Raw genomic sequence first — 72,089 nt, forward strand, 5'->3', positions numbered from 1 at the left:
CAAACAGCCGGAAGAAATTCCGCTTTGCTTTTTATGGTCTTCTGTTAAGCGGCGAGCAACCCAGCCGGCACACAGCTTTGATTACCCCATGTGGTAAACGAGTGTGTCTGCACTACCAATAGTCGTGAAGTTAACCGACGTCCATCACCTCGACTGGGGAGACTGTCTCCACTGCCTCCAGCACACGACTGTCTCGGCGAGCACGACCGCGCCGCTACAGTCCGCATATGCCGGTTGCCCCCTCTGGGCAGGCAACGTGAACGCGTACTCGCGACAGTAGCTGAAACAGACAGGCGCGCGTGCACGCACACGCACGCGCACACACACATACAGGGTGGTCCATTGATCGTGACCGGGCCAAACATCTCACGAAATAAGCGTCAAACGAAAAAACTACAAAGAACGAAACTAGTCTAGCTTGAAGGGGAAAACCAGATGGAGCTATGGTTGGCCCGCTAGATGGCGCTGCCATAGGTCAAACGGATATCAGCTGCGTTTTCTAAATAGGAACCCCCATTTTTTATTACATATTCTTGTAGTAAGCAAAGAAATACGAACGTTTTAGTTGGACCACTTTTTTCGCTTTGTGATAGATGGCGCTGTAATAGTCACAAACATATCGCTCACAATTTTAGACGAACAGTTGGTAACAGGTAGGTTTTTTTAAATTAAAATACAGAACGTAGGTACGTTTGAACATTTTATTTCGGTTGTTCCAATATGATACGTGTACCTCTGTGAACTTATCATTTCTGAGAACGCATGCTGTTACAGCGTGATTACCCGTAAATACCACATTAATGCAATAAATGCTCAAAATGATGTCCGTCAACCTCAATGCATTTGGCAATACGTGTAACGACATTCCTCTCAACAACGAGTAGTTCGCCTTACGTAATGTTCGCACATGCACTGACAGTGCGCTGACGCATCTTGTCAGGCGTTGTCGGTGGATCACGACAGCAAACATCCTTCAACTTGCCCCACGGAAAGAAATCCGGGGACGTCAGATCCGGTGAACGTGCGGGCCATGGTATGGTGTTTCGACGACCAATCCACCTGTCATGAAATATGCGATTCAATAGCGCTACAACCGCACGCGAGCTATGTGCTGCACAGCCATCATGTTGCAAGTACATCGCCATTCTGTCATGCAGCGAAACATCTTATAGTAAGATCGGTAGAACATTACGTAGGAATCAGCATACATTGCACCATTTAGATTGCCACTGATAAAATGGGGGCCAATTATCCTGCTATAATGCCGCACCGTACATAAACCCGCCAAGGTCGCTGATGTTCCACTTGTCGCGGCCATCGTGGATTTTCTGTTGTCCAATAATGCATATTATGCCGGTTTAAGTTACCGCTTCGTCGCATAATAGAACTCGTGCAAAAAATCTGTCATCGTCCCGTAATTTCTCTTGTGCCCAGTGGCAGAACTGTACACGACGTTCAAAGTCGTCGGCATGCAATTCCTGGTGCATAGAAATATGGTACGGGTGCAATCGATGTTGATGTAGCATTCTCAACACCGCCTTTTTTGAGATTCCCGATTCTCGCGCAATTTGTCTGCTACTGGTGTGCGGATTAGCTGCGACAGCAGTTAAAAAACCTACTTTGGCATCATCATTTGTTGCAGATCGTGGCTGACGTTTCACATGTGGCTGAACACGTCCGCACTGGCGGAATATTACGTGATACCACGTACTTATACGTTTGTGACTATTACAGCGCCATCTATCACAAAGCGAAAAGCGTGGTCCAACTAAAACATTTGTATTTCTTTACGTACTATACGAATATTTAATAAAAATGGTGGTTCCTATTTTTAAAAAAACGCAGTTGATATCCGTTTGATCTATGGCAGCGCCATACCATGAACTTTCCTTGTTCCCTGCCTCCGCTAGACCGCTGACACGCCGCTCAAATGAACGAGTAGTGACAGATCCGGGAATTCCTGTAGAGGAAACAGAACCTACAGGGGATAGTGCTTGAGGTACCTTTGGTTCATCAGTCTCGGCATTCGCCCAACACATCAACTCGAAAAGGCTTCCAAATGCTTGAAAGCAGTCACGGCGATTTCCAACTGCATGAGAGCAGCACCTAACTCGTCACGTGCCAGTATTAAAAATAGAGGGGGGGGGGGGGGGGGGGGAAGGAGGGGAGGATTTCGGACAGATTGGTGCAATGTTTATCTGAACACTTAACAAATAATCACCATCACTGGTATTGTTTTAATTTCAGGATCTGTTACGCTACAAGAATTGCGAGTTCCCTTCAAGATCTGAAGCTACAACTCCCAAGAAAGTGGTTTGTGCAAACAACGAGTAAAAACCCTGGGATAAAACTTACAAATTCCGGTTGTAGATAACGTAGTGTCTCCAACTTTTATCGAAGTTACGATCATTAACAGATAAAGAATGACAAGAATAGTGCTTATGTACGGCAAATGTCGACAGTATGTACGATTGGAGGAGGAGGAAACTAAACGGAACACGATATGATAGTTACAATACGCATAAAACACAATTGTACACCTCAGCAGTTGAATTCATAAGAGTTTACGTCGCCATTATACAATTCCTTATGGAGCGAAGTATTCAGTCATAAAAATCTATGACCACTTGCCCAGAGAGTAAGAAATTTAATGGGTAATAAAATTAACTTGAAACACAAACCGAAATAACAAATGTTAGACACCTCTTTTTACTGCAAAGAAGAATATTTGAATGTGTAGTAGGATGACTAGGCGTGTGTACACTATCTGATCAAAAGCGTACGTAATGAGGAACTGACCACTAGACGTCACCAAAGTAAAAAAATAGGGTAGGGGGTATAGTGTCATAGGCAGAGAAGTAGTAATAGCAGATTATATGGCTCAGTAGAGCTATGTGAATTCCAACGTGGACTTCGCACTGGATGTCACCTACGGAACAAATCCATCAGAGACTTTTCAACCCTTCTAAAATCACGCGAGTGTTCGTGATGGAATTGTGAGCCGGCCGGTGTGGCCGAGCGGTTCTAGGCGCTTCAGTTAGGAACCGCGCGACCGCTACGGTCGCAGGTTCGAATCCTGCCTCGGAAATGGATGTGTGTGTTGTCCTTAGGATAGTTAGGTTTAAGTAGTTCTAAGTCTAGGGGACTGATGACCTCAGATGTTAAGTCCCTTAGTGCTCAGAGCCATTTGAACCTTTTTTTTTTTAATTGTGAAATCTAAACGCGAAAGAACAACCCTAGCTCAACGACGCCCCGCAGATCTCATTCTCTGACAGAGACTGCCGCTGGTGGTTGTAAAAAGCCACATTAAATCCGTGAAAGAAATCGTGGGGGAGTCCAATGGGCGACCAACAGTCTCGCTAGCACAATGTCTTTAGGCAGGGAGTTGCAAAGAATGGGGTAGTTGCAAAAGGTGGTGCTTCTCGTGGTGAGGATGTAGTTCTCTTATTATGCCTGAGAAAACGCTGAACACTGAATGATATGAACGTATTTTACAGTATTATGTACTTCGTACAGTAGACGAACAGTTCGGTGCAGATGTTTTTATATCAGCATGACAAAGAACCGCGTCATAAAGCAGCGTGAGGCAATAGTTTGCAGACTGGCCTGCCAACAGTCCCGACCTGAACCCAATGGAACACATGTGGGATTAGTTAAACAACACTTTCGTTCCAGGTACCAGTGTTTCGCGTTTTGAGTAGGAATGGACTGCCATTCGTCCACAGACATTCAGAAACCTCATTGAAAGTGTCTCCAGCAGAGTTCAAGGCGTCATAAAGGTGAAGGGTGGTCACATCCCATATTAATGTCTAGTAATAGACGCCTGTATACGTTCGCTCAGATAATTTATGTGCATTTGCGACAAAGATAATAAGACACTCTGTTCATAGTTAAATATAACCCGCCGTTTCCATGGAAAAAATCTTAATACAGAATGTCAATGATCAGTCTGTTACGGTAGTTTTGTCGGTAGAGTGCAACTGTAAAACTAACTAGTTCCATGTCAGAGCGAGAGGGCGCAATTCTGATGCATGAAACATTTTATAATTAACTAACTCAAACACGGACATAGAAGAGACAGGTTCATGAGAGGGAAAAGCGGAAATACTGATCACTTAGGTTGTTGTTGTTGTTGTTGTGGTCTTCAGTCCTGAGACTGGTTTGATGCAGCTCTTCATGCTACTCTATCCTGTGCAAGCTTCTTCATCTCCCAGTACCTACTGCAACCTACATCCTTCTGAATCTGCTTAATGTATTCATCTCTTGGTCTCCCTCTAAGATTTTTACCCTCCATGCTGCCCTCCAATACTAAATTGGTGATCCCTTGATGCCTCAGAACATGTCCTACCAACCCATCCCTTCTTCTAGTCAAGTTGTGCCACAAACTTCTCTTCTCCCCAGTCCTATTCAATACCTCCTCATTAGTTATGTGATCTACCCATCTAATCTTGAGCATTCTTCTGTAGCACCACATTTCGAAAGCTTCTATTCTCTTCTTGTCCAAACTAGTTATCGTCCATGTTTCATTTCCATACATGGCTACACTCCATAAAAATACTTTCAGAAATGACTTCCTGACAAATCTATATTCGATGTTAGCAAATTTCTCTTCTTCAGAAACGCTTTCCTTGCCATTGCCAGTCTCCATTTTATATCCTATCTACTTCGAACATCATCAGTTATTTTGCTCCCCAAACAGCAAAACTCCTTTCCTACTTTAAGTGTCTCATTTCTTAATCTAATTCCCTCAGCATCACCCGACTTAATTCGACTGCATTTCATTATCCTCGTTTTGCTTTTGTTGATGCTCATCTTGTATCCTCCTTTCAAGACACTATCCATTCCGTTCAACTGCTCTTCCAAGTCCTTTGCTGTCTCTGACAGGATTACAATGTCATTGGCAAACCTCAAAGTTTTTATTACTTCTCCATGGATTTTAATACCTACTCCGCTCAATATAAAGATTGAATAATATCGGGGAAAGGCTAGAACCCTGTCTCACTCCCTTCCCAACCACTGCTTCCCTTTCATGTCCCTCGACTCTTATGTACACTATATATCCGACGTGCACTCACAGTGCTGCAGAATGAGGTCTACGGGACCACTGCGGCTAGTTCTGGTCGTTACTGGTTGCGTGTGCTAGCGAACAATGTTGTGCATACAATAGTTTCACACGCTGTGGCATCTCCCGCACTAAGTCACACGGTAATGAGCGTTCGTGAATATTTTAGATTATTATTAGTTAAATAATAAATACACTGCCTCACACAGAAGTAAAGCACGCGGAAGACATGGTCGGATGTCAATGTAAATTCTTACACGTAAACATCATTGGCTGGTTAGAATAGTTAAGATGTAATTCTCTGACAGGTAGAACGGCTACCAGGCTGTACTAGTGTTGTTCACTGCTGTTACCAAGACTGGTAGAATATTTAAGGAGCATGAACCGCGTAAGATGTTCAGCGGCCACTGAAGGACACGGAGATACCTCACAGCGTTACCACCTCGTGACAGAGTTTGAAAGGGGCCTCTTTACATCCGCGGTTACCACCCGAGATTTATTAATCGATTCCATGCGACATTACGAGTCATCCCGAACCATTGGCCGAGATTAGTAGCAGCCGGACTAGCAAATTACTGTCCCACGCGTAGGCTGCAGTTAACTCTCCAACTTAAACGGCTGCATTCGGAACGATGCCGTTACTGAAATATCACAGACTGCTGATGAATGGTGACGCATTTTGCTCCGTGATGAATCGCAGTTTGCACTGTCCTGGGTGGCCACTGTTGGTGAGTACGACAGGAACCTGGGGAGAAGTCTCACTCTTCCAATGGTGTTAGTCCTGGCGTAAGACGTATCTTTAGGACACGTCTTGTTGGAAAGTCTGACCACAAAACGATACATCACGGACAACCTGCGTCCTCATGCGACGCCGGCCGGTGTGGCCATGCGGTTCTAGGCGCTTCAGTCTGGAACCGCGTGACCGCTACGGTCGCAGGTTTGAATCCTGCCTCGGGCATGGATGTGTGTGATGTCCTTAGGTTAGTTAGGTTTAAGTAGTTCTAAGTTCTAGGGGACTGATGACCACAGATGTTAAGTCCCATAGCGCTCAGAGCCATTTGAACCTTTTTTTTTTTTTTAACCTCATGCGACACGATTTGATGCCATTCTCATCAGGACAACACTCGCCCACACCTTGCACTTGTCTCTAAGAACTGTCCGCATGACGTTGAGACATTCACGTGGCCAGCAGGACCCCCAGGACTTGTCCCCGACAGAAATTGTGTGGGTCCAGTTCGGACGTCAATTCCGTCCCAGTGTCGGTATCCGGGATATCGAGGACCAGTTACGACAATGTCGGTCGGCTTGCCTCAGAAGAGGATTCAACGGCTTTATGAAACACTTCCCAAGCGATTCAGTGCATGCATCCAGGCTGGATGGTGTTCAACGTCACACGGGTAAGTGGACTCATACTGCCAATGCCTCTGTACACTTGATTCTATATTTAATCATTACAATGAGTTCACATATCCTCTACACTGTGAAGTTTTTTTTCATTTCCTCACTTTCTGGGTGCCACAGCCAATGAATTATTCTAAAAAAAAATAGTGGTGATAATTTCTGGAAACAGTTAAATCGTTCGCTAAATCACAGTCGGACCATTTTAGATTTAACCAAAAGAAACTTATTTTTTACCCTCGAGGGACTAATTCGTCCTTGTCTGCAACCACTGCTGTCGAGGATTTCTAGGATGAACAGGAGACAAGAATCGAAGCTCGTCGTAACCAAGATCTCCCCAACTCCTCTGTATAGGTCTTCCGAGCGAGTGTGCTCGACTGTCAGCCATATTCGTGAACGACTTCTGAGACTTCCGTGGTTCATGTAGCCTGCATGTGTGACAGTTAGGGGAACCAAGTCATCGTCTTCATCATCTCCACTTTCGGGGAAGTAGGAAGACAGACGTTGGGACACCTGAGCGCTGGGGCACAATAGAGTCGCGACCGGCCGATTTTTAGCCGCAGGGGAAGGATTACACTTCGGAAATTACAAAAATCTTGGACGCAGCTGAGAGGAACGAGGAAGCATCACCTCGGAAACAACGCAGGCTGCGTTATTTCCAAGGATTTTTAGTCAGAAGCATACCATTGTACGAGTATAGGTTTTTCCTCGCAAACTTTCCGCGCTGGACGACAAAAGACTAAAACATGGTTGGTTGGCGTTCGGAAGAATCTGTAGAGAGGAAGAATATTCCGTGGTTTCGGGAATATGATTCGTTTTCGGAATTACGACGGTGGGGAGCGGAGCCTTGCTGGGATGCCAGTGGTGGAGAGACGAGGTCTTCCTTTGAGAGCGCCCGTGGGTTGGAAGTCGTCGTTGAGTACGCAGCGTTCAGTAATTGAGAGCACCTCCTTTGCCTATACTTACGCTGAGACGTTATCTGAACTCCGTCCTTGTGGCTGCGAGTTCATGTTTCTCGTCTGTAGAACACAGAGAGGAGAAGACAGTATTAGAGTATATTAGTTAGATGCCGTCCTAGTGTTTGGAAGAGTTTATTTTGTGGCTGGAGTTCTTCCATCTTCAGAGACGAGTACGAGAAGCAGCACTTCGACACACCGGACGCACTACATACAGTGATATCGCAAATTGCTTCGGCTTATTAGGGCTATAGAGCTAAACACCTGTGATCACGTTAGTTATTTCCACTGTGGTTCGCCGGCCGGTGTGGCCGTGCGGTTCTAAGCGCGTCAGTTTGGAACCGCGTGACTGCTACGGTCGCAGGTTCGAATCCTGCCTCGGGCATGAATGTGTGTGATGTCCTTAGGTTAGTTAGGTTTAAGTAGTTCTAAGTTCTAGGGGACTGATGACCTCAGCAGTTAAGTCCCATAGTGCTCAGAGCCATTTGAACCATTTTTCCACTGTGGTTCCACACCACCATAGATCATCTTTGAAGGTATTTTCTTCTAGTGTTTGGTGCGTAGATAATGTCAGTCATTTCGCGTTATTTATGTTAGATCGCGTGGCCATAAAAGGGGGCGGGGTTGGGCAATTAATTAATAATTTTACTTAGGAAATATAGACTTTTGTAATAAAGGGTGTTTTTTAATCTACAATAAATGTTAAATGTATAATAAGAACCAACGTTTATCATTTAGTAGTATTAGTTGCCTTCATCATTCATTTACGTTGAGATTGTCATTTATAGAATTAAGAGATCCTAAGATCTGCTTGAGGAGGTAGTAAGACAGGGTGAAATCGTCATTTTAGCGTTTATTATTTTCCGTTGCGCACTTTCATTTTACACCCGCCTGGAGTAGCTCCTTGGACTGTTATTCCGCGATTCTTTCCACCTATGCCCCTTATAAAGTGGGCTGTCGCGCTGGAACTGATGGTCCAAATTCGTGACGCTCAGAAGGAGGCGGAGGTCCGACAGCGGCGCGCCGGTTGCCGGGACACGAGTCCTGACGCCACGGCGACGCAGCCGGCAGGCGGCGCGCTATTGATCTGCCGGCCGGGGCGGCGCCGGCGCTCGGCGTCGGCTATGTGGGTCGCGAGGAAATGGGCCAGGCGGCGGCCGGCGCGCAATCGATGGTCAGCCGCTGCCGGCCACGCCCCCCCGGGACCCACGTGTCCTGGGGACGCCCCGCCGCTCCGCTGTCAGCCGCGCTCGGCCGGGACCCGCGAGATGCGCGGGCCCTCTAACGAACTCGGCTTGTCCGCCACACTTCGTGAACGCTCGGCTCCCTGCAGGGCCCACGGGAAATCAATATTTAATTGAAAAGGTACCCACTGAAGGTCTGGCGGTACCGACGACTTGCGTGTGCTTAAACACACGGTCAAGAATTGTTAAACTCGTCCGAAATTCTTACTCCTCTTCGCCGGAGACGGCTGTGGCGCTCGTACCGGTCGCGCGGGTCCAGCGCATATTGCGACGCGTACACCATACTTCGCACGCGCCGACTGGCGACGCTCTGCGCTGACTGAACCGAAGCGCGAGCAACCTCTTGTCTTTCTCAAACGATTTTACAGAAACTATTCTCTGAAAATATATGATTTTTGCCTTACTTGTAGCGTTATCTGTCAGTTTCGTGACGAAGTGCCCATCACCTCGCTAATGACCATTCTTATTGTGATGTATACATTTTAGTAAGACACTACGCCGAACTCAAAAAGTTTGCAACGAAAATTATGGGTCGGTATGATTTTGCGTTTGGTACGTATTACACCATATGTTGCTGCGTATGAAATTTAGCTAACATGCTGAATTTTTGTTCAGACTTGGGAGGAGGTCTCTATCTGCCTCCGACCTCGAGAAAATGGATCCCATGTAGCGCACTCACTTCCGATCTCACGCCCGCGAGAAACAAATACTCGCAACATCTCTCGTATCTCCGAAACCGCTCGAGACATCGAAACGAAAGTTTGGCGAATGATAGCACACAAGGAGAAGAGTGTTTTGCCAATTATTAAACACACGAAACTTTCTTGTCTATGGCGATATATCACTACTTATACTTCTTTTTTTATTTATTTCACTCCAGTGACTGTAATTTTTTAAGAGTTATCGACAGCTAGCGAAACAAGAGCTTCCTAGTATGAAAATAAACATGAAATTTCTTCTTTTATGTTACTGCAAACCGATACTATGAGGTTTTTCGTAAGCTATTGAACTCTGTGATTGCCAATTGCTTGTTTAATTAGGCCCTCCGTTTCGGAATTCTGTCTCAATAGCTGCTGTGAGATGAGTTTGGCAAATTACATTGTGACAAAGGAAGTACAATTAAACCAGTCACCAAGAGAACTGTGGCCTTTACTCATAAATGGTGATGCTTCTTCGAATGAGAAAAGGTTAACAACTCACACAAAAACAGATTGGCAATTCTGTTGGAATTTTGGTAGAATATCAGTAACCCATCGTATTTTTAACACTGAGCGACTGGAATGGAAATTTACCAAAGGATTTTATTCCTTCTCTTGATCTGAGCAATATTAAAATAATGACGAGCGTTCCTTCAGGCTGAATGATAGGCACATGCCAGATACTGGTTACTCACCTACGGCTTGCCAAACTGACGCGTGATCGCGAATAAAATAGTTGTTATTGAGAAAAATAAACAATTGGTCTGTCGCACAACACAATGGTCAGTGTATTGTCAGCAACGAAGGATAATGCGCGCGACAGGAATGCACAAGCTAGCCATGTGTGCCTTGTGAGATGGAGTTCGAAAAACATTGTCATGAAAGTAGATCTGCCTTTGTCAGCAGCACATTTCAACAAATTAAATATATCTAATCATAAAACTCTTTTAGGATATTCCTATTTTCGTAATAATACCGACCATTTTCTTCATTTGTGTAGCCTGTTGTTGTATAATTAGTTTATTAATGCTGATAATGTCCATGCAACAATTGAAATGGTTTTTCTCATCAAGACGAACCAATTAAAACATCGTTATTTGTGACTGCTTTTCGACTGTTTCTAGCTTGCAGTGGAAATATGTTGTTCACATGCATGTAGTACCGTGTGTCGTATTACATTATTACATCCATATCAGATTAATCACAGTGAAACTTCTATACTTCAGATCTTGGACGGTTTTTACCACAAGCACAAAGGGATCACACCTGTGGAGATGATCCCTTTCTAAGTTTTTGTAACTGATCGTACAGATACGTTAGCTTACTAGGCAGCGAGAATATAACCTTGCCTTACTTCCCTGCCTTGATTCTTAATCACATGATTTTATAATATTCCTTGCTTCCTTACTCACTACCCTCTGTCCGTTCTTGCGATCTGAAAACATCGCGGAGGCATATGGTGCAATTCCAGTGGCCAATGGGTCATCTGTTACTGAAGTATACATTTTTCTTGACAGAAGAAAAACAAAACAAAACTATGCAGATATAAATAACAGAAAAGTATAACGTGCTAACAAAGAAAGCTGGAGCGTTTAAATGGCGAAAAACGAAACACTACCCAAAGGCAATAAAATTCAGTACACAGTACGGCAAAATTTATCGTATTGGCAATACTACCACTGCTGATATGCGCCGTTCCGATGTGAGCATATGGCCGGGCTACTTTTCCGTTCCCCGCCTCAAATTTCCCACGGTGCTAGCGAGGCAAGCGCGGCGCGCGACGCGCGGCGCGAGAAACTGTGCCTCAACCACAACGCCGCGCGACCTGGCGCAGGCGCGTGTCGCGTCCCAGTCGCGTCGCGTCGCAATTTGCGCGGTCCCATTTGAACCTGCGATGTTACAAAAACGCGCGCTGCGCTTCGACGCGCCACAGGCTAGGCCCAAATTGAGACGCGTATAGCACTTGTGACGTGACACGACAATGCAGCGCGACACGCACGTGCCGCACGGGTCGCGCGGGTGCAGCGCATATTGCGACGCGTACACCATACTCCGCACGCGTCGACTAGCGACGCTCTGTGCTGACAGAACCGAAACGCCTACAACATGTTATCTTTCTAAAACGATTTTACAGAAACTATTCTCTGAAAATATTTGATTTTTGCCTTACTTGTAGCGTTGTATGTCAGCTTCGTGGCGAAGTTACCATCACCTCGCTAATGACCATTCTTATTGTGATGTACACATTTTAGTAAGACACTACGCAAAACTCAAAAAGTTTGCAACGAAAATTAGGGGCCGGTATGATTTTGCGTTTGGTGCGTATTACACCTTGTGTTGCTGGATATGAAATTTGGCTAACATGCTGAATTTTGGTTTAGACTTGGGAGGAGGTCTCTATCTTCCTCCGACCTCGAGAAAATGGATCCCATGTAGCGCACTCACTTCTGATCTCACGCCCGCGAGAATGAGATACTCGCAACATCGCTCATATCTCCGAAACCGCTCGACGGCGGACACTTCAAGAAAGGCGTTACGCAATACGGAGAGGTTTATTATCGAAATTACGAGAGAGCACATTCCGGGAAGAGATGGGCAACATATTACTACCGCCCACATATATCTCGCGTAATGATCACAACGAAAAGATCCGAGAAATTAGAGCAAATACGGAGACTTACAAGCAGTCGTTCTTCCCACGCACAATTCGTGAATGGAACAGGGAAGGGGGGATCAGATAGTGGTATAATAAGTACCCTCCGCCACACACCGTAAGGTGGCTCGCGGAGTATAGATGTAGATGTAGATGTAGGAACATCGAAACGAAAGTTTGGCGAATGATAGCACACAAAGAGGAGAGTGTTTTGCCAATTATTAAACACAGGAAACTTTCTTGTCTATGGCGATATATCACTACTTATACTTCTTTTTTTATTTATTTCACTCCAGTGACTGTAATTTTTTAAGAGTTATCGACAGCTAGCGAAACAAGAGCTTCCTAGTATGAAAATAAACATGAAATTTCTTCTTTTATGTAACGGCAAACCGTTACTATGAGGTTTTTCGTAAGCTATTGAGCTCTCTGATTGCCAATTACTTGTTTAATGAGACCCTCTGTTTCGGAATTCTGTCTCATTATGTGCTGTGAGATGTGTTTGGCAAATTACATTGTGACAAAGGAAGTATAATTAAACCAGTCACCAAGAGAACTGTGGCCTTTACTCATAAATGGTGATGCTTCTTCGAATGAGAAAAGGTTAACAACTCACACAAAAACAGATTGGCAATTCTGTTGGAATTTTGGTGGAATATCCGTAACCCATCGTATTTTTAACACTGAGCGACTGGAATGGAAACTTACTAAAGGATTTTACTCCTTCTCTTGATCTGAGCAGTATTAAAATAATGACGAGCGTTCCTTCAGGCTGAATCATAGGCACATGCCAGATACTGGTTACTCACCTAGGACCTGCCAAACTGACAATGTGTGATCGCGAATAAAATAGGTGTTATTGAGAAAAATAAACAATTGATAAGAGCTGCGGTGCCACGTGCTATGATGCACGCGCCACGGACCGTCTTTCTCGTGGGCCTAGGGTCGGCGTGAGGCTACGTAAACACGACTGCCTACAGCCAAGTCACAGCCCCAGTGCTAACGCACAGCTCGGGCGTGACGCCGTTTCCTATGTGATTATCATACGAAATTTAGGTGTAAACGTACAAACTCCCATAAACACTGTGTTCCAAGAGGAATGGTCAATATTCAGGCAATGGCAACAACGATAATTTGAAGCAACAAAAGTCCAGTGAACACAAGCTTTAAGATGCGTATCTTGAGAGTTATGAACACATCGATACTGTCAAAGAAATCTGTTCTACTGCAAGCTCTTTGCTTCCCTTGTTCTGACTGGTGGTAGGTAGTGTGGTATCGATAGCTACGATGCCACGGCTTAGGTACCAGTTAAGTTGGCACTACGACACCGACACCGATGACAGCGCCCTTTAGCCAGCGCTGGAGAGCTCTACGAGCATCACTACAGATTCCCCCATTTCATCAGGTGCAGGCAGCCAGGACACTTCGCTTCAACTTCACATCACCTTGCAAGTTATCTAATATGTTTGCATATGTTTATCCACTAGTAAAGGTGCTTTAACTGTATTTGCAGTACCCGGGAGATTAGTACCTTTTCCTGTTCCTACCCACGCGCCGCCTCCCAGGCGGGATACAAAAGGTAGTATGGACCAAAACAAGGAAAATATGTACAGTAATCATCGGCTCTAAAGTGCATACCTTAAGAGCTATGGGCACGTGTGACGTGCTCGAGCGCTAATGTGAAACATGCGCTCAGGAGACAAAAGCCATCGGACAGCGATATGCTCACGTAATGGTGGCTGTAGTATCGCATACACAAGGTACAAAAGGGCAGTGCAGTGGCAGAGCTGTCATTTGTATTCAGCTGATTCATGTGAAAAGATTTCTGACGTGATGCGGGACGCACCACGGGATTTATCAAACTTTGAACATGGACTGGTATTTGGAGTTAGACATATGGGACATTCCATTTCGGAAATCGTTGAGGAATTCAATATTCCGACATCCAGTGTCAAGAGTGTGCCGAGAATACGAAGTCGGCCGCTGTGGCCGAGCGGTTCTAGGAGCTTCAGAGTGGAACCGCGTTACTGTTACGGTCGCAGATTCGAATCCTGCCTCGGGCATGGACGTGTGTGATGTCCTTAGGTTAGTTAGATTTAAGTACTTCTAAGTCTAGGGGACTGTTGACTTCATATGTTTAGTCCCATAGTGCTTAGGGCCATTTGAATTTTAAGAATACGAATTTCAGGCATTTCCTCTCACAACGGACAACGCAGTGGCCGATGGCCTTCACTTAACGACCGAGAGCAGCAGCGATTGCGTCGAGTTGTCGGTGCTACAGACAAGCAACACTGCGTGAAATAACCACACAAATGAATGTAGGATGTAGGGCGAACGTATCGCTTAGGACAGCGCGAAATTCGTTAGGACAGTGCGAAAAAATTTGGTGTTAATAGGCTATGGCAGCAGACGATCGACGCGTGAACCTTTGATAATAGCACATCATCACCTGCAGCGCCTCTCCTGGGCTCGTGACCAATATCGGTTGGTTACTACACGACTGAAATATCGTGGTGTCATCGGAGGAGTCCCCTTTTCATTCGCTAAGAACTGACTGTAGGGCTCGAGTGCGTTGCAGATCCCACGTAGCCATGGACCCAAGTCGTCAGCAACGCACTGTGCAAGCTAGTGGTGGCTCCATAATGGTGTGAGCTGTATTCATATGGAATGGGCTGGGTCTCTGGTCCAACTGAACTGACGTTGCCTGAAAATGGTTGTGTTCGGCTACTAGGAGACCATTTGCAGCCAAACAACGATGGAATTTTTATGGATGACAATGTATCACGTCCAGTTGTTTGCGATTGGTTGGAAGAAGATTATGGACAGTTCGAGCAAATTTTGGGCACCCAATTCACCCGACGTGACTTCCGTCGACCATTTACAGGAAGACATCGAGAGGTCAGTTCGTGCACTAAATCCTGCGCCGGCAACACTTTCGCAGTTACGGACGGCTACGGAGGCCACGTGGCTCAATATATCTGCAAGTGTCTTCCAACGCTTTTGCTGAGTCCGTGCCACGTCAAGTTGCAGCGCTGCGCCTGGAGGACAAAAGGTGGGCCGACACGATATTAGGACGTATCCGATGATCTTCTTCACTTCAGTGTATCTCTTCTACTGAACACTCTTCAGCAATATTACTTACTTAAACTTGCTTTAACTTCGAACCTTTGTGAAATGTGCTGCTTTGGAGCTTCATCTAACGTAAAAAAAATACAGCTTTCATATCACGTGTTACGGAAAATGTCACTGTTTATCCCACTTGCAATGTATTTATCACCACTGATAAAAAGTGATTCACATTTATCGCACAATGTATGAATTTTAACGCAACCTCCCACGGGGACGACAAGAAGGGAGTCGACCTTGTTGTAAGAGCCAAATGTGGCATCTCGATTTCGTTCGGAGAAGTGTTTTCCGTCTCTTACGAAGTTAATCTTAACGTAACGACAGACGCTTCCCTTTGTGTACGTGCTCTTAATATTTTAACTTGACGAGGTATTGCAGTCGAAAGGTACGGAAGCAATGCCGAAAACGGCATGTACACTAAAGCAAACTTCATACACATGATCAACAGTGCCCGGACATCCCTTTGTAACGCAGACCTAACTACTAGATATTACGAGAGATGGACCTGCCAGCATAATAGGAGACGGGGACTATTGTCTTCTCAGAAGCAGTAACAGCAGAATGGGTCGATTAGGAGATCTCGGTGACATCCAACATGGACTACTCATTGGACGTCACGCGAGCAACAAATCCATCAGGGACGTTCCAACCGTTCTAAAGCTGCCGCAGTCAACTGTGGGTCACGTGACTGAGAAATGGAAACGAGGAATAAGGACAGCTAAACTAAGACTCATGTGCCAGCGGAGAGGAACCGTCCATCTTTTCGGAGGGTGGTTGTAAAAAGCGCATGAAATCAGCACAAGGAATCATTCGTGAGTCTCAAAGTGCTACCAACAGTCGAGGTGACACAATGACTTTGCGCAGCGATCTAAAAGAGGATCGACCAGCTCCTCAAATACCGCACATTTCTGTGGTGTAAAGGTCGACGCCACTGGACAGTTAATGACTGGAAACGAGTGACGTGGAGTGATGAATGGCGCTGTACCCTGTGCCAATCCGATGGAATGGTTTCAGTTTGGCGAATGCCTGGAGAACGTCGCTTGCTATCAATTTTTGTGTCAACAGTGAAGTACAGAGAAGGTTGTGTTACGGTACGACGGTGTTTTTCACGGTTATGGTGTGGTCCCTTTACTGCGCTTAAGAAAACAATAAATGCTTTAGGTTATGAACAAATCTGCTGCATGAACCAGGGAAACAGTTCGGAGACGACGGTAGTTTGTATCAGCACGACAGTGTACCCTGTCATAATGCAGCATCTGTAGGCAATGGCTTGTGGACAATGACATTCCTGAAATGGTCTGGCCTGAATCCTCTGGAACACCTTTGGTATGACTTAGAACATCCACTTCTCTCCACATCCCAGCGCCCAACATCGCCCACTTCTCTGGTTTGTGCTTTGACGAAGAACGGACACACAAATTCAGACACGTCACTGAAAGTGTCCCCAGCTGTCACAAAGGCGAATGCTTGACTCATCCTGTATTAATGTCCATTAACATGTATCCGGTTACTTTGATCATATAGTCTATGCCACCTCTATACAGGGTGTATAATAATTAATGGCGTAAACTCATACAGTTGAAAATACATGATACTAAAAGCAAAAAAAGTCTCGGGACCGATGGCCTTTGTAGTCTGGTCTCTTCAACCCCCACAAACCAACCAAACAAAAAGGGCTCAGTAAACACATGGTAGAAAATGCATACCTTAAGAGCTACGAGCTATTTTTCATCTTCGATACTGTGAAACAGATCTCTTCTACTGCAAGTTTTTGCTTTCCATATTTTTGGAAGTGGTAGTATGGACCAAAATAAGAAAAAAAGTCCAGCAAACATGTGCTCTAAAACGCATACATTAAAAGTTACGAGCACTTGATCATTAGAAGAGTTGTGTTTCAAAGTAGCAAAGATAAAATGTCTTTCATGAGGACAGGCCGGCCGAAGTGGCCGCGCGGTTCTGGCGCTGCAGTCTGGAACCGCGAGACCGCTACGGTCGCAGGTTCGAATCCTGCCTCGGGCATGGATGTGTGTGATGTCCTTAGGTTAGTTAGGTTTAACTAGTTCTAAGTTCTAGGGGACTAATGACCTCAGCAGTTGAGTCCCATAGTGCTCAGAGCCATTTGAACCATTTTCATGAGGACAATGGCCGAATCTTTCCATCACTCGTGTCTGAGATATAGCACAAATATTCAACGTAATCGCCTCTGCGTGCTGTGAAATGACAGAAAACAAAATAGGTACATTCGATTAATGTGTGAATGGTAGCAGCGAACAACTGAAATTCGCACATATGAATAAGCAAAGCAAAGCAGACGACTTTTGTACTTTCTTCAAAACCAAAGAATTCCAACACCCGTTTGCAACACATTGCCTGAAAAAAACTTACGGATAGCTGTCAAAGTAACATATATGACCTTAATCTAATGAAGGTTGCGTTGAAATGTTGTGTGAATAAAACTTCTTTGAGACACAGAATCTATCTGACGCCGTTGTTTAAGCAATTCTATTAGCAATATGCCTCTCAAATGCCATTTGTTGAGCTCCTTCTTCCGTACCACAGTTAATGCCAACATCGTTACGCCTTTTAGCAGCAAATAAATATTCGCAAGTGACAGGAAGCAGGCTGGAGCAGTGCCAGCGACGCACGGGAACATTCGCACCAGCGAAACCTGGTGTTCGGCCAAGAACATGATGGTGCGTATGCTATGTACCACTTGCAAACACGATCTGACAAGGCTTCATCCGCCGGAGGGATAAAAGAGCCAGTAACACGCACCGTGTCAGTTCAAAATACTTCGTGACTCGATTAATAAGAAACAGAGAAAGGTTAAGGTGGTGGTTTTATTGATTTAAGTGTTCCACATAGTAAAAGGTTGTGTGGAAGTGTAACGTATTAGCCGTGACGATGTCCTACCTTTCTCTGCGAAGGACAGCACTGTAAGGTCCACAAACGCGTCTGGCACAGGAGGTGATATTTGTGTCATTCTAAAAGCTACGTGGGATATCTGCATTGTCACATCTGTTTTGGTCATTAAACGTCAAGTGCAGCGGAGTTAATGCTAAGTATATGGACACACCGGACACTTTCGTTGAGATGACTGATCGCGACAGATGTCGTTATTATCGCACTGAATTCAACAGTAATGTAGGAGTATAGAGACAGTATGGAGGCACTAGATTAGATTAGATTAGATTAGTACTTGTTCCGTAGATCATGAATACGACACTTCGTAATGATGTGGAACGTGTCAGGTTAATAAAAGGTGTCTACACAAGATATTACATTAGACAAAATATTACATGACACTCAATATTTTTAGCTTTTTTTTGTGGGGTTGGGAAATTCATCTAATGAGTAGAAGGAGTTGCCATTAAGAAATTCTTTTAATTTCCTTTTAAATGCTATATGGCCATCTGTCAGACTTTTGATGCCATTAGGTAAGTGACCAAAGACTTTTGTGTCAGCATAATTTACCCCCTTCTGAGCCAAACTCAGATTTAACCTTGAGTAGTGAAGACACAATTGTATGTGGCCGCTGATGATATCGCTGAGCCAAAATTTAAATCTGTTCGTATAGCCAACTGTACTGGCCGCTTACTAAGTGTATTAGTAACCATGTCTATCCAAAAAGTTTGGAAACTGCACTCATAAAAAACAGACAAAGTTTAAAATGGTGGTTTCAGTGCTTCAGGTGTTCTACAATGATTCCCCCCCACTCGAGAACGAGGCACAGAATTTTCATTCAGCCATGTCAGGGAAGTCCTTTGGAATGTTGTCCAACGCCCACGTCACATTGACTTGAATGTCGTATGTGTCGTCAAGGCATTAACCCGTCATGTAGTTTTTCGCACTCGTCACAAGTCGCGCGTTTCTGTTCGGGAGTCAAGGTGTGCGGCATGAGCTCTGCACACATTTTTCTCCTCTTCAAAACATTCTGGACAATGTCTTCAACACTTGATTTAGAGGCGCTGCACCACTGCGATTCGTAACACAACATCACCTGACACAGTACGGCCGCAAGTCAAATACTTAACACAGCCCACTCCAAACTGATTTGTCGATTGCACGTGATTATCAGACAAGGTCTGGAAGATTGGATTCCTGTGTCTCTGGGCTAATGTTCAAAACATCATGAAGTGCGCCAAGAAAAAGTGACGCTCTTAGTGTGTTCCAAACGGTTACTGCAAAATTTAAAAGCAATCTGTACAGTTTACGTTTTCTTAAATGTCTTTTAAGTTGTTATGTAGTGATACAAAAAAATGGAGATAGTCAGCTAAAATGAAGACAATACTCGGTTAACACTTCGACTGTAGTGGGATGTTTAATTTCGATAATAATCGGCCAAAGTCGCATAGAAAATATAGAAAATGCCCTCAATGGCATGCATTTCATTTCGTCATAGCACATAAAATTTTCTAGGAAGCAGTAAATAACTGATACAATCTACGGCATCATTTCCTCTTCCACGAGTAAGGGCAAACGAGTACGAAATTGTCACGCACTGTTGCATCGCTCAACACAATACGAATGTTCCACGAATAGCGGCCAACGTTTCTTAGGTTCCAGATTCATCAACCGTTTAGGTCCCTGAACTTGTCTGGAGCTTTCTAGTTCAAAGAGCAATGGATAATGGTATTTTTATGATCAACACAAACAACCTATATTTCCGCAAAAGAATAATATGACGTATTCTTGATAGTGAATGTCGAAGCATTCGTTTATGCGCAGAGAGGTTTTTAATCCAATACTTGTTTTCTCTCCGTGTTAAAGATAATTTAAGCAAACATAGTTATAGTTAACATTCCCCTCGTTCAATTACTTCTGTGTGTTACAGTTCACAAGAACCAAAATGTTCCACGAAAATTATCTAGACTTTCTCTAGAACATATGTGTAAGGTTGCAATACTGTATCACAGGCATGCGTGCATATGGTTGGTAGTACTGTGGTCAAGTGATCTCAGATTGACCCTTGCTTGCTGCTGCGACAAAGTAAACATGAGTGCTCCGCTATCTTGTGTGCACGGCGGAGGGACAAAGAGCAGTCATCCGATTTCTCCGACTGGACGTAGTTTAAGGGGCTGAAAATTCATCGAAGGCTTTCGACGCAATACGTAAACAATGCGTCTATGAACGGATCCAAAAGTAAGAGAGTTGGATATTGTGAACCAGAGGGGAACAGTCTACAAGTCGGAGAGTTCTTTGCAGAACTGCTTCTCAAATCAAATCAACCACGAGCAGCCTGGATTTCCTTTGTGCGACATGTGTTCCAAGGCAGCAAATGAAGCAAACATACTCAGTTGTTACAAAAAATGGAGGTGACGCGCTTGGAAGCAGAACAACAACAAGAGTACGTCTCGGTAGCTGCCGAGTCAGCGCGGTAGAACGTAACCGAAGGGTTCCGGGCCGATTCCCGGCCGCGTCGGCGATTTTCTCCACTCGGAGATTGTTTGTTGTGTGGTCCTTATCTTCGTATCGTCCTAACTGACGCGAAAATCGCCTCACATGGCGAGTCCACTCCTATGTGTCTTCGTACCAGGGTACTGCTTCACCCTAATTTACATTCTGAAATGTCGAAACAAACTGTCCTATCATCTTCCCACTGTTGAGATGGCTATGTGGCCACTTACAGAAAGCTAATACATTTAAAAAAATAATAGAAATAACAAAAGAAGACGAAACGTGGATCCAGCATTATTGAGGCGTAACCCTGGTATAGTTTGGTGGGATGCTATATTCCCCAAACATTTTTCTTTTAAATATTTGTGAGAGATAGCAGCACTTCATTATTTGAGATACCGCTAATCTTTAGGCAGGTACACAGCTATCCAGAAGCAGGTCCCAACTTTTTTTAAAGTTATTGTGTTTATCCATTAGCAGCGTAGTTTGAACACCACGTACACCAGTATCGTACTACTGTATTTCTTCCACATAATAATACAATAAATGACAGACGTGGGGATTCACAGGATACTCCCATGAAAGTGATGCTGAAGGGGAAGACGATATGGAGGTAACAGAAGTGACGAAGAAAAGTGCAGTGGTGGTGATCATGTTGAAGAGGATGTAATAGTCGATAAGTAATATTTTGGGCTAAGAACGTCAAGCTAAAAGCTATCCCAAACGAGACTACTGTCGTAGCAACACGCTATTATGTTTGTCCCAAGACTAACGGTTACATGTCAAAAAATGTAAGAGATTATTGCAAGACATATAAAGCGCTTTTATGCCCTAACTGTATGTAAATTAATACATGAAACCTGACTTTACTATTCACTGAACTGTTAACAATAGCTTCATATTTCATACGTAGAAGACATAAATTTCTACATTTGAATAATGATTTTAATTATTTTGATAATTGGGATACACGTTTCTCCAGCATAGCCTCAGCGAAAAGGGTGGCGCAGCCTTCTTTTGGGATTCGACAGCGCCTGTCGTTACCAGGGGAGTGTGCTCAGCACTGGAAGGTAGTGGCATACTAACAATCTGATTCCAGCAAAATCGCACCAAATGTCAAGCCATAATGCCAATAAAATTGTTGAATGACAATACACGCCCGCTCAACACCGCTAACATCTTTGAAATCCTATCCCATTTGGGTTCTGAGTCGCTTGTCTGCAATTCTGATCTCACATCTTTCTATAATTATACAGGGTGATTTAAAAAGAATACGACAACTTTAAAAATGTGTATTTAATGAAAGAAACATAATATAACCTTCTGTTATACATCATTACAAAGAGTATTTAAAAAGTTTTTTTTTTTCATTCAAAAACAAGTTCAGAGATGTTCAATATGGTCCCCTCCAGACACACGAGCAATATCAACCCGATACTCCAACTCGTTCCACACTCTCTGTAGCATATCAGGCGTAACAGTCTGGATAGCTGCTGTTATTTCTCGTTTCAAATCATCAATGGTGGCTGGGAGAGGTGGCCGAAACACCATATCCTTAACATACCCCCATAAGAAAAAATCGCAGGGGGTAAGATCAGGGCTTCTTGGAGGCCAGTGATGAAGTGCTCTGTCTCGGCCGTCCAGAACTTTTCCCTTTGCACAAACACCCATTCTCTGTAAACTGTTTATATCAACGTTTAATACACCACCTAACCGGAGGTTTAACACCATACTTCGTTCGAAATGCACGCTGAACAACTGTCGTCGATTCACTTCTGCCGTACTAAATAACACAAAAAGCTTTCTGTTGAGCGGTCGCCATCTTAGCATCAACTGACGCTGACGCCTAGTCAACAGCGCCTCAAGCGAACAAATGTACAACTAAATGAAACTTTATAGCTCCCTTAATTCGCCGACAGGTAGTGCTTAGCTCTGCCTTTTGTCTTTGCAGAGTTTTAAATTCCTAAAGTTGTGGTATTCTTTTTGAATCACCCTGTATTGGGTATACTTAAACATGCTCTATGAGGCAGTGTCTGACACAGAGTTTTGATCTTCTAACTCTACATGAATGGGTCACCAGGTTCACTTATAAAATCTATACAGTCGACCTCAGGCGACGCCACGAGTCATCAATTACGTATATGCAGACGGCATAGCATTCATCACGAGGAGCATATGGCCTGGGGCAATGCAACGAAGACTGCAGAACGCATGCCACGATCTAGAAGAATGGGCAGCGAGGTGACGGACTGACTCAGTGTTACTGATCATCACGAGTAGGCACTCGCCAGCCATAGCTAACATCATATTGTTCGGTGCATCTATATCGTGGATTACTACATGTCGCCACCAGGGAGTACAACTGGACGAAAAACTAACGTGGAGGCAGCATGTCGAAAAAATACGTAAGAAGATATCGTAAAATCTCGACGCTCTCTACCCTCTGTTCAATGAGAATCCCACTTCTGATAAGTGAACGTGGGCTCAGAATATACAGAAGACCAGTAACGGGCTACGCACGCCCAGTATGGAACATTACTGCGAAGACTTACTTCGATAAGCTCCAGAAGCAACAAAATATTACTGTATGAAGAGTATTCCACGTCCCAAGGAACTTCCCGACACACCACTTTCACGAGAGTGCAGAAGAAAAAACAGTCGCCGAATGCTTCACGTACCACGCTACGAATTTCTGTCGACGATTCAAAAGTACGGACAACTCAGTGACACGACGTCTTGGGCGCCATAACAAAGAAACAGATCGCTACTTCGAGCAGTAACACTACCAGAGGCGGAAGCGTCACACTAAAATGAACAACTGAGTCCAAACCAAATCTAGTTCCCTACATGACATTCTTTCAGTAAAGAAGCACAGGAACTCCCTTACCTAAAGAACGGCTAGCAATACCAAAGGTAAATCCTGCACCATACAATAACAGAGACTATCACCCCCCTTTGAGTTTGTCTGTCTGTAAACATTCTGTGGAAAACGAAGTGCGATTTCACTGATAACAAAAGACAGAAGCGATAGATACCACTCCATCAGAATGTCTAAAATCATTGGGGCAAGCGGCAACAAAACGACTATTCACGTTGGTGTGTAGAATGTATGAGCCTGGCGATTTATCATCTGACTTTCGGAAAAATATCATCCACACAATTCCGAAGACTGCAAGAGCTGACAAGTCGAAGAATTATCGCACAATCAGCTTAACAGCTCATGCACACAAGTTGCTGACAAGAATAATATACAGCAGATTGGAAAAGGAAACTGAGGATGTGTTAGATGACAATCAGTTTAGCTTTAGAACAGGTAAAGGCACCAGAGAGGCAATTCTGACGTTGCGTTTGATAATGGAAGCAAGACTAAAGAAAAATCAAGACACGTTCATAGCATAAACCAGAAAGTAATAAGAAGCACCAGAAATGAGAGCAGCGAGTAACTAAACATTAGGATTGATCATCACAAAGTAGATGAAGTTAAGAAATTGTACCACCTAGGCAGTAAAATAACCAGTGACGGATCGAGCAAGGAAGACATCAAAAGCAGACTAGCACTGAAAAAAGGGCATTCCTGTCCAAGAGAAGTCTACTAGTATCAAACAAACGCCTTAATTTGAGGAAGAAATTTCTGAGAATGTACATTTTGAGCACAGCATTGTATGGTAGTGAAACACGGAGTGTGGGAAAATCGGAACAGAAGAGAATAGACGCATTTGAGATGTGCTGCTACGGATGAATGTTGAAAATTAGGTGGACTGATAAGATGAGGAATGAGGAGGTTCTGCGCAGAATCGGAGAGCAAGGGAATATGTGGAAAACACTGACAAGGAGAAGGGACAGGATGGTAGGACATCTGTTAAGACGTGAGGTACTAGATGGAGAAAAAACTGTAAATGAAGACAGAAGGATCAAACCAGTCAGAAGACTCTTGTACGTCGGATTGAAACAGCTTAAAAAATACACTGAATATGGAGGTTTCTGCACTATCGTCGCGGCCTTTTTAAATGGCCACCAGGAAAACTGCGCCACTCTCCGCGGAAGGTGCAGCGCCGGCTTGAGACGCAAGGTCTTCCTTGAATGATACACTTCACAGAAGTCTAGCCTATTTTTGCATCAAAGAGAAAGATATATCGCTGAAAGCCGTTCAGCCTTATTTATAGCCTGATGAAGTATCTCTTGTTGCGACAATAGATGTTTATATCGCAAATGGGATAAACATCACTAATCGCTTGCCTTAGTGGCGTCAGCTTTGGGGAATAGTGCAGTAAACTTCCTGGTTGCACACCAATCAGACGGCCGCAACAACAACGCAAATATCCTCATATTAAGGCTATATCTTCACTCCTTAATTTTCTGTCAAATCTATAAAAAGGCATATCACTGAATTTTTGTCATGGAGATCTACTATTACGACGCGAAAAATACTACTGTTCCACTTAAAGAAACAAAGCTGATTTCTCAATCACGATGATTCGTCACATTGCCAAAACGCACTGGTGTTTCATCCATGATTCTGTTCAGTATTTGTTACAGATATAAAGAGTAGGCACCTTATCTGTGCAGGGTGTTTCGGTTAAGGTATTTTTCCTTGTAATTTTAAAAAAAAGTGAAAGCAATATTTATTTAGGTACGTAAACGTACTGTTACTATCCATGCCGAATTATGGCACTGGGATCTCATTCTCATTACTATACGGACTAAGTCCGCCCGGTTGGCCGTGCGGTCTAACGTACGGCTTTCCGGGCGGAAGGAGCGCCTGGTCCCCGGCACGAATCCGCCGGCGGGCTTGTGTCGAGGTCCGGTGAGCCGGCCAGTCTGTGGATGGTTTTTAGGCGGTTTTCCATCTGCCTCGGCGAATGCGGGCCGGTTTCCCTTATTCCGCCTCAGCTACACTATGTCGGCGTTTGCTGCGCAAATAAGTTCACCACGTACGCGTACAGCACCATTACTCTACCACCCAAACATAGGGGGTACACTCGTCTGGCGTGAGACGTACCCTGGGGGCGGGGGGGGGGGGGGTGTCCACGGGGGACCGAACGGCACAATAACCCCGGGTTGGTGTGGGGCGGTGGAGGGTTGAAGTGGACTGCGGTAGTCGTCGTGGGATTGTGGACCACTGCGGCTGCGGCGGGGACGGAGCCTTTCCGTCGTTTCTAGGCCCCCGGTTAACATACAATACTATACGGACTACTCATTAATCGTACATGTATACTCTAAGATAAAAAAAGGTGCACCACAAAGGAATTATCTCAAGGGCATGGAAATCGGTAACTGTACTGTACACGTACAGACCAACAAATGATTACAATTCTTCAAAAATTGGATGATTCGCTCAAGAGAAAGAGTTTCACAAATTGAGCGCTCAAGAGAAAAGAGTTTCACAAATGGAGCAAGTCAATAACGCGGTATGGGAGCAGTTATTAGACTTGGCATTCGTTGATAGAGTTGTTGGATGGCTTCCTGACGGATATCGAGCCAAATTCTGTCAAATTGGCACGTTAGATCGTCATCATCCCGAGATGGTTGGAGGGCCCTGCCCATAATGATCCACATGTTCTCAACGTGTGTGATGGTGCATTGTCCTGGCGAAAGAGCACTTTTTTGCATGCCAACCTTCTGTCAATGGTTTCCTTTGTGGCGACTTAAATTCGACGTTTTGAGTGTGCTTCGTCTTCGGTACTTGTTCGACCGCGCTTGAATTGATTAATCCAAAAATAAATGATCTTCAGTAATGGTGCAGAGGCCTCGTCAACTTCATGCAGTTCTGTTTTGATTTGCGCGGCAGTCCAGCCTTTCAAATGCAAATGTTTCATAACAGCACAGAACTCAGCTTTCTCCAATTTTCAATCGCAGCCGACACACTGGCCAATTCAGACTGCTGTCAACAAATAACTGCACGCTGAACATTGTTGAAATTCTTTATACGATCCTTGGAATAATCAAGCTTACCAACCATGAAGGCGCAACAAAAATGCACCATTCTTTCATGAAAATTTACCAGGATCATCAAACCAAAATAGTCACTATTGTTTACAATGTTTTTCTTGTAATATCGGATGTCTCTACATTACAGTCAAAGAGACACAGCATGTGTATTTTAGAAGTACATGTATGTGTATGTACATAATTATGTACAGCTGTAATTGTCGCCAGTAGTAAACTGGATTGATCTATTGACTTTGAAGAACTTAATAGTGTAATGTGCGTCTCTTGTAACTTAGTGGTTGAGAGTGAAGGTGTGTGAGAGGGAGGGTGGAGGGGGTGAGGACTTTCACCCCATGATAATTCGTGTGGCTGTTCCGTTCCATCATCATAACTCATTTTTTTCGTGCTGCAAGCAGTTCATTTTGATGTTTGCTGGAAAACCTAAATGCATGCTGCAGGTCCTCGTTTAAGTTTTTCAGTGTTGATCTTTAAAGACATCTTTAATCTTACACCGGAAGAAAAAAGGTCAGAGAGCGTCCGAGTGGGATGCCTCCCATTTTTGCAGATGCATTATCAAGGGGTGACCAAACTAATGTGCCGATTTTCGGCACGAGTGTGTTCCGGCCGCTAGTGTTATGGTCGATATTGGCCTCGCCAGAGATACTGGGGGCGCCGAGTTGGCGGGGAGTGACCCTCTGGCGACGAGTCGTGGGGAGGATTAGACAGTACCGAGCAAGATGGACAGAACGGCGAGGTGTGTCCGCATGGTCCGAATTGTGCATTGAATAATTTTAGCACTCTTTGGTTGTGGACTGATGGTGAAACCGAGACGCTTGGGAATTCAACGCTTCTGTGGAACGATAAGCCGTGGGCTCTGCAATTGTATGGACGCAATTACGGCGAGCTGTGGCCGATGTCGTTTCTGGGTGTTTTGCCACGGCAGATAAACAAGTCAGCGTGGGTCCAACCTGAACACGCTGTGCTGCAGCATGTTCGCCCACAACAAGGATATTTGAGAAGAAAGTAGTGGAATACGGTACGTGTATTAACCTTCAGTGACTTCTGCGGTGTGAGTTTGCTTGACTGTGTGGGGATTGAGCAGTAACTGTCACTTTTCAAAGGAACTGACGAGTGTGTAAAAGTGTGGCCAATGTTGGATGGGCGTTGTCATAAAGTTATTATGTTTCTTATTTGTGAATATAATTTTATCAGGATTACTCATTGGATAGATCTGAAATTCAGTTCTGCGCTGTAGTTCAGCGGGTTACTAATACTGGAATTTACTATATCTACTAACTGAGTTTTGTATATAGCCGCGCGAGATTAGCCGAGCGGTCTGAGGCGCTGCAGTCGTGGACTGTGCGGCTGGCCCCGGCGGAGGTTCGAGTCCTCCCTCGGGCGTGTGTGTGTGTGTGTGTTGTCCTTAGGATAATTTAGGTTACGTAGTGTATAAGTTTAGGGACTGATGACCTTAGCATAAGATTTCACAGACATTTGAACATTTTTTTGTATCTGTTTTTATATCTGCGTGTTAAATGAAAGTTAATTTTGAAGTTTGAAAGGTACCTTTCTACCATTACGATTATGTAAGTTTTTATTTGGAAGTGATGTTGTTTGCTACTGTTATTGGTTGAGAATTTATTACTCAAAGGAACAGTTGTTTCATCCGTCATTTACGAAGTGTTTTAACACTTGTTGTTGTTGTTGAACTATTACTAATAAATTACGTAAATTAGTAATGTTGTGTAAGCAGTTATTGAAGGCACCTATCTCCATTAGCCAATCAACCATGGCCAGTTGGGAACGGGCATTGATGCAACATTAGGGAACTAGAGACTACTTGCTAAGTTGTGGCAACGCTAATCTTGTTGTTTGTTGTTATTGTTGTAGTGTCTAGTCGCCCCTAAATTAAATGATAATTCTGCACACTAATGCCTTAAGGGATTTCCCCCTCCTGCCCTTCTTTAATCCAAAGAAGCGCGACGCACCGGTTCAGGAGTTTCCAAACGACAGTACGCTTAGTTAACATTTCCAGGAATATCATCCGCCCCACAGCTGCTCGTCCGTGGGCCGTGTTGTTTTCATTGCGTTGTGCAACGGTTATTATACGCTCGTTTCTGTGCAGGCCTCTTGCGGGATGGCGCTGACGCAAACTAAGCGGCCAGTGTGAAAATTAATGAGCACGGTCCCTACTCAGATACCGTTGTGAACACCTTGGCGACTTGATAGGTAATACTTTTCGAAGTAGTTCTTCGTATAGTGGAGATCAGAGGCGAGTAAATGGTCTCATTATCTTTGGTCTAAAAGAAAGTCTGTCGGTTCTTAAAAACTTGTCTGCCTGACCCAGTGCAACTTTTTATAAGGCGTACACTTAACTAACAAACAAGACTTTCACTTTATTCACTGCAGATTGACAAGGGCACACTTGTGTTTTGTTAGCTTTCTTCTTGAGACACAGCTCTTACATTAACATTTCTGGCGAGATTGCACGTAACGTAATCCCACTCAGTCGCCGCAGCTGTAAAAATAAAGCAAGCTGCACGTAGTTAGGCAGTCTGTTTTATAATTTTCTTAATATACGCTTGAAATCGTTATCCGAGCCAGAAGATTACACACAATATTTACATCATCTGTTCGTAAGGCATGAGCACAAGGCAACTCTATGCTTGAGATGTAGGAGGCAAGCAGACGACGGCGCCTAAGGTGGTACTGTGTTCCTTGACTTCCAGAAACCATTCGAAATATTTGCGCATAATGCCGACCATCGAACAAAATACGACCTTACAGAATAAAGGACTACGTTTGTAATTGCATTCCGTGAGTCCCATCAGATTCCTTGGTTTCCGAAATGCGTCTGCCGCAGTGTCATCGCAGACTGGTGACGAAGGAACAGGTTTCCAAATCTGTGAGTGGCTTGGAGACTTTTTGGGTAATAGAATACAGTACGTTATCTTGGTCGGTGTGTGTTAAGAGACAAACGTATCACCAGGATTTCCCCAGGGTAATGTGACAGGACTGCTCTTGTTCTCTACATACGTAAACAATCTGGCGGAGAGCGCGAACAACTGTTTACAAGTATTTGCCGATGACTATGTAGTGTCCGGGACAGCGTCTTCGTTGATTGACTGTAGTAGGATACAGGATGACTTGGACAGAACTTGCATTTGGTAAGATGAATGGCAGCTTCCTCTAATTCTAGTAAAATGTAAGTCACTGCAGATGAGGGGGAAAACAATCCTGTGATGTTCGATTAGAATATGACGGTGACATGCCTGAGACAATTTCGTTCTACGTGTAACGTCGCAAAGCGATATAAAATGGAACGAAAACGTAAGGTCGGTAGTAGGAAAGGGGAATGGTGAACATCGACTTATTGATAGAATAAACGAGACTGTGAACATAAAACTTGTGCAAATCAGTCTTATATACGGCTCGAATGTTTGAGATCCCCACCAGGTCGGCTTGAAGGAAGGCATCGAAGAAACGTATCGAAGCAGTTCAGAGGCGTGCTGCTAGGTTTTTGTTGCCGGTAGGTTCGATCAACATGCGAGTATTGTGGAAATGCTCCGTGAAATCAAATGGAAGGGAGGAAAGACGTCATTCTTTCGCGAAACACTATTAAGTTTACAGAACTGGCATTTGCGACTGACTGCAGAACGATTCTGCCACCAACGCACGTTTCGCATAAGGGCCGCGAAGACAAGAGAAGTCGGGGCTCGTACACAAGCATATAGAGTGTTCCCCTCGCTCCATTCGCAAATGGCTTCAAATGGCTCTAAGCACTAGGGGACTTAACATCTGAGGTCATCAATACCCTAGACAGAACTACTTAAACCTAACTAACCTAAGGACATCACACACATCCATGCCCGAGGCAAGATTCGAACCTGCGACCGCAGCAGCCGCGTGGTTCCGGATTGAAGCGCCTAGAACCGTTTGGCCACCGCTGCCGCCTTCGCAAGTGGAACAGCAAAGGTAATGTCTAGCAGTGATGCGAGATACTCTGCTACGAACTGTATGGTGGCTTGTGGTTTGTGCGCGCGCGCGTATTTGTATATGTGTGTGTGTGTGTGTGTGTGTGTGTGCGCGCGTATTTGTATATGTGTGTGTGTGTGTGTGTGTGTGTGTGTGTGTGTGTGTGTGTGTGTGTGCGTGTGTGTATGTGTGTTTAGATGTAGATCCCAGCACATCGATCTAAACGAAGTGAAATCGTCAGACGTGAACGTAAGTTTGGGGGTACATCCAACGAGTATCACAGGACCACTACTCGTCACGATATATGTAAACGTTCTGGTGCACAGCTTCATATGCAGATGATGCCGGCATGAATGGGAAAGTCGCCACACCAGATGGTTCCAATGCCTGATGCGGGTACATGATAGCTGGCGCTTAACATAAATAAACAAACGTTAAGTACTGCGCAGAAACTGGCAGAAAGGTCGAATATTATTCGATTATACGATTGCCTATCAGTCAAAGGAGTCATATCCATATAGTATCCGAAGCAGCGTCCACGATGATTTAAAACCGATATAGTCAGATATTACTTGTTGCAGGGAAAGAAGACGCTAGGCAGATCCATTACCTACATTTACATGTACATGATTACACTGCATTTCACATGTAAGTGTTTGGCAGAGAATTCATAGAGTCACTTTCAAATTTCTTCGCTACCGTTCCGCTCTCGGCTAGCATGTGGGAAAAATGAAACCTAAATCTACTCGCACGAGCTATGAATCCTCTTATTTTATATCTATGGTCATTTCTACCAACAGAAGTGACAGTCAACAAGATATATTAGCATTCGAAAGAGGAAGTTGGTGATTCTACATTCCTGAGCAGATCTCGCCATAAGGAAAAACGCCTTTACTTTAATTATTGTCACCCCACATCTCATACAATACCCATGAGGCTCTCTTTCCTATTACAAGCAACCCCTCTGAGAACTTTTTCGATATCCTTTGTCAATCTTATCTGGCAAACATCACGTACAGTGAGCAATACTCAAGAAGAAGACGGACAATAGTAATGTATGCTGTCTCTTTAATAGATTTGTTACATCTTGTAAGAGTTCGAGCAACAAAACGCATCTTTGGTTCTCCTTCCTATCAACATTTTCTATTTGAGGGTCCCAGTTAAGTTATTCGTGATTATAATCACAAGGTATTTAGCGTAATGGACAGCCGTAAAGTACGATTTGTCACATAATTTTCTTAGTGCTCATATGGAGGACCTCACAGTTTTTATTGTTCAGGGTCATTGCCACTTTTCGCATCACACAGATATTATGTCCAAATCATTTTGTAATTCGTTTTGAACATGATGACACTAATGGGCGGTCAACGAGCCCATCATCTGCAAACAACATAAGAGGGCAACTCAGCTGACTCCTAATCCGTTTAAGAACAACAGAGCGTCTAATAACACTTCCTTGGAGAATCCCAGATATCAATTCACTAGATGGATTCCCGTCAATTTTTATTAATGTGACCTTTCAGACAGGAAATCACGAACCCAGCCGCACAGCTGAGACGATATTCGCTAGACACGCAATCTGATTAGAAGCTGCTTGTGAGGGTCGGTGTCGGAAGCCTTATGGAAATCTAGGAATGTCGAATCAACTTGAGATCCCATTTCGACAGCACTCATTACTTCGTGTGTACAAAGGGCTAGTTGGGTTGCCCTAAGAACGATACTTTCTAAATCCTTGTTGGTTATGTTTCAATACATATTTATCTTCGAAGTGTTTCACAATATCGGAACGCAGTACATATTTCTAAATATTGCTATAAGGACCGAATATGGTAGCTTACAAGCCTTTTCTTCTACCGATTCTTTAGGCTGCTTGTCAGTTTATGATCCTTATTAAGTTTATAGACTTTGAAAATTTCGAAAAACATTTAGACAGTGTTCAGTGGGATACATTCTTTGAAATTCGAAAGGTATCCGGGATAAAGTACGGGCACGTTTTCTACAACTTGTACAGAACGTAGGTTGTGACTGTAATAGTTGGACACGAGCAGTAAAGGAAAGTGAGAAGTAATTTGGAAAAGGAATTAAAGGTCAGGAGAATAGGCAAAAAAAAAAAAAAAAAAAAAAAAATGCTTCGTGAGTAGTCAATTACGTTGCACGAGGGGCGCTCAATAAGGAATGGAATATATTTCTTTTCTGAAAGCAGGTTGGTTTTATTCAGGATTCCAATATACCATGTTCTTCCTCACTCTTGACTACAAAACCGTCTTTTTCAGCATAATCTCCGTTTAATGCTACGACGTTACGCCACTTTACTCGGAGAGCCTTCACGCCTGCATAGTACCACCCCTTTCCATTCTACTGGTCGAAGTTGGAGCCAACGTCTTGCTGCATCAATAACCTTCCCACACCATGTACTGCTTCCCGCGGAGTGAGTCCTTCATTGGGCCAAACAGATGGAATTCGAAAGGTGCGAGATGTGGGCTGTAGAGTGGACGAAGGATAACAATCCAGTCAAGTTTTATGAGATGCTCTCGGGTTGTGGGTGGCCTTGCTTTGTCATAGAGAAGTTCGTTTGCATTTTTGTGGCAACGAAAACGCTGAAGTCGTTTCTTATATTTCCTGAGGGTGGTACACAACACTTTACTGCTTTCCGGTTCGAAGTGATGAATCCCTATTTCATCGCCTGGAACAATGTTCGACAAAAAACTGTCACGATCAGCCTCGTAACGAGCAAGCGCTTCCGCAAAGATGGTCTTCCGTTGCTCTTTATGGTCTTCTGTTAGGCGCCGGGGAACCCAGCTGGCGCACACCTTTGAGTACCACAACTGGTGGACATGTGTCAGCACTACCAATAGAGATGTCTAGTTATACAGCGAGGTGTTCGTCTGTGATCCACCGATAGCCTCAAATGACAGTGTCCGCACGTTCCTACATTGTAATGATGTCAGACGCCTCGGCCAAAGATTCACTGCCCCCCCCCCCCTATCCTTTGTTACGTCTGTGCAGAGATTCTACAATCCCATAAGAATGTGTGTGTTGCTCTGGTTATCCGCCAAAAGAAATTCAATGACAACTCTCTGGTAGGGAAGCACCTAATTTACAGACGCCATTTTAGAAGCTATCTATAGCGCCGCCACGTATCGAAACTTTACGAAGCTAAATCGAAATTGGCCGAGAAAACAATGTGTTTCATTACTTGTTGAAACAAAAAAAAAAATGGCTCTGAGCACTATGCGACTTAACTTCTGAGGTCATCAGTCGCCTAGAACTTAGAACTAATTAAACCTAACTAACCTAAGGACATCACACACATCCATGCCCGAGGCAGGATTCGAACCTGCGACCGTAGCGGTTGCTCGGGTGCCTTGGAAAATGTGTGGAAAGGACAGGTCTTGAAAAAGAGATGGTAAGGTGAACATTGGATAAAGTAAAACAAGGGATGTGAAATGTAGTCGAATCAAATCAAGCGATGCTGAGGGAATAAGATTAGGACAGGAGACACTAAAGGTAGACGATTATTAGTATTTGGGAAGCAAAATACGTTAACTTCGAATATAAATTTAAGTGTTAGGAAATTTGGCCCGCAGATATTTAGCTGGGATGTGTACAATAAACAGTTCATACAAGAAAACAAAAAAGGTTTTTGAAATTTGGAGTTACAGAAGAACGCTGAATGGTAGTCGATGTAGTGAATCAAACCGGGGAGAAAAATTTATAGCCGATTTTGATAAAGAGAAGGGGATCCATGCTAAGGCACCGAAGAACTGTAAATTTAGTAATGAAGGAAACTTTGTTTCGGGGTGGAGGTAAACAATATAGAGATAGAAAGATACGTAAGTATAGAGAGAAGGTTCAGGTGGATGTAGATTGCAAGTAATGCGGAAATAATGAAGCCATTGCAGGCTAGATTAGCGTGGAGAACCGCATCAAATCAAGTCTTGAGACTGAAGACCGTAACAACAGCAACACTAGGGACAATGAAGTTAGATGATTGGCAGTGGTATGAAGGTCTGAGCGGGTTTTTCTGTGGTGAGGGCTCGGACTATTTTTAGAATACCCTCGTGCTCTTATGAAAAAAAATTAAACAATAGTATTTTTTGCCCGTACTATGGTAACGGTTTGGAACTTGACTATTTCGTTATAACAATGCCCCTGATCTATCATGGACCATGCCTTCGTGGCTTGCAGGAAATCGGATGAATTTTATAGGTTTTTCCGGGCAAAGCCGTAACATGACTGACACTGAAGATACAAAAAGTTCTCTTCGTAGAGCAACCGCAGCTGCACACGTCCATTTTAACCAAATGAAGGAAATTGCAACGGTTATTGAAACAATAATACTGTTGGAAGTAAAACATTATTAGTCCAGTAAATGATGCGGTTTTCTTCATTTTGTGCAAATGAATACTGAAGATGTTTGTTGTTATTTCATGTATATAGACTGAAGCGGCGAGTGAAAATTACCAAGACCAGGAATGCAAACCTGTGTCTCCTGCTTACTAGGTAGGTGCGTTAGCCAATAAGCCACCTTCGCACAGCGGTTCGCACAACTGCACGGATTACCCTGGAACTCCTCCCTCCTCGATGCAAATTCGCACTGCCGCCACAGTCTACTTTTCAGAGATTTTATTGGTCTCATACAGATATGATTTTATGTATATAGACTGTTTGTGTTTAAGGGAGAATTTAAAATAGACTGGGAATGTAGTGAGAATTTGGATCGAGGAGCGAAGCGTTCCAGCGCAGTCCGTACAGCCCTGTCACCTGCTGTGCCATGGTGGCTTAGGGGCTAGCACACTCGCCTAGTAAGCAGGAGATGGCTCTAAGCACTATGTGACTTAACATCTGAGGTCATCAGTCTCCTAGACTTAGAACTACTTAAACCTACGGACATCACACACGTCCATGCCCGAGGCAGGATTCGAACCTGCGACCGTAGCAGCAGCGCGGTTCCGGACTGAAGCGCCTAGAACCGCTCGGCCACACCGACCGGCAGTAAGCAGGAGACACAGGTTCGATTCCTGGTCTTGGTACAAATTTTCACTCATCACTTTATATATTCTCTGGAATTGTGCCATTTCAATTGTATAAGTGTTGGTAGCCCATAACATAAATTCACCTGAAAGTTGTGCTTAGAAGAAAATGTCTATAAATACGTTTCGAGCTCCGCGGTTTTGAAAGATATGGGAGTGGCTATTGCAAGACTTTTGGTCTCATAGTCTACCTTGAGACTCAATCTTTAGTCTGGCTAATCAGTGACTGGATGTTATTATAGAAATCGAAGACTGGATTTGTTTTCCATGACGTATTTCCCTTTCTCAAATTTCTCTATTATTCACGAGAACCAAGGCATTATTTCCAAAATTATTCAAATTGAAACATAGCTTGCGCTGCAATTTATATTTTCTGCTCTTATAGAAATATAGAATTTCCATCTTCCCCATGCGAAGAATACGTAGGAAGCGTGGAACCCATAGCGTTTTCTTTAGCTGTTCTGTTGTTTTAACCTCTTTCATCGATACTGTCTAAGGATATATATTTGGCCCTCGGATCCCTCACTTCAGTCAGTTAGCAGAATAAAGATGTACATGGTGATATTTTCCACCGTGTACAAACTCTAGGGACTGATCGATGAGAGGATGCGGAACATAAAGATCGAAAGATTATATGTCCTGGGTGTTGTGTGCTGTCCTTAGGTTAGTTAGGTTTAAGTAGTTCTAAGTTCTAGGGGACTGATGACCATAGATGTTAAGTCCCATAGTGCGTCAGAGCCATCTGAACCATTATATGTCCGGAAATGGCATGATTTCCTTGTTAGAGGCCATTTATTCAATCAAACCTTGTTACAGAATAGTTTGTTGGCTGTGAGTGAGGTGATCTGCTTGGAGTGCAAGTTTCAGTCAAATATGTGAGGCATATAAGGATCGAACCCCCACCTCAGATTCCCCCCAGGGGGTCCACAACTCTTTTGTGGATACGTGCGTGGCGAGCACGGGGCCCCGAGCCATTGCAGCCTTCTTTCTCTCCCGGGCTGCATTTCCTTTCCCTTCCCCTCCTTTCCCCTCCATACCACTTTCCCCTCGCCCTCTCCTCTCCCTCTATTGGTGTCCTTACTTATGTTGGCCCCCGCTATCCTCCTGGTTCTGTTGGTTTTACACTCCGGCTTTGTTGCGTAATCATCTCCTCCTTTTGGCATTCCTTGGTCCCCTCTGGGGTTTGACCTCCATTCCAAAATTTCTCTTCCGTAGTGTGAGCCATTTGGGGAAGAGCACCTTACCTAGTGTCTCCGACGTGTGCCCTCTTAGTACATTCCACCTTTTCTTTTACGTCGTTGTCTGATGCTAGGGTGCATAGCCAGCACGGTAGCCAGCCCGTGTGGTGGGGTCGCTATGTACCCTTTTGGTTGAGCCCCCTGAACACACAGGGATCACACTTCTGATACCTGAGCTGTGACCTCCTCATGCATGCCTTGGAGTGGTTGCTCGTCATCCTGGAGCATCGGAACTCCCGGCAATGGCCGCCGTGCCAGACGGCCCTTGCTGTGGCTGGGTGGCGCCCGTGAGGAGAGCCCCTGATCGGAGTGGGTGGTATCAGGGCGGACGCTATGCAGATGAAACGCATACGGGTCCAAAACTCTGGCCGCTCTTCTGCGGCCGTCTCTCTGCGTGGTACTGATTCCTCAAGTGCTGCTTCTCTTGCCCCTTCGGCCTTCCCTTCCGTGGCTACCCCCTGGGAGGAGGGTCAGGCCCGTCGTCTAGGGGCAAAACCTTTCCCCCGTTATCTAGTTTGCACCAGGACTGATGGAGACACTTTCACCAGTGTCAAACCTTTATTCTTTGTGGAACACATTGAAGACAAGTTTGGCGAAGTGGACTCCCTGAGCAAGATGCGGTCGGGTTCGTTGCTAATAAAAACTGCTTCGGCTGCCCAATCTGCGGCCCTTCGTGCCAGTACCCATCTTGGCAACAATACCCGTGTCCATTACCCCTCACCAGTCTCTAAATATGGTACAAGGTGTGATTTTTCACAGAGACCTCATCCTTCAAACTGATGAGGAACTTCGGGACAATCTCGGACGGCGGGGTGTTCACTTTGTTCGGCGTGTTCAGAAGGGTCCTAAAGATAATCGTATTGATACTGGTGCCTTTATCCTGGCCTTTGAAGGGGATACCCTTCCTGAGAAAGTTAAGATTATGGTCTATCGCTGTGATGTGAAGCCGTACATCCCTCCTCCTATGAGGTGTTTTAAGTGCTTGCGTTTTGGCCACATGTCTTCTCGCTGTTCCCAGGACCCTCTCTGTGGTGACTGTGGACGTCCACTCCATGAGGGGAGTCCCTGTGTTCCCCCTCCTGTATGTGTAAATTGTCATGGTAGTCATTCTCCACGTTCAGCAGATTGCCCAGTCTATAAGAAAGAAAAAAAGATACAGGAGTATAAGTCCCTTGATCGTTTAAGCTACACAGAGGCCCGTAAGAAATATGCACGATTGCACCCTGTGTCCATGACATCTAGTTACGCCTTGGTTACATCTTCATCCCTTCCTCCCCCTTCCTTACCCCCATCCCGGACCCCTCTCCTTCCCCCCTCCCCTGCGGCTCCCACACCTTCTCCTCTGGGCGCTGCTCCCCCTCCCCAGCCGGAGAAATGTCCCACTCCTTCGGCGTCTGCCGGTCAAGGGCGCGTCTCCCGGGATGCCCCTTCCCGGCACCTTCCAGGTCAAAGGTCTGCTGCAGCGCGGCGACCGCGAGAGCCGCGGTCTATCGGCCCCCAGGTCGCCCGGTCTCTTTCTGTTCCTGATCTTGCTGCAGCTGGCTCCATTATGCCACACAGCCCTCCTCGATCTCAGCCTGAAAAGAAGAAGAAACATAAGTCCCGGGACAAAGAGCCTCTGGTGTCACCGGAGGTCCCTTCCCCGACTTCACAACCGGATTCTGACCTGTCGTTTATGGATGTCGCCCCCTCCTTGTCGGTGACGGGTGGGGACCCGGCGGTAAGACTGGATTTAGCGTGTTCAGCCCTCATTTAAACCATCGTTCTGTGGTTCTCCAATGGAATTGTAATGGATACTATCGTCACCTTCCGGAATTGAAATCCCTTCTTTCGTCCTACTCAGCAGCTTGTGTGGTTCTCCAGGAATCTCATTTTACTGATGCTCACTCACCGACCCTCCGTGGGTTCCGTGTTTTCTGTCGAAATCGGGTCGGACCCTTGCGGGCTTCTGGTGGCGTTTGTACGTTGGTCCGTACAGACATTGCTAGCACGTGGATTCCTCTCCAAACTACATTGGAAGCGGTTGCTGTTAGGGTCCACTTAGACTCTGCAGTCACAGTATGCAATCTTTATCTCCCTCCTGACAGGACTCTTACACCTGCTGCCTTAACCACCCTTCTTCAGCAACTTCCTCCTCCCTTCCTCCTCCTTGGGGATTTTAATGCTCATCATCCTTTGTGGGGCAGTGCCTTTCCATCTAGACGAGGTCTTCTTATAGACCAATTTTTGCAGACCACGACCTGTGCCTTCTTAATGATGGCTCCCCTACTCATTTCAGTGCTGGTCATGGTACCTTTTCTGCCATTGATCTTTCTCTTGCTTCTCCCTCTCTCCTCCCTTCATTACACTGGTCGCCACATGACGACCTTTGTGATAGTGACCATTTCCCGTTGATTATCACGCTCCCTTCCCGCTCCCCGATGGAGAGGTTACCTCGTTGGTCTTTCCACCGCGCCGATTGGCCTCTATATACTGCACAGGTCGAGTTTTCTCCCTCTTTGTCGGGTTGTATTGATGACGTCCTACGTGACGTGTCTGACGCGATTGTTCGCGCTGCTAACCTTGCTGTTCCGCGCTCATCTGGACAATTTCGTCGTCGGCAAGTCCCGTGGTGGAGTACGGCCATTGCCATTGCCATCCGTGATCGCCGTCGAGCTTTGCAACACTTTAAGAGGCACCCATCTGTAGCCAGCCTTTCTACCTTTAAGCGCCTTCGCGCTAAAGCCCGTTATTTAATCAAACAGAGCAAGCGGATATGTTGGGAACGATTCGTTTCTTCCCTTGGTTCCACTGTCCCTCTGTCACGGGTATGGGCTACACTTCGCTCTCTCCAAGGTTGCCATCGGCAGTCCACCCTCCCAGGCCTTCACCTCCCAGATGGCATTTGTACGGACCCATTAGTTCTCGCAGAACATCTTGCGACCCATTTTGCAGTGGCATCAGCGTCGGCCTCCTATCCAGCTGCTTTCCTTCATCAAAAACAGCAGGCTGAAGCTGTCACCTTATGTTTCACCACTTGTGAGTCAGAATCTTACAACGAACCTTTCACTGAATGGGAATTTCTTTCTGCTCTATCTTCTTCTCACGATACGGCCCCTGGCCCAGATTCCATTCATAACCAGCTGCTTCAACATCTCAGTGCTCCACAACGGCACCATCTTCTTCGGGTGTTTAACCGTACCTGGCTCCAGGGTGACTTCCCTTCTCAGTGGAGGGATAGCATTGTGGTTCCTGTCCTTAAGCCTGGTCAGAACCCCCTATCTGTTGACAGCTATCGGCCAATTAGTTTGACCAATGTTGGTTGTAAGTTACTTGAACGGATGGTAGCCCGTCGGCTCACTTGGGTCCTCGAATCTCGGGATCTATTGTCCCCTTACCAGTGTGGCTTTCGAGAGGGACGATCTCCAATCGATCATTTACTTCGCTTGGAATCCGCAGTTCGGCAGGCTTTTTCCCAGCGCCGCCATTTGGTTGCAGTGTTTTTTGACCTTCGCAAGGCCTATGACACGGCCTGGCGCCATCACATCTTACTAACCCTTCATCAGTGGGGTCTTCGGGGCCCACTCCCGATTTTTATCCGCCAGTTCCTGATCCATCGGTCATTCAGAGTTCGAGTTGGTACTGCTTTTAGTTCTCCACGGACCCAGGAGACGGGCATCCCACAGGGTTCTGTCTTGAGTGTCCTTCTTTTCCTCATTGCTATCGATGGACTTGTGGCCTCTGTCGGTCCCTTGGTTGCCCCTGCCCTGTATGTGGATGATTTCTGCATTTGGGTTAGTTCCTCCTCGATGCCATCTGCAGAACGGCAGCTCCAGGTGCCTATACGGCGTGCCTCTGCATGGACCCTTTCACACGGGTTTCAATTCTCTCCTTTAAAATCGCGGGTGGTCCACTTCTGTCGCCGTACTACGGTCCACCCTGATCCAGAGCTCTATCTCGCTGCACAAAGATTGCCTGTGGTTCCACAGTTTCGTTTCCTAGGTCTTCTTTTCGACAACAAGCTCACTTGGCTGCCCCATATCAGACTTCTGAAGGTAGGATGTTTCCGTAAACTCAATGTCCTTCGCTTCCTTGCCCACTCCTCTTGGGGTGCGGACCGTTCCCTCCTCCTCCGTCTTTATCGTGCTCTAGTTCTGTCACGTTTGGACTATGGTTGTCAAGTTTATGGTTCAGCTGCTCCTTCCAAGCTGCACGTGCTGGATCCGGTCCACCATCGTGGTATCCGTTTGGCCACCGGTGCCTTCCCTACTAGCCCTGTTGATAGTCTCCTGGTTGAAGCTGGGATCCCCCCCCTTTCTGTTCGGCGGTCCCAGCTTCTGGTGTCTTATGCCCTTACTATCCGTTCTTCTCCCGCTCATCCTTCCTATTCTATTCTATTCCCAGACCATGGACGTCGCCCGCCTGACTCCCGCCCTCGGGCGGGTTTACCGGTTGGACTGCGCCTTGCGTCTCTTAACCGTGATTTTCGGCTTCCTTCTTTGTCCTGTCTTCCTCGCTCCCTCCCCTCCACCCCTCCTTGGTTAGTTCCTCGGCCTCGAATTCGGATGGATCTCCGCCGCGGTCCGAAAGATTCCATCCCCCCGGTGGTGTTCCGTTCCTTTTTCCGCCAAATTTTATGGGAGTTTCGGGATGCTGTTGTTTTTTACACTGATGGCTCTAAATCTGTTGATCATGTTGGGTATGCCTTCACGTCCTTTGTTGGAACGGAAAATCATCTGCTGCCACCCTCATGTGGGGTGTTTACTGCGGAATTGATGGCAATTTCCCGGGCCCTTACCTTTATTAAACAATCCCAACAAAACCGCGTTTTGTTATGTACGGACTCGATGAGTGGCCTTCTTGCTATTGACCGGTGTTTTTCGCGCCATCCCTTGGTCTCTGCCATCCATGACCATCTCGCTGATCTTCACCGTGCTGCTTGTTCCATTGACTTCCTATGGGTCCTGGGCCATGTGGGTATCCCGGGTAATGAGCTCGCTGATCGTTTGGCTGGGGGAGCAGTTACTTACCCCCCGTTTTCCGTAACCCCTCCTGCAGCGGATTTACGGCTTCACATCAAATCCCACTTTGCACAGTCATGGGCCAATTCTTGGGAGGCTACTCCACTGTCTAATAAACTTCGTGCCATTAAGGTGAATCCAGGTCCGTGGCGTTCTTCCTTTCGCCTCTCCCGCAAGGACTCGACCACACTGTGTCGTCTCCGCATTGGCCATACCAGGCTGACCCATGGTTTCCTTTTGCGTGATGAGCCACCCCCGCTATGTGGTTGTGGAGCCTTCCAGTCAGTGGCCCACATTTTGGTTGAATGCCCCCTTCTTTTGGCTCTGCGTGCTAAGTACAGACTCCCCCACACTTTACCTTTGATGTTGGCTGACGATTCCCGGATGGTCTCTCTGGTTCTAGGTTTCCTCCGGGAGAGTGGTTTTTATTCTCAGTTTTAAAGTTTTTAATCTCCCTCTGGTGTTGGGGCAGGGTGGTGAGTGTTTGGGTGTCTCCCACTGTAGGCAGTGTTCAGAGATTCCCGATTCACCTCCCTGACCGGAATCCTCTTTTCTTTCCCTTTTACTCTGTTTTTACCTCTTCTTTTTAAGGCTTGGTTAGTTTTTCTATTCCCATACGTACTTTCTGCATTATAGCAGTTGTACCTTTTAAGTCACAGGTGGTCTTGCCTATGCTGCTTCAGCATAGTGTTGGGTTCGTTCTCTTGCCAACTTCCCTCATTTGTTTTTACTATTGACAACGTGACTGCCCTTTTACGTTTCCACTTTTTCCGTTTTATTGTTCTGACTTTTCTGAGATGTCCCGTTAGCGGAATGGAGTCTATTTGAAACAAGGGACTGATGACCTTGCTGTTTGGTCCCTTTAACCTCAAACAACCAACCAACCAACCCACCTCAGATTGTCATTGTTATGGTTCATAGACTAGCCCGGATATGATACACGCCTCTGAAAGCACCTGTTTAACATGCTCACATACGTGAGAAACAAACGAGATAAATTCAGAATAAAAGAACTTCAGTAGTTTAATTACGTGGTTGTTATAGATCTAAAATTAAAAGACATAAATTTCACGCTGAAGATTTTTATACTAAATAAACCGAAACTGAACTGCAATGAAGAAGTGCAATTCAGCATTTGGAGGAGGCAAGACTTGAATAAACAGAATGTTTTCGATTTCGCCATGTTTCGCGTCGCAACCACCAAAAATCATCAGTTTACCAAGATTCTGTAATGAAGCAGCAGCGTAGATAGCATCGCTATTTTCATGTGAGTTCTGAGCATCCAAGTACTTTCTTTCAACATCGGTAATGCTTGCCGAGGACAACCTCCTCATGAGTCAGTTCTCTGTAAAGCAGTGAAACATTTTCTCCTTCTATATATCAAGCTGCGGAATATACACTGAATTGCACGAAATACGAAAGACTTCAATTTCTTACAAAAACTGAAATTTATTTTAAATTTGTGACAGCTTTGTGACACTAATCCGCTATCTTATGATGGAATATTGTGGTACAGGAGCATCTAGGTGTCCAACAACGAAAAAAGAAAATTATAAACAAATTTAATAAATTAAGTCACAGATGCTGAAACACGTATGTAACGCAGCAGCGATGGCGAGGCATTGTAGCATCTGTGACCAGAGAGTATGCGCTTGACCGCGCGAGTGTTGCGAGCGGTTCTCAGTAGCAGTCAGTTAGTCGTTGCGAGTCTGTCAGTTTAGTCGTTGCGAGTCTGTAGCTCTGTCTAGTTGAGAGCAGTACTCAGTCTGTAGTCGTCATGCAGAGCGGTCGGTCAGTAGTAGCAGCCCAGTGCGGTTGTGTGATGTAGGCGGTCGGCAACACTGGTCAAGATGGTGAATAAGGTATACCATTAATTAATATAATCATTAGATAATGTAGAAAATTTATTTATTGTAATTATTCTCCAACAAGTCCCCCAATAATAATTTTTATTTCAAAAGCATTTTTTCAAAAATTTAATTTTTTTATTGAACTAAAGATTTCGTTGCACTTCCCATTTCATTCCACTTCTTTTGAAGAAAAATTTCACTAAAATCACAAAAAAAAGAAATATTATTATTTGCAATGCAGTTCCTCCAAGCGGAGCGCAACAACAAGAGCAGATATGTGACATCCATTTATTCCGAGGTAAGACTTTAATTCTGAGTGTTTTACACAGGGCCAAAGACCGATATTTCGGTTTAATTGAATTTTCTTGTCACTGAATGGACTTTAATTTTTTGAAGGATTTATATTTGAGTCAGATTGCGAATTTCACATTTTTTGTTGCCATTGTCAGTACATTTCATTGTGGGCAGGTTACACTTGGCTCCCATTTGTATTGAGTATTGTCATTTTCATTCCTTTTAAAATTTCGGTGGGGAGGTTACACTTGGCGACACCCAGTCCAGGATCGTATTTCGTTGAGAGTCTTTTGAGCGACAGTCAGATATCTGCTCTTATTTGCTTAGATAATTAGGATTTGGCGCAACGCTTTTAATAATATTGTGACTTTCTTTCTACAGGTCAACGGCAATTTGCTGCTTTGTTGTATTTGTGTGTTGCTTTTGCATTGTGCTTATTTGTTTTGTGAAAAATTTTGACTATTGTAAAAATGCCGCGAAAGACTGTGAATAGTGTATCGCGAAGTATTGTGAATGAAATTACCGACTTAAACAACGTGACCGATAGTACATGTGACACGCAGTGTAATGATGACAATCCTGCGTTCACTAACAATCAGTGCATTCCAACCACTAATGATGACTTTTACCTTAATGATGAACAAACGAACTCAATTGTCTCGTGTGTTAACTTGACGACAATTGATGACGCGGAGCGGTCTATAGTAATGAGCGCTGCCGAGCTTAACACAGCCGATTTGGAAAACTCAAGTAACGTACAGACAAATTTGTCTAATGAAAATGAACAGGATACACAAAGTACGACGGATTTATTTAATTCCGGAACAGTGTCTGACAATGTACATCCGACTGATAAACGTTTTTGTAAATTACAGAATGACCAAATGGTCACACAAAACGCGACAATTGTAGATACACCATCAAACAGTAGTGAGAATAAAGTAGGTAATGTTACTTTGGAACAATTTATGACAATAATGCTACAGTCTAAGAACAAAAATGACGAAAATTTCAAACACTTAAATGAAAAACTTGACAATAATGACAAAAAACAAGACAAACTTAGTGAACAGGTCCGACAACAGAGTGAAAATTTCAAACAACTTAGGGAACAGAACAGACAGCTTAGTGAACAAATTAGAGACGTTGCCGCGCAGTGCCATGACACTAAGGAACAGTTGCGCGTGGAAATTGAGGCTTGTTCACGAAAAAATAGCGAAGAAATAAAGTCTGTTGCACAAGAATTAAGGGAAATGCAAACAGCCGCAACAGATACACTCAGAGACGAAATTAGCGGAGTCGCCAAACAGTGCTCTGAAAAAGCTACACAATTACGGGACGAGTTTAGAGCAATGACGGTAGAACTTTCGCGCACTATGGACGCAAAGATAGACGCGAAATTCGAAAAGCAGAACACTCAGATTAACGAGCGCTTTAATCAGCACATACAGAACAGTGATACGCGTTTCCGCAGATTTATTCAGGATCAAAACAAAGTAAAACGACAAGTCATGGAAACAATCACTGCACAAAGACAAGAGGACAAACGTAAAATATTCGCGAAAGCGAAGACGTATGTAGACAATAATATTACTACAGTGTCCGACAAAATTAATACCATAGAACAATTGAACGCGGAATTACGGGATGAAATTTCTGACCTTAAAGCAAAAACAGATACACACACAGTAAATATTCAAACAGTGACAGATAGATTCGAACAACTAGATCTAACACAGGATTGCGATGTCATCAAAGCTGATGTTAAAAAACTGAGCGAAACTACGCGCAAGTTGCAAAAACAGATTAATGCGTCTGATTCTAAAACCGATGATCAGGTTAAAATACTGACTGAAAAATGTGATGAATTGGCCAGTCGTATTGATGTTATCGAAAATACTAATGACAATAAATCAGACGATACTGCACCGGTTTCTTTTATCCAAACACCTGAATTTCAAAATTTACAGCAGACAATTAATGAAATCGATTCATCTAACAACACGTTACGTCGGAAGTTGTCAAATTTACAACAAGAAGTAACAGAAATGAAAAACATTTCAGTTAATAACATACCACAACAGACGCCACTTTATGAACATGTGTCAGAGTCACGCAGCGTGTATAATGTGAGCAATTTACAGCAACTACGCGACTTAAAATCCGAAAAGCTACGCGACTTAAAATCTGAAAAGCTACGCAACTTGAAGTACGAAATGACAGAGACAAACAGATTCACACACAAACCCGAACGTGTTCTCAAATTCAGTGACGAGAACGTTGATAATAAGCAGTTTGCATTTGTAAGAAAATGTAAAGAATTTAATAATGACAGAGCACAGATACACGATTTGCACTGTATACGACAATTTATTCTTGTACATTCACCGCTACTACCTGTAATGCAGAAACCAGCTTTGAACAAGATGCGACAATTTATTTTTGTATTTACAACAGCATTGCCTATAATGCAGAAACTAGAATTAACATGGATACAACTATTTACTTTTGGAATTCTTCCGCTATTGCTTGCAACGCAAAAGCTAAAATTTATTTGCAGTGCGTAAAGGACCTCAGGGGATTCATTACGCTTTAATGAATATGTGCCGTAGCGAGCATAGGGCCCCGAGCTGTAGTAGTGCTGTTTCATCTTTAGTTTTCTGCACTGCTGCCTTCTCTTCTACTATCCTTTATATCTATCAAAACTGCTCTTTAACTATTGCTCTATCTAGAATTAAGAAACATGTAATGAATACCCGATAAGACAACTTTTACCGACTGTGACAATTTTCTTTAGGCACTCCAAAACCAGCGTAATTTTAATTACAGATAAAATCGTAATCATCAGTATGTGTAAAATTAACAGCAAACGCATTTTTTTGGTAACAATAGACCTTTTCACCACAATAGCATGAAAGTGAGCCGCTTAGCATACGTAACCAACAATGCAGTCTACAAGGTCAACCAAACTTTAATGTTTCGCCGCGTGCACGTATAGTCCCAGCCCCAACAAATAGTAACGCATGGCAGCAAAGAAATAACTACGTACAGACAACACACTATTTCAACTCGCATCGCAATGCGCCGTATAGAAATTACTATCATGACAGACGTAAAAATGAGGAGCACAATTTTCAGCGTACATTTAATAACAGTCGGTCTTACCAGCAACAAAGTAATCAACAAGAACATATTCTCATGAATGAAACAGACAATAGGTGTCATCCATAGCGTAACACGTCAGTAAGAAATAACAGAACAGTTCATATAGTGGATATGCGACAACATTCTCCCGTAAATAATAACACGTACGATAAATTTTAACCAGATAGAGCACAGAATGCATATTACAGTAACGCAAACATTACTTTTGACACGCAGAATTTTGTTCACGAGAATGTTATTTGAAACATGCTTTGTTGAATGCTCCACTTTTATCGCACCCAGATCTTACTAGAAATTTTTCCATTGCCACTGACAGTTCCAATACCGCTTTAGGCGTACATATTTTCCAGGAAACTGAAGAAGATGGGTCTACAGTAATCAAAAACATCGCATTTGCAAGCCGCATTTTGTCATCTGCTGAACGAAATTATTCCGTCACAGAACTTGAAACATTATGTGTTGTATGGGCTTTTACGAGATTTCGGCACTTTCTTTATGGCAGACATACCACCGTCTACACAGACCACAGAGCAATACAGTTTTTACTTTCGGCTAAATTTACTCACGACAGATTAAGCAGATGGAAACTTTATTTGCAAGAATTTAATTTTACGATTGTTCACATTCCCGGCACACAAAATGTTATAGCAGACGCACTATCGCGTTCTCTCAGCAACAATCAGCAAGACGTAGCAACCAACTTCTGCAAAGCAAATTTCAGTGTCATGTACATTCAACAAGTAGCATTTGAAAATTTTATTTCGTCGTCATTACAGGACATAGCAAAAGAGCAAAACAAAGACAATGTGTGGAAAGAAATTAAACACCTATGGCAAGATAGGAAAAATGTTACGATTAGAAACCACTACACTGTACGCAATGACATTCTGTTTCGCCGCTCTCATCCTGACAGCAACAATTGGTTATTATGCATTCCTGATGAACTGGTTAACAAATTAATCTGGTACACTCATCTAAGTTACGCACATTACGGAGCACGAAAATGTTTTCTTATACTGAGACAGAACTGTTATTTTACTAACATGGAAAAACGTATACGACGAGTTCTAGCGTCTTGTAAAATTTGCCAGAAAGCTAAATCAGACACCACTTCACATATTCCTCCTTTATATCCCATTATACCTGTTAAATTAAGACATATGGCCGCAGTAGACATTTTTGGTCCGATTCCGAGAACTAACAGAGGTTTTTGCTACATTTTTGTCGCTGTTGAGCTCACTTCAAAATTTGTTACTTTCACTCCATTACGCAAAGCTACTGCTAAAACTGTTTCGAAAGCATTTGTAAAACATTTTCTATCTCATGTAGGGCATGTAATGAAAGTAATTTCTGATAATGGATCTCAATTTCGTAGTAGTGTATGGACACGCATGTTACGAGCCAGAAACATTTCTCCGATTTATATATCCAAGTATCACGCTTCTTCGAACCCTTGTGAAAGATTAATGAAGGAAATTGGTAAGCTGTGCCGAATATACTGCCACAAAAGACATATTGATTGGGATACACACATACTCTCATTCCAAGATGTAATTAATTCCATTCCAAATGAATCCACTATGCTATCTCCGACTGTTATACTGAAAAACGTTGAACCACCGAACAAAATTAAAGAATTAATAGAATTTCCCAAAAGTCGTCGCCTAAGACACCACGAAATAATTGACATTGCGCTGAAGAACATCAAACGTGCCGCAGAGCGCCGGAGAAGACAGCAAAAACAGGTTTGTACACGCCGCGACTTTCACGTTGGACAGAAGATACTAGTACGTACACACTATTTATCCAGCAAATTAAAAGGTAAGTGCAGTAAATTTGAACTTCTATACGCAGGTCCATATCGGATTCGCAGTATCCCTCACCCCAATGTTGTACACGTCGAAACTTTGAGAACTAGAAAATCGAAAGGCAATCACCATGTCTCAAACATTAAACCGTTTATTGAGTGAAACCACTGTATGATTCAACACACTATGATGCCATTTACTAATGCAATTATTTCACGTGACTAATTACTGATGATTATCGTATTTTTTCTTGGCAAGTGCCCGGCAAGGTAAGGTTAGCAGGTCGCTTTTCTTGTCGTTACACATCAGACCGTGCACATTTTCCACTTTTTTGTGTATATGATTGTACTCCAGTTTTGTTTGTATGCACTATAAAATAGTTAAGATATAACACACACCAGTCGACTTTGACATTTTTTTTGCCTTATGACATCTCAACATCGTGACTGTTTTACATTTTTTTTTTGCTACTGCATTGTATTATTCTGTGTACATTTTTGCATCTGAACACTGTCAATGTTTTTGACATATTACGTTTTCTGTCATGTTATGCTGTAGGGTTAATTATGTTACCATAAACCAGTCATTATCTAGTGGGTATATGATTTAAATGCAGGACATTAATCTTTGTTCATCAATTTCAGAAAGGAATGATGATTCTAAGAAATAAATTTAACATAAATGGGAATTTCACCTACGGAATAAACGAAAGGAGATGCAATAACTTTATGAGGAAGAGTAAATGGATCAGGATTAACAAACATTAACAAGAATATACTATACTCATCACAGAATAGCAGTCTTAACTAATTTTTTCTTTCAGAATGCAAGGTGATTGATGCAGGCTGTCAGACTGAACTACACATCTTAGTTTTAGTGATGAAATATGCTAGAGATAAGGAATAGTTGTATAATGAGTAATGAAGTGATTTTTTTGCAGATGTTAATGAATACTGATGAATAATGATAAGGGAAATGGTATTATGAATAATGAAGTTTTTCTTTACAGGTGATGATGATAATGAAGTTATGGTAATGTGGATAATGAATGAAGTTTTTTCTTTACAGATGAGGATAATGTTGAAGTTAAGTATTTATGCTACGTAGTTATTTAAGTATTTGTTGCAGTTTGTTTTGACAGCAGGTGTTACATTGCATAGTAGGATGACAGAAAGTTTTGGAAAGGACAGCTATGGAACACATTTTATACACATTTCACTACCTGTTAATTCGAAGTTCTCTACTTTTCAGCATAGTGTGCGTTTCTTCTTTCGGGTCAATAATCCGTTTTTGTATTTTTTTTTCAGGAGAAGCTTTTCATGATACTTACTAAACCTGTTACTTATTATACCTGTTCTAGTACTTGCATTTTATTTTTTACCCATTTGTGTTTATCACTTCTAAATGTGATCACATATACTGCCTTGTTGCATAACCTTGCTACAGCTGACTCATGACGAATGACGTTACCTATCCTCATTTGCAGCAATAGGTCAAAAGCAAATAGTGTTATGTCTCAGCAATTAATTATCGATCTCAACGCAATGCATTGCTAACAAAAAAAAAAAATGTATTACCAGTCCCACATAATGTCACTAGTTTATGATAATTCTGAATAATACTGATCAACTCTGAATAGCATGTCACTTGAGTAATGACCTCTTAATGAGACTATATTCAAAATAATGCTTTGTCACTAGCTAATAACTGCCACTTTTTGTTGTAATGATACTACTTATAATGCTTGTGATTACTAATGATTTGACTGTAATTAACTGATTTTAATAATGCCTTTGTAATGATCTGAATACTACTGAATGAGGAACACTGTTTATTGTAATGAGTACTTGTAATGCCCATGATTATTAATGCTATGACTGTAATTAACTGATTTTTAATAATGACTTCGTAATAATCTGAATAATACTGAATGATGATTTTATTCAATACTTGCTGGCCACTGAGTGCCAATAATTAATGTCACTCCACGAATTGTGATTAATTATGCCATTGATTAGCTCTTGTTTCCAATGTTGATACTTTGTAACCAGAAATGAATGTGACTGTTTCATAATGCTTTGTAATTAGGAAAAGACTAATGATTCTTAATAGATTGGAATGACACATAATTAATTAACTATGGTACTGTTTAATAATGCTTTGTAATTAATTAAGGCTAATAATTCTTACTATATTGAAATGACAAATGATCAATTAATTAACTGTAATTAGACAAATGATTAATTAACGACAAATGATTAATTAACTGTAATTAGACAAATGATTAATTAACTGTAATTAGACGAATGATTAATTAACTGTAATTAGACAAATGATTAATTAACGACAAATGATTAATTAACTGTAATTAGGCAAAGGCTAATGATTATTGGAATGACAAATGATTAATTAACTGTAATTAGGAGAAGGTTAATGATTCTTGATTATACTCTGTAACTGAAAAGAATGCGATTATTTCATAATGCTTTGTAACCAGGAAAAGAAGGCTACTGATTCTATGTACAACAATTAATGAACATTTTTCTGTAATACTACATACTTGGTACAGAAATGTTCAATGACTGGGCTATGAATGCCACAAACTATTAATTAAGTCTGTAATTGTCAATATTATGTGACTTGATGTCCTTCATCTCACAAGCTGACTACCCTGAATTACTGCAATGTCCATTTGTCCTGTTTATCCTAGTGATCATGGAGCACTATCTTTGGTTTTGCACTAATTCTACGTTGGTGTGCCTTGTAAGAGTGTGGTGTTGACACGACATGCTGTCCACCACCATGAGCGATGAAGACATTATTATGGTCCCACTGTTTGGTGTACCTAATGTACTGCGAAAATGAAAACATGGAACATTACTACGACAGTTCAGTGTCTTTGCTACACTGATAAATTCTGATGGGAAAAGATCTTCAAGTTGTGTCACTTGGTGTTGTACTTCTGTGGAAAGATATGGACTTTCAGAGCAGCTGTGTGCAATCTAAAGTGCTACAACCATGATGCAATCCTTCCCTTTCCTATCCTGATTCTTGTCACATAAAGAAAAAATTTTTTGGTAACATCATTTATGTTCATAGGTTATACATTTTTCGATTCGCTAAACTCCAGTGTGAGTACACTTATGTCACTGGTCGACATGATGTTTGCCATTATGTTTATTTGTTGTGAAAATACTAAAGACATTTTTCAGTGCATGTGCACTTTGGACATGATTTTTTTTGCCATTATGTTTATTTATTGTGAAAATGCTAAAGACATTTTTCAGTGCATGTACACTTGTCAACATAATATTTTTTGCCAGTCTGTTTATTTGTTCTGAATATGCTAAAGAATTTTTCAGTGCCTGTGCACTTTATCTGTCAAAAAATTTGTATATACTTTTTTCTGATTTGCTACTATGTTTAGTATTCACATTTTATCTTTGTCTGATATATTTTGTACTTAGTGCGTGTGCACAACATTTAAATATTCTGTAAGTTGTAGAATTTTGTTAGTTAAAGAAAAATTTTGCCGCGCTTGGCAAGTCCAAATGACTCACCATCGCTGCCAAATTTTTGCCCCCCCAGTGGAGGGTTATGAAACACGTATGTAACGCAGCAGCGATGGCGAGGCATTGTAGCATCTGTGACCAGAGAGTATGCGCTTGACCGCGCGAGTGTTGCGAGCGGTTCTCAGTAGCAGTCAGTTAGTCGTTGCGAGTCTGTCAGTTTAGTCGTTGCGAGTCTGTAGCTCTGTCTAGTTGAGAGCAGTACTCAGTCTGTAGTCGTCATGCAGAGCGGTCGGTCAGTAGTAGCAGCCCAGTGCGGTTGTGTGATGTAGGCGGTCGGCAACACTGGTCAAGATGGTGAATAAGGTATACCATTAATTAATATAATCATTAGATAATGTAGAAAATTTATTTATTGTAATTATTCTCCAACAAGTCCCCCAATAATAATTTTTATTTCAAAAGCATTTTTTCAAAAATTTAATTTTTTTATTGAACTAAAGATTTCGTTGCACTTCCCATTTCATTCCACTTCTTTTGAAGAAAAATTTCACTAAAATCACAAAAAAAAGAAATATTATTATTTGCAATGCAGTTCCTCCAAGCGGAGCGCAACAACAAGAGCAGATATGTGACATCCATTTATTCTGAGGTAAGACTTTAATTCTGATTGTTTTACACAGGGCCAAAGACCGACATTTCGGTTTAATTGAATTTTCTTATCACTGAATGGACTTTAATTTTTTTTGAAGGATTTACATTCGAGTCAGATTGCGTATTTCACAGTTTTATTGTCATTAGATTTATTTTGTGGGGAGGTTACACTCGGCTCCCATTTGTATTGAGTATTGTCATTTTCATTCCTTTTAAAATTGCGGTGGGGAGGTTACAATGCATATCTCAAGAAAAATTTGAGTAATCTCATAAAGATAATGCTTGTCTGTTCTGATGTATAAACTTCACACTTGACTTCAGAGACTTCTGAGACGATTGAGGAGACCTCTGTTCCCATTTTCAAATGCTTGCACCAATGACGGCATTCAACCTTCCAGGCATGTTCCTGATTAATGTGGTAAAATCATGTTGATGAATCATATCCCATTCTTCCAGGAGGGCGTTCCGTAGGTCCTGTAGTGTCTCTGGGTGGTGCTGACAGGTTGTTCTCCCCAGCAGGTCCCAAACGTGCTCAATAGGATTCAAATCAAGGCTTCGAGCAGGCCAACCCCCAGTATGAATCCCTGCTTATCTAAGAACTCTTGCACAATTCTCGTAACATGTGGGCGTGCATTGTCGTGCATTAGTGTAAAATCATCACCAATAAATGTAGCAAAAGGAATAACATGCTCCGGAAGGATTTCCTCCACATACCAATGTGCGGCAAGGCTCTCATACCTCACGAAGACCAAATTCTTCCTTGCAGCTGTATTGATTCCTGTCCACACCGTCACATAACCACCTCCAAAAGAAGACCTGGAAAAGAATGGGCAAGGGGAATATCGTTCCCCTGGCCTTCTCCAGACCGTCTCTCTTGCGTCAGGTGATCGGAGGCCAAATCGCGACTCGTCGGTGAACAACACTTCATCCCATTGTTATACTGTCCTGCCAAGATGTTCCCTTGCGAAACGTGGTCGAGCTGTCAATACTCTCTGGTGAGTTCCGGACCTGTAACAGGTCTTTTGACGACTGGCTTCTTCCAATCTTCTTCAAACGGTTCTCTCACTAACATTCACCCCTCGGACCTGGTGGAGTCGAGTTCCTGCATCAATAGGAATGGTATGATGGTTGCGGAGAACTTGGATTTGTAGGAAGCGGTCATATCTCGCTGATGTTGCTCGTCTCGGTCCTATATACTGGTCTCCTTGCATGGCCCCCAGTGGAAAGTGTAATCCTCAACACTTCTGCGACACTGCAGCCATCTACATCTACATCCATACTCCGCAAGCCACCTGACGGTGTGTGGCAGAGGGTACCTTGAGTACCTCTATGGTTCTCCCTTCTATTCCAGTCTCGTATTGTTCGTGGAAAGAAGGATTGTCGGTATGCCTCTGTGTGGGCTCTAATCTCTCTGATTTTATCCTCAAGGTCTCTTCGCGAGATATACGTAGGAGGGAGCAATATACTGCTTGACTCCTCGGTGACCGAGCGAGGTGGCGCAGTGGTTAGCACACTGGACTCGCATTCGGGAGGACGACGGTTCAATCCCGTCTCCGGCCATCCTGATTTAGGTTTTCCGTGATTTCCCTAAATCGCTTCAGGCAAATGTCGGGATGGTTGCTTTGAAAGGGCACGGCCGATTTCCTTCCCCATCCTTCCCTCACCCGAGCTTGCGCTCCGTCTCTAATGACCTCGTTGTCGACGGGACGTTAAACACTACTATCCTCCTCCTCCTCCTCGGTGAAGGTATGTTCTAGAAACTTCAACAAAAGCCCGTACCAAGCTACTGAGCGTCTCTCCTGCAGAGTCTTCCACTGGAGTTTATCTATCATCTCCGTAACGCTTCGACCAAAGCTACAGCTTTTGGAGCTTGTTCAGGGTTTAACGGAAAGTTTACTCCAGCAAGCTGATTACGACAATTCAGGGTACAACAATAAGCGCTACAAGAGCGGGAAAACATTCGCTCACATTCAGTGATATGTTTTCCAGGTTGAGTGGGAAACAGCAACTGCGGCTAGTGCAATAGATAATCAGCACACTACTGTTTTTATTCGCAAAGCAGCGCCAGTAATGTGCTCCGTCTAAAAGAATTGGTTGAAGTGCTTCACTTTGATTAAATAGATAATTAAACAATAATTACACATCATTTATTGAATGTTGCGTTTTTCGTTCCGGTCAGTGCATTATCGCTTTGGCACAGAATACCGTATATTTTATGGGCAGTAGCAATGGCGACATATTTGATAGTAAATTAATGAGCAAATATTACAATGGAGTAGTTCCACACGTACAGAAATGGGAGTCAGATCGCCGGCTAGGCCGAGAGTGAAAGGACACGGTCATGAGCGAAGGTCAAGGATGTGGTGTATTAGGTGCATCGTGCAAGAGGAGAGTCTAAGAAAGCAGGGTGCCACTCGCTGCAGAACCGAAGACTGCGTTGCGGACTAGCAAAGGACAAGGACGTGACTGGTCTGCCGAGGCTTGCCTACGCGGCGACGGACCGCTGTAGCAGTATCCAAGGACAGCTCGCTCCTCAGGTCGTACATTTAATTGAAGAGACGATTTTGCAGACGCTCCTTGTTTACCGCAATGACGCTTCGGTTCGCAATCTTAACTGTTGTACAGAGACTCAATGTGCGTGTGTGCGTGTGTGTGTGTGTGTGTGTGTGTGTGTTATTAACTCTTGAACAAAATCATGTACAGTTTACGTGAAGGAACGTGTTTGTTGTGACAAGCCATGTAGTACGGGGCTGGGGAGAAGAGAATACTAAGCTCCCCCATGCCTCATGCTTCTGGGCGCAATGTGTTGGCGCCCGCATACAAGAGAAGTGATGTATCGCTGCCAATGATAGCGGATCTTTATGTCCTGTGATTTACATCAACGAGGTCTTAAATGATGGATGAGCATTCGTGCGGCTGACGACTTCCGTGTCATCGCTGACCGCACAAAAGTACGCGCGCGCGCGTGTGTGTGTGTGTGTGTGTGTGTGTGTGTGTGTGTGTGTGCGCGCGCGCGCACCTTCATCATACATAGTTCACCCACTACTCATCACTCACTACTCCGCTCACACCAACGATGTCATTCGATAAGCACGTGCCAAGAGCGCAAAATCCTCATATTCTCTGCAAGAAAACCTGTACGACACTTGTACGATGAATTACCTAGAGTTTTTCCCGTGCGAACAGAGAAACGATATAGCATATAACCTTTCACAGATCTGTGAATTCTACATACCAGACCATTACGTTTAGAAGCTTTAAGCTGTCCTCCTGCTTCAGGGTTCTTCTTTCAAATACCAAGACACACACTTAAATCGATGAGGAAATGCATGTTTGCCTCCTGTGAGCAAACGTTCTGAGCCTGTGTAAATTAGTTGTGCGCTATCTGTGTTTGTACACTGCGGCCGGTGAGACATTAACGAGGAAACAGCTCCCGCCTGTGTGTCACAGGCCACCAAAACGTAACATTGTACAGAGGACATTTCACATTTAACATGGCTACAGTTCGTTCGGGAAACAAGGGTAGAAAGAGCGCATTCTCCATTCAAGAATCACACGAAGAGAAGATGTACTAGAAAAAGGCCTGAAGCCATGGAAAGATTCCAGCTAGATCGCATCATGGTCAGACAAGAGATTCCAAGTATCAGGACTGGATTGCAAAGCGTACCCAGGATCAGATTCACACTCAGATCACAATTTGCCAATGGTGAATAGCAGACTGAATTTTACGAGAATCGTACAGAAGAATTAGTCTCGAAGCAGGAGATATACTGAAGTACTGAGGAATAGTAGGACGCGTTTGAAGTTCCCTAAAGATGTAGATACTGCGGTAAGGAATACTGCAGTAGGCAGTTAAGTTGAAGAGGGGTGAACATGTCTACGAAGTACAATCACAGATGTTAGAAATATATAGGTACTAGGAACTCAGAAGAACCTTGGATAAGAACCTTGGGCATCCGAAATAACCTTGGGTAACAGAAGAACTACTTGGATTTGTCGACGTAAGATAGAAGTACAACAATATTCAAGGAAAGACAGGAATACGGCAACATAAATTCCTCATGGATGAAACAAATACGAAGTTCAAGGCAGTCAAAGAGAAATGGCTGAAAGAGAGTTGAAGATATCAAAATAGAAGTGATCTTCGAGGGACTGACTCAGCATACAAAGCAGTCAAAACAATCTTTGGTGAAATTAAAACCACGTTGAAGTCGCTGTCCAAGAGATAGAGGATCCAGTATTAGAGACAGGATTTAATAAAAGCTTTGGAAGAATTGAGATTAAGCAAGGCAGAACAAATAGACAGCATTCCAGAGGAATTTCTAAAATTATTGGAAGAAGTGGCAACCAAATCTATGAGACTGTCCTTTCGGAAAAACATCATTCACACACTTCCGAAAAAAGCAAGTAGGAGTGTTGATATTTTTAAAATTATCGGGAATACGATATAACGATATTTAAAAAATACCACTGTCGTCTTTCTATATACCGAAAAGAGTTATCGGCAAGAAGATATCGACGCACCCGCCTATAAAATATCGGCTCCACATTGTAAACATACCGCCGGTTTTAGAGTTGTATACTGATTTATCATTAGTTATTCTGTAAATCAAAAAGCTAGCAGCCTGACTATCCTCTTTAGAGCAAGAATTGAAAGGAAAAGGATTAACATTCACGCTTGGCGATAACCACTTTGCTAATAATGGTAATTTCATGTAAGTGGAACAATAAATGGTGTCTGATGGGTCCATCTTTCGGTTTCGTCACATATCGGATTTGTCCGGAACACTTCCGTGGTTTTCTCATTTCTGCAAATGTCAGCGACCTAGCAACTGTAGCTTTAACGTAACTGGTGTGCTGTTTCTACACGTCGGAAATATTATTCCATTCACACCGCCACCACCCCTCGGTGCAATCGGAGTTCTTCTTTTGCGCTACATGTACTTGCTTCACACAGTCAAGTTGAAATATTTTCGGAAAATTGTAAAAAAGTATAGTATAAAGTAAAAGTATCGGCACTCAATACTGCTGTTCGATATCGACGTATCGATATATCGACTTTTTCCCAACAGGCCTAATACTAAGGGCAGGTAAGTGCGATACCTATCGTATAATCGGCTTATGCCTCCAAGTTGTTAACATTTCGCTTTAGGAATGATGAAGGCACGCGTACGGCAGTCCTCACGTTGCCCTTGACAATGGAAAAAGACAGGATTTATCGACCTGGAAAAAGCGTCCGACAATGTAAAATACTGTAAGACTTTCGAAACTGAAGAATACAGAAGGAACTATAAGGAGACACAGGTAATATACAATACGAACAAAGAGCAAGATGGAACAATCAGACTGGAATACCAAGAACAAAGTGCTCGCATTAAAAAAGGTGTATTGTTCAGTCTGTGCATCGAAGAAGCAATGATGAAAATAAAGGAAAGATTCAAGAGTGGGATTAAAATTCAGTGCGGAACGATATCAATAATAAGATTTGGTGATGACATTGCTATCCTTACAATTTGTGAGGATGAAGAAGAATTACTGGATTTGTTGATTGGAATGAAAAGTCTAATGAGAAGAAAGAGAAAAGTAATGAGAAGTATCAGAAATGAGAATAGCGAGAAACTTAACAGCAAAATTGGTGATCACGAAGTAGAGAAAATTAAGGTATTCTTCTATCCTGGAAGTAAAATAAGCTATGACGGACTAAGTAAGGACGACATACAAAAGAAAACTAACAGAATCGAAAAAGACATTCTTGGCCAAAAGAAATCTGCTAGTGTCAAACATGTGCCTTAATTTGAGGAAGACATTTCTTAGAATGTACGTTTGGAACACAGCATTATATGGTAGTGAAACATGGACTGTTAGAAAACTGGAACAGTAGAGTATCGAAGCATTTGAGATGTGGTCCTACAGAAGAATGTTAAAAATTAGGTGGACTGGTAAGGTAAGGAATGTGGAGGTTCTCCACAGAACCGACGAAGAAAGAAAACTGTTGAAAACACTGATAACAATAGGGGACAGGATGAGACGACATGTGTGAAGACATCAGAGAAATACGACCATGGCACTAGAGAGAGCTGTAGAGGGTAAAAACCGTTGAGGAAGACAGAGACTGGAATATATGCAACAAATAACTGAGGACGTAGGATGCAACTGTAACTCAGATGAAGTGGTTGGCACAGAAAAACAGTTCGTGGCGGACCGCAGCGAAACTGAAAAGACAAAAAGCAAGTGTAACTACAATTTATCTAATGTTCCGATAGTTGAAACTGTTGATTTGATTTTTGGTTACAAATCGTACTCCATTTATGAGTTCACATTGATGCCATATCGTCACTATTATGACAGTTTAAACTGTCTAAACCGGTCGTCAATAATAAATATTAATTAATGGGATCTTGGCTATAATTTTTTTTTTCAAAAACTAGTGTCTCTAACGCTACAACTGAACGACAACCTGACTTCAATCATCAGCTTGCTGTATACTAGGATATGTATCTTCCACTCTGTCGCAAAGTGCGTGTAGTTTTGAAACACTCTAACAAATGAAAACACACCGGGACTCGAGCTCAGGACCTTGCCCTTCACGCGTAGCGTTCTTACCAATTGAGCTATTCAAGCAAGACTCGCAACCCGGTTCCTTCGGTGCCTCTCTCCTACGTTCCAAATGCCACAGAAGCTTTACGTTTACACAACATTTTAATCGACCAAGAAAGACAACAGCATTACGAAAAGAATTTTAACGAAGTATCTTCTCTACACAATTAAAAAAAAAAGGTTCAAATGGCTCTGAGCACTATGGGACTTAACTTCTAAGGTCATCAGTCCCCTAGAACTTAGAACTACTTAAACCTAACTAACGTAAGGACATCACACACATCCATGCCCGAGGCAGGATTCGAACCTGCGACCATAGCGGTCGCGCGGTTCCAGACTGACAATAATAATAATAATAATAATAATAAAATTCCATTTCAATTCCATGTATAAAAAGTAGAATTTCATTAGAATAAAAACTTTCGGATGCGGCCCGTTGGTTTATCTATATGTTGTAAAGAATTTTATACATTTCAATGAAAACTTTTGTTTGTGTTACTGTTAAATATGAGCTGGTAACATATGAGATAGAAGGCGGTGACAAACAAGATGTAAGGGGTATAGTTACAGATATTGTGATCGCTGATACCATAATATGCACCCACTTCCATGTTTTAGCAGTTTTTTTCTCTGCGTCTGACAATAATCCCGCAAACATTTGACAGAATATACTTCATGATGTTTTCTGCAAGGTCGTGACTGCACCACGCTGTGGACTACGCCTGTCAGTATAGACTATACTTTCTGCGTCGCACGTCAACACTTCAATACCTGTCCTGTTACCCAGGGAAATTAAACATTAATGGCTATACCACGCTTACTTAGAGCTACTAACCAACCTAAGAACATTCTACTAGTAACAGCTATAATTATTCGTCAACAAATAAAGTAAATACTGATGTACATTTTTGTGTGTATACTTTGGGATTACCAGAAACAGCAGGATATTGCAAAATGGTGTCCGGCAACCAACTGAAGAGGTGTCATTCAGTTCCTCACTGCTCAGCAAAGTAGGCCAACTGAAATCCACTGAAGCTTGCTAAAGTTGTATGGAGACGATAGAGCAGACGTGAGAAATGGTTATCGCAAAGTGTGTGCGAGAAGGTTTCCGTGGATGCTTACAAGAGACAAAAAAAGGCATCTAATGGAATTTTTTCTGAATACCAATATCACTGGAGATGAGACGTAGTAGCATCACTGGGAACCGGAGTATAAAAGACAGTTGGTGGAGTGCCAATATACGAATTCGTGAAAAAGAAATAGTTCAAGGCATTGCCAGGTTAAGTGATGTACACAATCTGCTGGGATAGGCAGCGCGTGGTTATTTTGGATATCCTGTAGCCTAAAGCAACTATAAATTCAGAAAGCTACTAGACGACTCTCGCTAAACTGAGTGCTCGAGTTTTCAGAGTCTGGGCAGTTTAGATGACAAACCACCGCTTGGAATAATGCCAGGATTCAAAGCAGTTTTGCAACCAAGGAATTCATTGCAAAATTTTGCTTGAATGTTTTACCACATCAATTGTATAGTTCTAATTTAGCGTCTTCAGACTTCCATGTCTTTGGGCCAACGAAAGAGGGACTACCAACATTTTCCAGGCTCATATCTTGTCACGAAAGCTGTAAGACATTGGCTGTTGTAGTCTCCAGGAAAATAAATGGAAGCTTTTTCAAAGACTCTCGTATATGCAACATCTAAGAGATTCGTATTCCAACCAAGGCATGTGTTGACAAGTGCGAAAATTACTGGATAAGGCATTTAGTAACAAATTCAGAGATACAGATGCAAATCAGATGTGGCGTTTAGCGATTCCCCACACCATCAGTTCAATAACTCACATTTGCAAAATACTGGCACAAACCACTTACAGAGAAGTGGAAAAAGGAGAAATGTAAAAATGCAGGATGCCATACTGACCCTAAAACTTATAGACTGAAGAAAGCAAAACGTACGTTTATAACACTTGTAGACTTTTGAAAATGTTGACTGGAATCGACTCTTTGAAATTCTGAAAGCAGCAGGAGTAAAATAAAGGGCGCGAAAAGTTACCCACAGCTAGTACAGAAACCAGACTGAAATTATACGAGTAGAACGGAATGAGAGGGAAGCAATAGCTGAGAAGACAAGCGTGACGGGGTTGTAGCCTATCCTCAATGATATTCAACTTATACAGAAGCCAAAGAGTAGTTGGGAGAAGGAATTAAAGTTCAGGAAGAAGAAATAAAACTTTGAGATTTACTGACGACACTGTAATCCTGACACGGACGGCAAAGAACTTGCAAGGGAAGCTCAAGGAAAGCATTGTGTCTTGAAAAGAGGTTATAAGATGAACGTCCGTAAAATTAAAACAAGGACAATGGAATATAGCCTGATTAAGTCATTTGATAATAGATTAGGAAATAGGACTCTAAAAGTAGTAGAAGAGTTTTCTTATTTGGGCAGCAAAATAACAGAAAATGGACGATATAGAAAGACAGAAAATGCAGATAGACTACGTGATCAACATTTTCCACACTCATATCCTGTCATGAAAGCTGTAAGACGTAGTTTGTTTCAGTTCCCATGAAAACAAATTAGAGGAAAAAACAAAACTAATACCAAGTTATGTGTCAGGAAATCCTTTCCAAAGGCACGTGTGTGTAGCGTAGTCTTGTGACGAAGTGAAACGTGGTCAATAAGCTGGTCAGACAAGAAGAGCATATACGAAGGGCGATCAGTAAGTAATGCAACACTTTTCCTGAAAACAGGTTGGTTTTATTCAGGTTTGTAGTACACCACTCAGGATTCTAATATACCATATTTTTCCCCACTCTTTTGGCTACAAAACCCTACTTGGCAACATAATCTCCTGTCAATGCTTACGCCATTGAGAAGGCCTGTTTGCCTGCACGGTACCCCTCTAGTGGTCGAAGTCGGAGTCAACGTCTTGCTTCATCAATAAATTCCCACGGAGTGCAGTCTTCTTTGGGCCAAACAGATGGACGCAATTCCGCTTTGCTCTTTATAGCCTTCAGTCACGCGGCAAGGAATCCAGCGGGCACACACTTTGAGTAAACCAAGCGATGGGCGAGTGTGTCTGCACTACCAACAGACCGCTCTCGAATGAGAGCGTCAGCACGTTCCAACACTGCAGGAGTCAGATATGTGCGGCCGAACGGCACGAGGGACGTCGGACTGCTTTTTTTCACTGCAAGGTCTCCATAAACATTCTGCAAGCGTGTATGAATATCTGCGATGGTCTGATTCTCCACCAAAAGAAACTCAATGGCAGCTCTGTTCTTAGAACGCACCTCCGTTACAGACACCAATCTGGAGGCTAGGTATACCGCTGCTACCTATCGGACTGTCTGACCTATCGGAACCCCCCCCTCCCCCCCCCCCCCACCCATGAACCATGGACCTTGCCGTTGGTGGGGAGGCTTGCGTGCCTCAGCGATACAGATAGCCGTACCGTAGGTGCAACCACAACGGAGGGGTATCTGTTGAGAGGCCAGACAAACGTGTGGTTCCTGAAGAGGGGCAGCAGCCTTTGCAGTAGTTGCAAGGGCAACAGTCTGGATGATTGACTGATCTGGCCTTGTAACAATAACCAAAACGGCCTTGCTGTGCTGGTACTGCGAACGGCTGAAAGCAAGGGGAAACTACAGCCGTAATTTTTCCCGAGGGCATGCAGCTTTACTGTATGATTACATGATGATGGCGTCCTCTTGGGTAAAATATTCCGGAGGTAAAATAGTCCCCCATTCGGATCTCCGGGCGGGGACTACTCAAGAGGATGTCGTTATCAGGAGAAAGAAAACTGGCGTTCTACGGATCGGAGCGTGGAATGTCAGATCCCTTAATCGGGCAGGTAGGTTAGAAAATTTAAAAAGGGAAATGGATAGGTTGAAGTTAGATATAGTGGGAATTAGTGAAGTTCGGTGGCAGGAGGAACAAGACTTCTGGTCAGGTGACTACAGGGTTATAAACACAAAATCAAATAGGGGTAATGCAGGAGTAGGTTTAATAATGAATAGGAAAATAGGAATGCGGGTAAGCTACTACAAACAGCATAGTGAACGCATTATTGTGGCCAAGATAGATACGAAGCCCACGCCTAGTACAGTAGTACAAGTTTATATGCCAACTAGCTCTGCAGATGATGAAGAAATTGAAGAAATGTATGATGAAATAAAAGAAATTATTCAGATTGTGAAGGGAGACGAAAATTTAATAGTCATGGGTGACTGGAATTCGAGTGTAGGAAAAGGGAGAGAAGGAAACATAGTAGGTGAATATGGATTGGGGCTAAGAAATGAAAGAGGAAGCCGCCTGGTAGAATTTTGCACAGAGCATAACTTAATCATAGCTAACCCTTGGTTTAAGAATCATGATAGAAGGTTGTATACATGGAAGAACCCTGGAGATACTAAAAGGTATCAGATAGATTATATAATGGTAAGACAGAGATTTAGGAACCAGATTTTAAATTGTAAGACATTTCCAGGGGCAGATGTGGACTCTGACCACAATCTATTGGTTATGACCTGTAGATTAAAACTGAAGAAACTGCAAAAAGGTGGGAATTTAAGGAGATGGGACCTGGATAAACTGCAAGAACCAGAGGTTGTACAGAGTTTCAGGGAGAGCATAAGGGAACAATTGACAGGAATGGGGGAAAGAAATACAGTAGAAGAAGAATGGGTAGCTTTGAGGGATGAAGTAGTGAAGGCAGCACAGGATCAAGTAGGTAAAAAGACGAGGGCTAGTAGAAATCCTTGGCTAATAGAAGAAATATTGAATTTAATTGATGAAAGGAGAAAATATAAAAATGCAGTAAATGAAGCAGGCAAAACGGAATACAAACGTCTCAAAAATGAGATCGACAGGAAGTGCAAAATGGCTAAGCAGGGATGGCTAGAGGACAAATGTAAGGATGTAGAGGCTTATCTCACTAGGGGTAAGATAGATACTGCCTACAGGAAAATTAAAGAGACCTTTGGAGATAAGAGAACCACTTGTATGAACATCAAGAGCTCAGATGGAAACCCAGTTCTAAGCAAAGAAGGGAAAGCAGAAAGGTGGAAGGAGTATATGGAGGGTCTATAAAAGGGCGATGTACTTGAGGACAATATTATGGAAATGGAAGAGGATGTAGATAAGATAAAATGGGAGATACGATACTGCGTGAAGAGTTTGACAGAGCACTGAAAGACCTGAGTCGAAACAAGGCCCCCGGAGTAGACAACATTCCATTGGAACTAATGACGGCCTTGCGAGAGCCAGTCCTGACAAAACTCTACCATCTGGTGAGCAAGATGTATGAAACAGGCGAAATACCCTCAGACTTCAAGAAGAATATAATAATTCCAATCCCAAAGAAAGCAGGTGTTGACAGATGTGAGAATTACCGAACAATCAGTTTAATAAGCCACAGCTGCAAAATACTAACACGAATTCTTTACAGAAGAATGGAAAAACTAGTAGAAGCCTCGGGGAAGATCAGTTTGGATTCCGTAGAAATACTGGAACACGTGACGCAATACTGACCTTACGACTTATCTTAGAAGAAAGATTAAGGAAAGGCAAACCTACGTTTCTAGCACTTGTTGACTTAGAGAAAGCTTTTGACAATGTTGACTGGAATACTCTCTTTCAAATTCTAAAGGTGGCAGGGGTAAAATACAGGGAGCGAAAGGCTATTTACAATTTGTACAGAAACCAGATGGCAGTTATAAGAGTCGAGGGACATGAAAGGGAAGCAGTGGTTCGGAAGGGAGTAAGACAGGGTTGTAGCCTCTCCCCGATGTTATTCAATCTGGATATTGAGCATGCAGTAAAGGAAACAAAAGAAAAATTCGGAGTAGGTATTAAAAACCATGGAGAAGAAATAAAAACTTTGAGGTTCGCCGATGACATTGTAATTCTGTCAGAGACAGCAAAGGACTTGGAAGAGCAGTTGAACGGAATGGATGGTGTCTTGAAGGGAGGGTATAAGCTGAACATCAACAAAAGCAAAACGAGGATAATGGAATGTAGTCGAATTAAGTCGGGTGATGTTGAGGGTATTAGATTAGGAAATGAGACACTTAAAGTAGTAAAGGAGTTTTGCTATTTGGGGAGCAAAATAGCTGATGATGGTCGAAGTAGAGAGGATATAAAATGTAGACTGGCAATGGCAAGGAAATCGTTTCTGAAGAAGAGAAATTTGTTAACATCCAGTATAGATTTAAGTGTCAGGAAGTCATTTCTGAAAGTATTTGTATGGAGTGTAGCCATGTATGGAAGTGAAACATGGACGGTAAATAGTTTGGACAAGAAGAGAATAGAAGCTTTCGAAATGTGGTGCTACAGAAGAATGCTCAAGATTAGATGGGTAGATCACATAACTAATGAGGAGGTACTGAATAGGATTGTGGAGAAGAGAAGCTTGTGGCACAACTTGACCAGAAGAAGGGATTGGTAGGACATGTTCTGAGGCATCAAGGGATCACCAATTTAGTATTGGAGGGCAGCGTGGAGGGTAAAAATCTTAGGGGGAGACCAAGAGATGAATACACTAAGCAGATTCAGAAGGATGTAGGTTGCAGTAGGTACTGGGAGATGAAGAAGCTTGCACAGGATAGAGTAGCATGGAGAGCTGCATCAAACCAGTCTCAGGACTGAAGATCACAACAACAACAACAACCTATCGGAAGCTATGGAACTATAGGGGCCGAAGCGGGAGTATTTTACGGTGTCCTACAACAAATTGCGCATTTTTCAACCAAAATTAGCCAACAAAAAAACGGCATTACTTATTGAAAGTTTTGAAATGTGGTGCTACATAGAAGTGTTGAAAATTAGATGGGCGAATTAAATAAATAATGCGGAGCTACTGAATCGACATGGAGAAGATATAAATACCGGGTGATCAAAAAGTCAGTATAAATTTGAAAACTGAATAAATCACGGAATAATGCAGATAGAGAGGTACAAATTGACACACATGGTTGTAATGACATGGGGTTTTATTAGAACCAAAAAAATACAAACGTTCAAAAAATGTCCGACAGATGGCGCTTCATCTGATCAGGATAGCAATAATTAGCATAACAAAGTAAGACAAAGCAAAGATGATGTTCTTTACAGGAAATGCTCAATGTGACTACCATCATTCCTCAACAATAGCTTTAGTCGAGGAATAATGTTGTGAACAGCACTGTAAAGCATGTCCGGAGTTATGGTGAGGCATTGGCGTCGGGTGTTGTCTTTCAGCATTCCTGGAGATGTCGGTCGATCACTATACACTTGCGACTTCAGGTAACCCCAAAGCCAATAGTCGCACGGACTGCGATCTGGGGACTTGGGATGCGAAGCATGACGAAAGTGGCGGCTGAGCACACGATCATCACCAAACGACGCGCGCAAGAGATGTTTCACGTGTCTAGCAATATGGTTTTTTTTTTTGTTCTAATAGAACTCCATGTCATTCCAAGCATGTGTGTCAATTTTTACCTCTCTATCTACATTATTCCGTGGTTTATTAAGTATTCAAATTTATACTGACTTTTTGATCACCCGGTATGTGTCACAAATTGACTAAAAGAAGGGATCGTTTGATGTGACATATCCCAAGGCCTCAAGGAATCGTCAGTTTGATAGTGCAGGGAAGCGTTGGGGTAAAAACTGTAGAAGAAGACCAAGATTTGTACACAGAAAGCAGGCTCCAATGAATGTGTGTTGCAGTACTTATTCGAGGATGAACAGGCTTGCACAGGACAGAGTAGCCTGGTGAGCTGCATCAAACCAGTCTTCGGACAATAACAACAACACACAGTTTAAGACAGAGTTTTCTGTTTATACGTTTACGTATCTAATTCTATATTTGTAACCTATTGACCTTATAGTTGTTACACATCTACGCTGCAGACGAAACCTTGACGTATGCCATCCTGGGAAGAGTAGTAGGTGAGCAGCTTCTTGCTCTCCGCTGCTCTAGTTTGGTGCGAGTACGGTAGCGTAGTGCGGCCAGCAGCTCGGTACACGTGAGACATGAGGGGCGGGCAGCAGGTGTATTTTTAGGCGGGCCGGCGGTATCGAGCCGTGCCAAGCCGGGCTGTGCCGGTGTGGCGTGGCACTCACTGGGTCAGTGGGACGCGGAGGCTCCCAGCACGGCGCGGCGTCACTTTCGCTGCCCGCAGCCACGCAACTGCAGCTCACCAAGCTGGAGCCGCGGCCGCAGGCGCCGCCGCCGCCGCGATCACGTTTCGTAACGCGAGATGAGATGTCGCGCGCTCCCCTAGCCTGCCATTTAACCTCCGAGTAATAGTCCACGGGCCCTTCCGTCTCGATATCGATATTAACGCACCGAAATTCAACAGATGTAAGACTAACTTCTTCTGTTTCGTCTTCTTGTCTTTATCAGTATCTTCACGGGGTTGGCATGTTACTTCGGATGTATCATTGTTGTAGTGGGTGGCCGGATGCCTTTCCTGACGCCACATCTTCCCTGCAGGACGCACTGTGTTATAGTGCTACAACGATGAAAAACAATATTACGACGATGTCAGACCTTATTTTCATAGTATAAAGAAGAATTGACGATATTCAAAACGTAATTATAATTTTATTATTTTAATTTTTGTGCTCAGTGAATCAAAGACTTTCTAGTGCACGGAATAAACTAGCATTGATTGTACTACGAAACCAGATATTATTGTGAAGTGAGAACTGATTCTATGTAAGACATTTTGTCTGGGCGGATTTTGTTCTCGTACTGGTCGGTAGAGTTAGAAAAGTTTCTTAACCCTGCTGTTCTGTTCGGGTCTATATGACCCGAAACGAATATGAACGTTATTTTACATTATGTAAATACCAATATATATTTATGAAACTTTGTGACTTTGTCTGAAAATGGATGAGCAGCATGTGTTTTAAAAGGTTTTAAAAAAGTTTAAGAAGTTTGGGCTTCAACTGTAATAGTTGCATATGTAATGTTCGGGTCATAATGACCCGACACAAATATGTTTAGTGTAACTCGTATTTATTTCTAAAATCTGGAAATGGCGAAAATTATTTTTGTTGTGTTGTGTGGGAATAGTGACTGCATCATTCCAACTTACTCTCAACAATCACCTAAAGCTCCATGCGTTCACAACAATGGGCTTGTTTGTTGCTTTCCCCAGGAAATAATAATTGGCAGTTCTCAATAATTGGAATGCTTTGTTTCTGCCCAGTTTGACTTGTGACACCATGGCGATGAGACCATTGAATGATCGTGAGTTGGAAGAAATAGTAAATGCCTCACCAGATGAAGGATCACTTTCTGAGTTTGAAGATCACATCAGCAATGCATCTGAAAGCGAGTGTTCCGATGACAGTTACGACAGTCCACAGCCCATACAAAATAGTGTAGAGACTTTTCTTTCTAAAAATGGGAATATAGAATGGCAGTTGCATCCACCAGCACAACATGGTCGCCTACCAGCTTCGAACATCATCAAGAGTACCCCAGGAGTTACCAGGTATGCAGTCAGCAGAATATCTGATGTAAAATGTTCATTTGAAGCAGTATTTCACACAGCGCTTCAAAATGAAATAATAGAGATGACAAATATTGAAGGGCAGCGAGTTTATGGTGAACAGTGGACAGATATTGATGGTTCTGTTTTCCATGCATACTTAGGACTCTTACTCCTAGCGGGTGTATATCGATCTCATGGGGAGTCTACAAAAAGTTTGTGGGATAAAGATACTGGGCGAAACATATTTCGAGCAACCATGTCTCATGAAACATTCTGTAAGATATCACGTGTCCTGCGATTTGACAAGAAATCTACTAGAGAGGAAAGACGACGTACTGACAAACTTGCCGCAATTCGTAGTATTTGGGAGAAGTGGGTAGAGGTCCTTCCTAAACTGTATAATCCAGGAGAAAATGTTACTGTTGACGAGCAGTTAGTAGCATTTAGAGGTCGCTGTCCATTCAAGCAGTATATCCCAAGTAAACCGGCAAAATATGGGATCAAAATATGGACCATGTGTGACAGCAAAACTTCATACGTACTGAAAGCCCAAATTTATACAGGAAAGGTGAGTGGAGCGGCACCAGAAAGAAATCAGGGAATGAGGGTGGTATCTGATCTCACTTCTGAGTTACGTGGTCAGAATATCACGTGTGACAACTTTTTTACGTCGTACAATTTGGGGCAGCTGCTTCTGAAAAGGAAATTGACTATGTTGGGAACTATACGGAAAAATAAGCCGGAGCTTCCACACAAAATGACCAACAAGGAGGTACACAGCTCTTCATTTTACTTCACAAATGACACTACTGTGGTTAATTATATTCCTAAGAGACACAAGAATGTTGTACTTATGAGCACTCTCCACCATGATGCGGAAATCAGTGACAGGGCTGATAAGAAGCCAAAAATGATTTTGGACTATAATTCAACCAAAGGTGCTGTAGACACGCTTGATCAGTTATTAGGTACATATACATGCAAACGAAAAAGTAATAGGTGGCCAATGATAGTTTTCTACAATATTCTTGATGTTTCTGCTTATAATGCATACGTTTTGTGGATTTCGGTTGACCCTAATTGGAATGCAAGCAAATTGACTAGAAGGAGAATATTCTTGGAGGAACTTGGAAAGTCACTGATAAAAGAACATATTGCATCAAGAACGCATTTCCCAAGAACAGAAGATTCTTTGAGAATGGTCACAAGCATCCAAAACCCGAATGATGTGGGTGGTGTGTCAGAATCGGTAACAACAAGAAAATCTACAAAACGTGCACGCTGTAAGTTCTGTCCATCAAGTAATGACAATAAAACAAACATGGTGTGTGGAAAATGTAGTAAACATATTTGCAAGAAACATGTAACCTACTTGTGTCCACAGTGCAAGCAGTAAGAAAAGAACTGTAGTATTTTATAAGATGATTGTATTGAAAATTCTGTTGTTTCAAATTTATGTGAATACTTGTGCCTAAACTACAATCAGTAAGAAGAGAGGATTCTAAAGTTGTAGTGCTTTCTATGTTGGAATGTAATAAAAAAACTGTAGTGTGTTCTGTACTGTAGTGTGCTCTAAGATGAATATCTGTAATGACAACTGTCTGTTGTTAGAAAATGTCAATACTTACGTCTAAACTGTCAACAATAAGAATAGAAGTATGGAAAAACTGTAGTGCTTTCTAAGTTGAATGCCTGTAATGGAAACTGTCTGTTGTTTCAAATTTATGTGCATATTTAAATGAAAAATATCCCTCAATAAAGTTGTATGCATTGTTATTATTATTATTATTACCATTATTATTATTATTATTATTATTATTATTATTACTAACAAGGTACTGGAATAGAACAACAATGTCGATAGCTAAAACTGTACCAAAATTTATGTTTCTAAAGCATTTTGATATGTCGGGTCATATTGACCCGAACAGTATATATGTCAAGTAAAAGTGAACAGAACAGCAGGGTTAATCGATGTATGTAATGTGAATGTATAAAGGCTATAAAAAGGAGAGAGAGAGGATAATCCTTGCGGACAATCACCATATTGTATAAGAAAAGGTAAATACAAGTTATTCAAAAGAATATCTCTACAGTGTATCGTCTTCTGATTTCTAAAGACTGAAAATTGCGGTGTTTAATCTAAACCGGTCCTGAAAAACAGCGAAGAACATTTATGTCATCAAAAAATTTCGTCGTTTGAGCACGGTTGTGATTCGCATGTTACTTTTTGTTAGTGCGACGTATTAGGAATATTTTCATTATACGCGCAAAAGTGCACACAGCTTTAATCGAACCTGCATCTTTCGGAAACGATAACTCTTAATCAGTACAATTACGCGAATACCGTCTAAATCGCAACCGTGATCACGAAAGTGTTTCCTGGACCTGATTTTTTATAAATGTGTAGACTTGAAAGCGAACAGCATTGCATCATCGCTGGCTCGCAACAATTGAAAGAAAACAAAACAGGGACTGAACAACTTTAAATTTTAACGCCGTCAACGTTACAAAATCTGAACGACGTAAGTTAATTAATTAAATGTTAACAGGAAGAGAATTATTAAATTTTAAAGATTAAATTGTAGCAAGAATTTAAAGCATTTTAGCATCATTACGTTTCTTTGCATTAGTACTTGAGTATCAGACACCATCATATCTATTTAAAAGACAGTGCATAAATCAAATTGCCACCTTTTATAATTATTATTATAGCAATTCAGTGCGCTGCCTGCACCAAGTATTATCCCATGTGCAAGTGTGAGAACATTTCCTACATGTTTGCTGGTCGTGTGACTGCAGTACCTAATCGAATGTAGGTAACTATCTACGAGTACAAAGCACAACCAGGCTGGTCAGCACATCGTCTCTCGTCGTTAAGCCTCCAGGCGCTTTCGGACCGCGACCGGCGTGCCTCCGCGTGTCTGTGAAGGTGCGAACACACTAGACCACCAACCGCATCGTTGGTCGAGATTTGCTTAGTGTGTAGGGCGGCAAATGGGAGCCAACGAAACGTGC

Source organism: Schistocerca piceifrons, chromosome 4, assembly GCF_021461385.2.
Source record: "Schistocerca piceifrons isolate TAMUIC-IGC-003096 chromosome 4, iqSchPice1.1, whole genome shotgun sequence".
NCBI lineage: Eukaryota > Metazoa > Arthropoda > Insecta > Orthoptera > Acrididae > Schistocerca > Schistocerca piceifrons.